This window comes from Marmota monax, unplaced genomic scaffold (assembly GCF_021218885.2).
Source record: "Marmota monax isolate L192 unplaced genomic scaffold, Marmota_monax_Labrador192_F-V1.1 WCK01_AAM20220418_F8-fsc00018, whole genome shotgun sequence".
Lineage (NCBI taxonomy): Eukaryota > Metazoa > Chordata > Mammalia > Rodentia > Sciuridae > Marmota > Marmota monax.
The window spans coordinates 10,286,876-10,358,964 of record NW_026692201.1 but is presented as its reverse complement, the minus strand read 5'-3'; positions in this window follow the sequence as shown (position 1 = coordinate 10,358,964).

Sequence of the window (72,089 nt, the reverse complement as noted above, 5' to 3'; positions counted from 1 at the left end):
GCTTTAGATACTTTCTATATGTTGAGAAATCCAAATTTGTATGTAAGCCATATACCTGCTCTGAAGTAAATTTGTCTGTACAAATGTCTATTAAATATCCATGCCTTATACTTAAAAAATACCTAATACTCAATTCAAATTGAATATGTCCCAATTTAAACTTATTTTTCCTTAAAAACAAGTTCTACCCCAAGTCTTCCCATTTGGTAACTATATATTTCCAGTTGCTCCATTTCAAAAAACCTTGGAGTCGGCCTTTACATTTCTTGTTCTCTAATATTTTTCAACCATCTGCAAATCTTTGTCACTCTACATTAACAATATGTCCAGGAGCCATCTATTTCTGCACCACAATTACTGCTATCTTCCTATTCCAAATTGCCATTATCTCTCATCTGGATTACTCTGATAGCTTACCATGAGTCTCCTTCCTTGATTTCCAACCTCCAGTTAGTTCTGAACACTTTTTTTTTTCAGTTGGAAATATGAATCAGCATCTCTCTGTCCAAGTCAAAACTCCTGAAGTGGTCCCCATTTCACTTAGCAATATGAGACAGAGATCTTACTTACAATGGTTGACAAACCCAACATAAGGTGGCCATCATTTTTTCCTCTTTTCTTTCTGCCACCACTCTAATTTGTTCCCTCTTCTTCTGCCACACAGGTCCCTTTTCTGTGTGCTGACAAATCAAACAAAATTCTACTTTACAGCACTCACATGAGCTGTTTTGTTGGCCTAGAGTGTTCTCCCCCACATATCCACCTGGGCAGCCACCTCACTTTCTTCAAGTGTTTCCTTAAATGCTAGCACCCCTGCCTAAAAAGAGTCCTAAAAACTCTTTGGTGATTTTCCTATCACCTCCTAAATATATTTTTATAATTTAATTTTGGTATATCTATCATTGTCTGCTCTGCTAGAATATAAGGTTCACAAAAGTTGAAATTTCTGTTTTATTCATCAATCTATTTCAAGTTCTTACAACAGTGTTTGACATGTTTCAGGGCTATCTAAATGTTTATTATGTGAATGACACTGTCATTATACACCAGGCAACTGAACAAAATGATATAATCAGGTGACACCTTTTGTTGCTCTGAGCTTCTCATACTACCCTGAAAAATCTCTCTGATGGGCACTCCAGCCACAATTATGGGCCCTGTGCAGTGGGGTACGGTACAAGTGGAGAGAGGCCAGCTGGGAAAATGGCCAGGAAGGCAGGCTCTTGAGAGACCACCCAGCTCTGACACTCCACCTGCACAACCTTGAGCAAGACTAACTGTACTGGGTTATGTTTCCTCACTTTTCCTCATTTGTAAAGCACTAATGATAATAATAGATAACTTACCTCCTCTAGCTTGATGAAGGATATATAATGATATGTCCTGGTGTCTTATAAATGTTTCATTTTTAAAAAATTATAGTTGCAACCTTGAAGATTAAGTATTTCCATTTTGCAAATGAGAAAACAAACAAAACCCCAAACCCCACAGATTGAAAATGATTTGGACAAAGTATTTTCTGCTACAAGCTACTGAACTATAATTTGTCCCCATGTTCATGTTTTCTTTCTCTTTCCACTCTGTGATACTCCTCTGCCATACATTTTTAGCCCACCCCACACCTCAGTTTACTCTTTCTTTGACAATGCTCCTGCACTAAACAATAATGCCAATCTTGCTTATAGAAGCTCATATCTGGGTTGTTTTCCTTCTCCTTCTCTCCCCCCGTAATCTTCTTCCCTTTCCTGTTTTAGGTCATGAAATAGTAGCAAAAAGTTAAATAAACAAGGTGAACTTAAGCTTTAAAGATCCAGAAATTCTGGTGTCTGACTCTCTCAAAGTTAGTAGTCATCAGCTTTGAAAGTTGTAAATCAAGCAGAGAAATCATTGCAGATGAAAATATTTCAAACTGGAAATAGGTATATGGATTAGGCAGAGACTAGTAGATACAGTGTGGGAAATGGTCTTATGTGAAAGAACAGAGATCTCAAGTTGAGTGGGCAAGGAGAATTTCCTTCTATGCAGGATAATCTTCAACTTGCTTGTATCATTTTCTCTCAATGAAGTGAAGTCTTGATTTTTCTCAGGATCAAAACTGAAAGCAGAAAGACCTTGAGTACTTTGTAGACTTCTAACTTCTTCAAAAAGGAAAGAACCAAAGTATTTCACAGTTTTGTTAAGAACATATTCTGTTCCCTTAAAATAGAACAGACCTCTCCTTCTTTTATCAATGTCTGGAGAGGAGCTGCTAATTTTTAAAGAGAAATTCTCCCTCAGCCCAGTTTTGAGACTATCTTTATACTTATCCCTAATTCTCTTCCAAAAAAAAATAAATGAACATTCATAGACTTATCAGCCTAATTCATTAATTCATACAGCTTCTAGTGGGGAGAGAAAGCAGTGTCCTTTCCCTCTACTGTAAAGACAAAGCTACTGGACAATTACTGATTAAGCCATTATGATGAGTAACCCTCCCAAGGTTCTGCTCCACGCTATAGGTTGTACACTCAATCTTTAAACACTTTAAAGCTAAAAAATTTGCAGAATGTAGTTACTAACCAGAGACCAATCACCCTTCTCTAGAAAACAAGTCTGGCTTTCCACTTACAGCATATTCGTCAAATTTGACAAAGCAAATTTAGCCTGTCTCTTCTTGTAAAATGATGTCTGAAAATGATATTTTCCCTTTTTTTTGTAAAATTCACATTTCTATGACATCAACTCTCTGGAATCTTTCTTCATTTTAAACATGAAGGTCTTACCTTCTTCCTGTAAGAAGCATTCTAAATAACAAACATCCCTACCTTGTCCCATTCCAAAAAGGAGAAGAAAATGTTTCTGTACTTGAGTGAAAAGAGAAATATGTAGGTATTCATATGATTCATGGCTTTTTAAACACTGAGAATTTAAAATTGAAAAATGTAACCTAGCATACTATTTCAAAACATCTATGGCTGTTGTATGACATTAATTTTTCTAAATCTACTTCGTAATAAATCTTCATCCTGAACAACAAATTTTCACAGGAAGGAGAAGAAGGAGAAAAGCAGGCAGTAAGAGAAAGCTTTTGGGACCCAAACACGTTTGTTTTCCATCACCTTATATGAGTCAAGAAACAGAATCATCAGTGATTGGGCAATTTATTTTTAATGGCAATGAAAATGATTTATGAGTGTTAAATGTAGCATTCTTTCTCACAAAGCCTTTTTATTTGCCTCTGAGCTCATCTAAGAGAACAGTATTTCAAACTCTACTGCTTATATGATGTACCTAGTTTTGAAAGAAATCAATCTGGCTTGGTCAAATTTCTTGTGGCAATTTGGATTTGGATAGGATGGATTTGCATTTGATACAGAAAGATATCTACTGTTAATAGTAAGAAACAAACCATGTAATAAGTTTAATGAATTCATCCCAATTATCACTTTTGTTGATGAATATTAGCAATCCCTAGAAAAATAATTACTTGGCTGTACTTTGGAATCACCTGAAGAACTTAAAAAAAAAAAAATCCCAATGCATGTTGCCACTGCCAGGGGTTGTGATGTGATTGGGTCCATGGGTTGGTGGCACTCTCTTATGCCACTGGTGTTAAGATCCTCTGCTCCAGAATGTGTGGTACAAACTGCTCATCATGCTGCAGACACCAACAAGGAGTTACAAGGTGCTTCGTTATTTAAGCTGCCCCATATGTCTCAATTAGCATCAGTTGAGAAACGAGACTGACAGCGTTCCCGAGAGCAGCCTAGAAGGTGAACCCTGAACTCTTACAGAATTCATTGAGTAAAGTTTTTGTAACTCTAAATGTTAGTGGGCAGCCTTAATACTCAGTTCATCACCTATCAAACACACACACACACACACACACACACACACACACACACTCAATCCACACACATTTGATGAGAAATTTAAGTGGAAACACACATGCCAGAAAGGAAAAAGGAAGATTAGTTAAGGAACAAATCAGTGGAAAAACTTTAGACAGGACATCTTTCATCATTTCTTTTGACTTGCTCTGAAAGTGAAGGTATTCATGTTTTCCTTTCCCTCCCAAAAGAAAGTGGGGATGGACATTTAAGCAAAAATAAAGTGGGTGCCAAATAGTGCAGGGTGGGAGCATTGGTCACAGTGGCCCTGCCCCTCCCTAAGTAGTAAGATCTTTGTAATGTGCAGGATCATCCCTTCCCACAGCTCTTTTCCTGGCTGGCTTATGTATACGCTGTGGGTGCCACAGAGGGAAAGGTGTCCACTGGGAGGCTTCTTGGTCACTAAGGTTGTCAATGGGGAAAACCCTCTGAGTCACAAAAGACAGAAACCACATCATTTAACTTCAACTCAACTAGAACTTCAAAAAAGTGAAATAATAAGGGGGTAAAAAAAATCAATGTACAGCAGTCAGGATAACTTTTGGTGTTCATATTACAGAAACATGAATATTCTTCCAATGTTCTTCTCTCAAAGCTTTAACAGGCTACATCCCTGTTACACAGATGTGTATAAAACAAACTGACTTTGGAATGTAGATACAGATTATAGCATTCTTTCTACAACTAGTCTTCTAGAAACTGACTCCTATCATGCCAAAGATCTTGTAAAGAAAATTGGCATTCTTTTAACTTCCTAACCAATTTCCTAATTAACCAATATTTTCCAGCATTTCCCAATTGTACCAAAACTTCTGAAACTGGAAGATCTAAGTAATAGTCAAGTTGTAAGGTGAGATACTGTTTTTCAAGACCTGAAGAAAAACCCTGCTCCTTCTTTGCATTAATGAGGACAAAATGAGAGTTAGTATGTTCCTGACAGCAACATACATGTTTCATTTTCTTTGAATATAGTCATGTAATATTAAAAATTATTTTTTAGCATACCCAGTATTAAGTTTTCAGGCTATCATGTTGAGTAAGATTAAAACCTTTTCAGAAACTCACAGGGCAGTGAGAAAAAAAATCATAAACACCACTGGAATAGGGGCTATTCTGAAGGTATGTGTAAATCTTTTAGGGCATGGAGTCAGAAGTAACACAAAAGGTGTGTGTGTGTGTGTGTGTGTGTGTATGGCAGTGTGTGTGCACATGTTAGCATATGTATGCGTGAATGTCCCCAAGTGCTTGATAAATTAGGAAAGAACAATGGGGTCCATTTATTTCTTCCTATGAAATCTTAGTATATCTTACTTTTATACCTTTATTTATTTTTATGTTGTGCTGAGAATCAAACCCAGGGCCTTATACATGCTAGGCAAGTGCTCTGCCACTGAGCCACAACTGCAGCCCAGGTTTTATCTTACTTCTAACACCCATTGTTGCCCTAAAACCTGGAGGTCCAACTAATAACATAATGCCCATTTTCTTAGGCTCTACAGATAGCTGTTAGGATATACTAACAAGCTCCTGTTAACAATATTTATTAGGTTTGATGTCAAAACCATGAAAATATCAATAATCCGACTATTGATAAAATAACAGTTTGTGAAGACTGTAACACACATGTTAAATGATGCACAGCCTCAAGTGCTCTTAAAGCTGTGGTCCACTCTCCTTTTTTATGTGTATCTTAATCACTGGTTCATCTGGGTTTTTCAAATGGCTAAGTACAAAAACTTCAGAATGATGCAATATGCCTGTGGGATAAAGATAAAGTTTCAAAATATTTTGAAGTCAGGAGAAGTCTTATATTCAAACAAAATCTTATGAGGAAATTAACTTATACAAAACAAATTGAAGCAAAACTTTTCTGGTCTAAGGGAAGGTGGGTTACAGCAGCATTTCATAGAGCCCATCCCACTCCCCTGGCTGCTTTTTCACCTCCCTCTTAGGCTCCTTCCTGAGGTCCTGCTGGGGAACCCCAAGCATTTCTCAGGATGCAGCAGAAGCTGCCCAGCTACTGTTCTGTCACAAACCACGCCAAACTGGGCATGTCCCTGAAACCTTCGGAACACTCCCCAGCTCTAACATGGCTGTCCTGTGTGCCTTATGAGTTACTATAAGACTTAAAATTAATTTGCAAATGTAAAGAATACCCTAAGAACTCCTGAAACTTTGTAGCATTTTCTCTTGAGTTAATTGAGGTAGAGTGAAAATAATTTTAGACTCAGAAAGGTATACATTTCAATCTCAGCTCTGCAATTTAGTAAATGTGGGACTTCAATTAAGTCATTTCATTTTCCTGGAGCCTCATTTTCAAAACTGGGGGTAGTAATAGCAAGTAGGCTTGTCATGAAAAGTAACAACAGCAAGAAGCCCCGACCTAGCCCAATGGTTGGAACATTGTAGTCACTAGATAAATGTTCATCAAATCCAAATGACTATTTTTTTTTAAAGAGCTATACAATTTCAATTTAGTATGGATTTTACATCACAGCAATGCATTGTAGCAAACATATTACCAATTGTCTCACCTGAAAAATGGAGCTATATAAATGCAAATTTACTTACTCACTACAATCACACATACTCTTCGGTATCTGCTGCCTCACATCTTTCTTTCTTAAAAGCTATTATATCTACTTTGCTCTGTACAGCAGCTGCCCTTAAAATTTAATGAGTAAAATAATTCATTTCTGAACTTATTTCTTTTTTGATAGAAAAAGCTTATGTGGTCAAAGGTGACTTTATGAAAGTTCACAGAGAAATCAATGTAGAAATTATCAAATTCAGTTCTTTCAAATTAGAAGAAACATTTGCTTTTTAAAAAAATCATTAATTTTTGAAACAAATATATGTTTCCTATTACACATGTGACATTTCTGTATTCTCTATGTTTCATTGACAATAGATTATCATGAAATCTTACAAAAGAGAACATGGAAACCAGAAAAAGACCACCCTGATATCTAGCTCTTTTTTTATTTGTTTAGTGACTGCTTTTGAAATCTTGGAATATGCAAGATACATATTCTGCCAAATCTTTATATGTTTTGTCACTTCCAATAAAATATTAGATTTCACATCTGTTTCTATTTTGAGTATTTTGAGAATACATCACATTTTTTAACAGATATGAGAAAATCATAAAATGGAGGAGTCAGAAATCTGTGCAGAGAATCTGAATCTGTGTGTTATGGATGGGGGTGGGGAGTGGAGTGAATTCACAGTGATTCCTGGACTGGTAGAGCCTTAGCCAATACCGAAACGCCCATCACTGAATGCCCTTTCAAGGCATTTTAGTTACAAGGGCTCTGAGCCTTTCCCATATGAGAAGCTCATTGACACTTCCAAATCTGCTTATTTGATGAGTTGCTGTTATCTCATGCCTCTAAAACAGTGTGGTCTTAATTCTAATTCAATTAAAATCAGTGACCATTTATTGTAGGCTTATTTTATTAGTTCTGCTTGGGAGAAAAGAATTCTTACTCCAACTCACTATATTAGAAAGATTAGAATGATGAGACAAGACATGAATTTAGTGTAACTCATAGTTTCTGAGGAACAACTCCAATAAACCTAATGCTGGGAACCACTCACTTAGTGACACACTAAGCAACAACAAAAGTTGCTGGAGACACTACAGAGATGAAATCAGCTGAGAATGCTAATATCGCACAGGGAAACAAGTGCACTTTCTTGATAGGGACTTTGCTGTATATATATGTCACCGTCTTGGCAAGGAAAGAATGTTCAAAAGGACACAAATGTTTCTTGGCTTCATTCTTTAAGGAGGTAGGGAAGCAGGTAAGGTAGGCATGGGAGTTATCGAGACCCTTAAAAACAAATGTTCCTGAGGGTTACTTCGTTGGCAGGTAAGTGGAAGATGCAGGAGTGAAATTTGCTTTTGGTCAGAACTCCTTCAGTGAGGATGACAAGTCACCTTGGCTCCCTTCCTATCCCCCTCCCTGAGGCTGCTCCACTAAATTTTGCGGAGTGAGTATTTATACTACTGTGTAATTATTATTCTCTTCTGTTCCAGAATATTGTTCTATTTCTAGTGTCTGTCTTTTGGAAAAAAAGCAAAATATGATGATTCATCAAGGTTTGTTTTAAATTGAATTTCTTTTCCAAAGATAAAACGAGACTACTACTATGGGTTGTTTTATGGTGGTCAATTTCTGCCCCACAGCTTCTTAAGTAATAAATCCAGGTTAGAATCACTTTGTCAATTCCAAATGCCCAGAACAGAGACTCTCACACCTGGATTTGGTTGTATGGTCATCTGATCCAACTGTGTAGTTGTGGCTGGTGTTGAGAGAGGTTCACCCTTTTGGGCCTCACCATTCAGAGAAGATGGGATGATTGAGGCCTGGGAAAGCAGCTTAAAATCCCTCTGCCACTTGTGAAACTGCATGCCCAGGCTCTATGAGTGAGATCTATATATTTCTATAGAGAAGCCTTATTATTTATTGATATCCTACTTTCCTCCAAATGAATTAAAAATGTTATGGAAAATGATCACATGACCAGAAAAGAGAACTTAGAATTGGTGCTTTCAAATTAGAGTTTTATAATATAATAATGAAGTGTGCAGAAAAAGGAGATTACTCTTTGAAGCTATTAGGCAGTAAATTTGTTAATCCAATTATGTGCTTAATTTACATCTGAGTCCCTCAGTAACCAAGTAAATAGGGAAACCTGATATAGAGTTCTGTAATCAAAAAAGAAAGAATCAATTAAAAAATAAACAAAAAACAAAAAAACTTTCAGGCCCTGAACTCTAGAAAGAATTCATGATTTGGGTGCTTACTAAAGAAAAACCACATGAATTAATAGAAAATTACCTGTAATTATAGTTTTGTTACAGTTTTGTATATCATTCTTCATGTGGAAATTCCCATTTCATCTTTCTATAAAAACTAAAGGAATAACACCAAACTGTAACTCAGTACATTCACGTGGGTAAAAGATTAATGTTCTGTCTGAGCAATCTGGGAATTCCTGATCTTCAACTTGCTGTTGGGTCTGCAACAGACCTGAGTTGGTCTGGTTGTTTAGGCAGGGAGGTACGGGGTTATGAAGTAATTATCTAAACAAACAGGAGCATAATAGTACATCTTCTGATTATTAATATATAATACTTTATTATAGAACTAATCATTCTATAATAAAAAATTAAAACTTTCCATTGCTTCTCCACAATGATTACCATTACAAATTCTTAGACACATCTTTCCAGATATTTTTGTGTATATGGAGTTTTGTTGTTGTTTTCTTTTTTGTTTTGGCCAACTTGCCATTTTTTTCCAATCAACAATCTACCTGTTTCCAATTCAATAAAATTTCATTTCATCTAATACTGAGATAGCATTTAAATTTCCCCAGTTGCCCCTAAAATACTTTTGTCCAAACCAGAATCTAAATGAGGAAGGTACTGCATTTGATTATTGGGTCCCCTTAGTCTCTTTTCATCAGTCTTTCTCTCTCTCTCTCTCTCTCTCTCTCTCTCTCTCTCTCTCTCTCTCTCTCTCTCTTTTTCTTTCTTTCTGACCTGAACTTGTTGAAAGGACAGAGGCAGCACTCCTGTAGTGTTCAAACTTGCAAAGTTGTTTGGTTATTCAGATAATTTAGTAAGAGTGACCATTAAAAAAATTCAAGGGACCAGATGCCATCTCCTGCAGGTCTTGTTCTAAGCCACAGAGATGGCATTCAGGCATGCATATACTGATCTGGGCAACCTCTGGTAGGTGGAGCTATAGAAGAGTCTAAATTTTAGATAAATTAATCTGAGAACTGGCTGGCAGGAGAGAGTCCCTTCTGTGATTGGAAAATTGCAGCCAGAGGAAAGAGAGTAGGAGCAGGTAGTGGGCCAACATTGAAGGAGGAACTAGTGGAGATCTGTTTATTGGAGCTTGTAAGTCTCTCAGAAAACATGAATCAGTAGCTCTGATGACCAGGGTTTGGCTTACTGCACTACTCTTGAATGGGAGCAATTACCCCATTTGGGAGGCAAATTCACATTACAGCAGTCCTGAGAGATGAAGGAACTCCCTCTCTGCCAGTGCTAATGTTTGTGTTTTAGAGTGGCCTTTTAAGAAGGGCATAATTCACTCAAGGGTGGTAACCGACTCATCTCTGAATCTGCAGTATTTGGCACGGCTCCTGGTACAGTTCAAGACATGACTTTTGGAGGTGTCTGACATCTCTGATGCATGATCATAAGCAGCTATTCAATACCATCTAAACCTAAGCCCTTCCTTTTGGAGTTCTGTGCTGGCCTCCTCCAGTCATGCCCTTCATTGAAGTGAAGTTTTTCTGGGCTAAGGAAGTGTGCCCAACCAGGGCACACCTCTACTTTCTAGATAATATTGTACTTATATGGGCCCTGGAATTTGCTGCTGGCCCTGGAATTCACTGCTCCAATGGGCACAAATACATTTGTAGAACTTGAGTGGATCTCTTGGCATGTATAATTTCCTGAGGGGTTTTCCTGAACCACAGTAACTGCATATCTAGGTCTGAAGGCTGGCCACAGGACAGCTATTTCAAGGATTGTAGGTGGAGCATGGACCAGAGGAGGGGGTATCCACATTTGAATTGAGATTTGGGGTGGAGCTAAGGAGGATGGAAAGAGAAGTCTATAGTTCTGGACCGGCTGCCCCAAGCCTGTCACATTCCAACTGGGAACCAAAGGAATCAAAAGAGTTCAAAATCAAAGCTGGCCTCCTAGCTTATTAGGAAGGTGTGTCTGTCAAGGTAGGAGGCTAGAACATTTTGTTTAGCTGTGTTTCTCTCTCTCTCTCTCTTTCTCTCTCTCTCTCTGTATGTGTGTGTGTGGGGGAGTGGTACCAGGATTAAACTCAGACACTCAACCACTGAGCCACATCCCCATTAGTATGTAGGGTCTGTATTTGTATTTTTACCCCAAGCCCATAATCACTTGGGAAGACTCTGCAGACACTTCAGATTGTTGAGAGAAGCACTTCTTAAAGAAAATGGTTTTGTTTCATCCCCCCTGACTCGTTTTTTTCCCATAAAGTGCTAAGTGCCAACTAATCTACTAGAGCCCAGTCTTCCTGAATGAGCTAAGCATTGGCTTGAGAAGCCAACCAAATTCAGGGGAATCCTTCACAGCTTCCATGTTCCTCTCTGATCCCATCACCACATGGTCACAAGTGAATTCCACTGCAGTCTGAGAAATACTAGAGATCATTCAAGCTCCCACTGTTTCTCCTTCTACTCAGTTTTTGGCCATTTCATTGCTCTTCCCCACCCCTGCCAGTTCAGTAGCAGAAGAAACATAAAGAAAAAAATGGCCATTACTTTCACTGCATTAAAGTTCCTTGTAATGGACAAGTATATTGGTAATGAAAGTATAAAAATATTATATTTTGTTATTATTGACACTATTGTGAAAATATTTCAACATTTTTTGCTTTCCATTAAATGGTATAGCCAAACGATGACTAAGGGCTATTTTTAGGAGATACAACAAATAGCTAATGCAAGCCAAATGAAAATATTAAAAAATCATACACTGGAAGAATGCTTTTGCAAACAAGAAGCAGGAAGGGAACATTTCTAGCTTTTCAGCTATGTTTTATTGAAAAAGAAATGAAATATTTTTACTTTCATAAAGCAGAGTTTTGTTCTAAACCCGAAATTACACATCTCAACTGTATCAGAGACACGTCTTACAATAATTTTGTAAGGAAAAAAAAGATCATGTGCCAGCAAAATTCAATCCTTAATTTGAAATTTATTTATATATTGTATGGGAGTTCAGAAGAAAAGGACTTGGGGAACAGATGGAAAGTTTTCTTTGAAGTGTTCTAAGAATAAGAGAAGCCCAAATGCCCAGATCAAATGCCATATCTCCTTCTCTTCCTCTCTCCTAGGACAAACTATTGCGTGTCCCCAGAATAATATTTCATAGGAAGGCTTGTAAGTGAAAACATCCGAATCCTGGGAACCTGATCCCTGTTACCAATTCTACATTTCCAAAAAGGCATTTAAAGACATCATTGTTTGTTCCCAGTGACTAGTTAATTGCATTTTGATTTGGTAATTGCAAGCAGATTCCAGTGTCTCAACTTTTATACAAGCATAACAATCTTAAATGTGGTGGAACAGGGTTATACTTATAAATTCCCAAAGAGGTTTGTATTAGATTCTCAGGTGTTTTCTGCTGTACTATTGTCAATATTAGATGTAGATTTTTTTTAAACTTACAACTATGATTATTATTGATTAAATGTTGATTTGGTCTAATGGGAGATTGCTCAAAGATGGTAACAGAAAAGACCAAAAAAGTTCCTATTATCTGATTTCACATGATACATTATTTGCATTTTTATGCATTCCAGACCTAGAGAAATAAAGGACCCCCATAAGAAATGGAAAACTTTCTTCCTAGTTTGGAAATATATGGGAATGATAAATTGATATTAAAAACTCTACTTCCTTTAAGAGGACAATTAGTCATAACATTTGCACCAGTTCTAAAGTGCAGACACAGATTACTAGTTGAATTAGTAAGATTCTGAGCAAGATAAAACTAATAATAGAAGTGAAGGGGGGCTCCCTACACAGCAATAAAAACAATGAACTATTGATAATATGCAATAAAATAGATAAATATCACAGACACTTATTGGTAAACAAAGCTAGACATAAAAGTCTACATATTGGGTATGGGGGTGTGTCTCTATAATCTCAGTGACTCAGGAGGCTGAGGCAAGAGCATCACAAGTTCAAGCCCAACCTGGACAACTCAGCAAGATCTTTTTTTTTTTTTTTTAATTGTTTTTATTTTTTAAGTACATGTCAAAAGTGTTCTCTTTAGTTCTTATTTTATTTAGCTTCTCTTTATTTTTTCATCTCTTTTTCTTTCACTGTTTTCTCTTCACATCTCAAATAAAAGGTGATGGGAGGTTGGCCAGAGGGAGAGAACAAACTGCATTCGAGTCTTGATTTCTTTAAGGAAGTAAGTACAAAAAATAATAAAATTAGCTAGTTTATCACTTTAAAGTTTCCAAAGCACTTCCAGATTCATTATTTCATTTGATCATATCAATAACACTATAAAATATGTATTCATGTCATCATTTTATAGATTAAAAAGGAAAAAAAACCCTTTTCTCAGAAAATTAAAATGACTTGACAAAGTCATGCCATAATGAGAGTAAGTTAACACCCTCTTTTTTTTTTAACCCAGATTTATCACTCTTATTTAGGTGATCCAGCAACATTTTGGAAAAATAATGTGTATCTTTATTTTTATAACTTCTAACTAAGCATATCTCTGTATTATAAGTGTGCAGCAAACCTCGGTAGTACTGATGATACCTGTGACTTTGTCACCAATAGAAATAACAACGGACGCATCTTATAGTTGAAAATCAGTCTTGAACTATCATTTATATACAGAACTGCTCTGAAGTCACTACTAGATTGCATGTGATTGAAGCCTTCCTTCACAAAAGCTGTGATGTTCACAAAAGCTGTCTGGGCATTTGGCACATTGTGGGTCCATCACCACATTGGAGATGAGGGTTCTCACTGTGACCCAGACATTTAGGTCACTTTTCAGCACTTCATACCTCTAACTGTTGGTGGTCAATACTTGGAAGGAGGTGAATCCAAGATCAAATCCTACCTAGTGCTAGTGTTTTCTTTCTAGCTTCACACACTGTATCTTTAAAATGCAATATTTAAACCTTAACATTCTTATTTAAAATCATATATTTAAGATGCATTTTACATTGACAGATACATTATTATTTTCATGCCTCTAATATCAAATATTGTTATTAAAAATTAATTAATAAAGAAACATATTACTTTCTGACAATATTTTTAAGTACTCGAACTTCATTTCATTACAAGTAGTTTCCTTTGGAGTAGTATGCATTTTATTTTATACTTTAAAAACACTCTTCTGAGAAGATATTCATAGGTTTCATTAAACTGCCAAAGGGGACCATGGAATAAACAATTAAGAACCTCAGATTAATACCTCTGCTTTTTCCAATATGTGAACATTTCACTATATTTAAGAAAAACAGGAACAAATTTAAGAAAACTGAAAAAGAAGGAAAAACTTCATGATCTGCATCATTCATTTTCTCTAGCCATTGCCTAGAACTCCAATGGAACATTTTAACTTATTGTTTTCTAGATTTAAGGACCAACTCAGGCAAACATATGCCATATTGCAACTTCCCTCCTAACTGTTGCTGTTAGTCCTAACTGCCTACAAATGAAAAGCAGTCACTTATCACTGTCAGACCATCAACAATGAACATAGTTTTGGCATCTGTACTGATGGTTGCACCATCTATAGGTCAATATGCCACCAACATATTGCAACATCAGGTGACCCAATAAGGTTTGGCATCCAGTATCTGTGTTTAAGGATTAATGTAACATATGATGATGATGATGATTTAATTATACTGTATCTTTTTTCAGTTAGGATGAGTTTAATCACAATATTTTGATTGAGTATACTATATCCCCAAATTTCATTTATAATTAAATTGTAGTTGTATTGTTGGTACATACTAATTATACAGAAGAGTGGGGGTTTTGTAGCATATTAACACATTCATATAACATAAATCAGTCTATATCACTCCCAATAACTCCACTTACCCTTCCTTCTTCCCTCCTCCTTGATACCTTTCCTCTACTTAATGGCCTCCCTTCTACTTTCATAAGATTCCCACTTATTTTTTTTTCTATCTCTAGCTTCCATATATGAGAGAAAACATATTACCTTTCTGAGTCTGGCTTATTTTGCTTCACATGATGCTTTCCAGTTCTATACATTTTTCCTACAGTTAATATATAATTTCATTCTTTACGGCTGAATGAAACCCCATTGTATATAAATACTGTATTTTTTATTCATTAATCCATTGATGGACACCTATGCTGGTTCCATAATTTGGATATTGTGGATTGTGCTGCTATTAACATGGTGTACTGGTCTATCTAAAATATATTGTCTTTAATTCTTTTGAGTAAATACCAAAAAGTGGTATAGCTGAATCATTTGGTAGTTCCATTTTTTTAGTAACTCCATACTGATTTCTATAATGCATATACTAATTTACATTCCCACAGTATATAAGTGTTTACCCCTCCCCGCCATATCTTCACCAGCATTTATTGTCATTTGTATTGCCTTTCTGAGTGAGATTAAACCTCAAGTGTAGTTCAAATTTGCATTTCCCTGTTGGTTAAAGATGTTGAATATGTTTTTCTCATAACTGTTGGCCATTTGTACTTCTTTTGAGAAGCGTCTGTTTAGTTCATTTGCCCATTTATTGAATGGGTTATTTGTCTTTTTGGTGTTGAGTTTTTCCAGTTCTTTATATATTCTGGATATTTATCTGTTGGAAGAGTAACTGGCAAAGATTTTTCCCACATTCTATAGGCTCTCTTCACATTGTTGTTTCTTTTCTGTGCAGAAACTTTTTTAATTTGATGTCATCCTATTTATTGATTCTTGGTATTATTTCCTCAGATATTGGCATACAATTCAGGAAGTTGTTGTCTATTCCTATATGTGGGAATGTTTCCCCCTATTTTCTTCTCACAGTCGCAAAATTTCTAGTCTAATTCCTCATAATTTTATTCATTTTGAGTTGACTTTTGGGCAGGGTGAGAGATAAGGATGGAGTTCCCTCCTTCTTCATATGGACATCCATTTCTTCTAGAACCATTTGTGAAAGAGACTGTCTTTTCTTCAACATGTGTTTTTGATCCCTTTGTCAAGTATCAGATGGCTTTATCTGTGTAGGTTTGTCTTTGTGTCTTTTAATGTAAGAAATGCAAAGGACTGTTTCATTTTTTTTAATGGAAGAAGTGGTATTGTTCAAATTATGTATATGGAGGAAATAAAAAACAGATATGGTTAAACTACTCCTATAAAAATGTCTAAAAATGTATTTAATAGAATTGGCAGCAGGTGCCAAAATGCCTAACTCCACATTCCTTTTGTTCACTTTGTTGAATTAAAAACTAATTACAAGTATTGAACACTTGCAAATGATTAAAATATATTTAGACTGCAATACTGCCTTAAAAATAAAAATAAAACCGCAATTGTATTGCCAAGTTCAGCACTTAATTATTCTTTTGTTTTTCATACTAATGAAGCATGGTGGTTAAAAGTGTGGAGTTTAAAGTCTTACTAATTCCTAGCTCAACTACTTCCTGGTTTTGTATTTCGGAATAAGTCTCTTACCCTCTCTGAGGCTCACTTTTCTCCTTGTAAACTGAAGGTAATGTTGGTAACTTCTAGACAGGCACAACAAGCCCTCAGGGATAGCTATTGTAAACCACTCAAACCTTTAGAAAACAGATGCAGGTAAATATTATGGTTTAATTTTGGTCCCACGTATAAGTGATTTGTGGATTTATTTATTTATTTATTTATGGTAATTCACCCTTCTAAATTAAGAACCAGATGGTTAATATTGGTTCTTAACGCATTGGATAAAATATTTAAAATATTTAATTAGTTCAAAGGCAGTCATTTTTATAAAAATCTTTGAAAACTTAATCATCCAAAATGGCATTTCCCAGTGAGAAATATTTGAGTGACAAATAACCAAAACATAAATATTCTACTCTCTGTCTAGCTATAAGAAATCATTTGACCATCATCACCACTACAATTGCCTTACTCACTGAATTGGTTCCTGCAGTCATGAAATGCTCTGTAAAGATCATATTCAAGGGGCTGGGGCTGGGGTTCAGTGGTAGAGCGCTTGCCTAGCACATATGAGGCATTGTGTTTAATCCTCAGCACCACATAAAAATAAATAAGTAAAATTAGGTATTGAAAAAAAGAGATTATATTCAAACCCTCAGTGTCATACAGCAATATGCATGTATTGCTCATGGAATTGAGATCTGAAGCATCTCTGTGATATAGGCAGGGTTCATTCACCCAGCTGAAGATTGATTAGCTAATAATTGATCTAGAATGGCTGTGTTTAGGTTGCCTGAGATGACTTGGCTCTATGCACATGAATCTTCTGACTCAGGTTAGCTTAAACACATTGTCTTCATGATGTAGAAGGCAAAGGCACAAACAGAAGTGTGTATACACTTTACCAAGCTTGGTCATATTATCGAAATCCTACAGGCTAAAGCTAGCCATATCAAACTCAGAATCAAGAGGCAGAAAAACATATTTCACCTCCTGAGAACAAAAGATGGAAAATCATGGACTCAGTTAGGAGTAAAATACCGCCACCACTAATGCTACCAGTCTGCCACACCCATCACCATGTGGATCTTTGCCACATTTAACTGGCTCATATAGTTCACAGCTTGGACCAGTAACTGACATGCATCATGATAATATGTGTTCACTGCCCTTTGAATGCTGCCTTAATTTAATTAATATAATTAATTTTACTAATTTCTCTCACAAGTAGTATCTTACCCTAATTTCTGTCTCATTATCTTTTACTAGAATAAATATACATTTATTGTCAAGAAAATAATACAATACATATACGTTTTCTCTAGTTCTAGTGTGCTTCTATTGACTAAAGCTGAAACATTTATATTTTGCACAAGTCAAATTTAAATGTACCTAAAACCCAAATTTATGGTACTACCTGAAGGGCAAATATATCTTCTGTAGGATTTCACTGTTATGAAAGAGTCATGATTGATGGTTTATAATAGACTTTCTTAGACGAAATTGTCTCTTACATTTATATTCTTCTATAAATACCTCAAATCTACCTACAATCTGGTCCACAGCTGACTTCTGTAACAATACCACGTGTCTGTCATGTGCAATGATGACTGTGCTGGCAACATTTTCACCTGCAAATAATACATCAACAATACATATCCATGTCTTCATGCATATTTCCAGCCAGCAGTTTTAACTGTTTCCTTCTACATGAGTTTTCAAAAGTGAGTCATGACTTTCTTTGCTGAGTCTTAGATTGGGATTCTTCATATTTGGTATTTGTGATATTTCAATAATTTTACAAATGAAGATGCCCACAGTACAGTCCTTAAGGATGTACTTGATAACTTCTTGGAACTTCATTCTGATGTTGAATCAATGATGCAAAGCTTTTGAGATGAGTTTCCCTTATCTCTTCTTGGAATGTTAAAGACCTTTTTAGAAATGTTATCCTCAGTCCTTGGTATAACAATAATCTATTAAATCTTGTAAAACTATGTTCATCTGCCTCTAAGAAACATTACACAGAGGAAGTATGTTAATAGCAAAAGTCAGGTTTTTTTTAAAAAAATAAAATGTATGTGTTCATATTATACAGCTGCAGTTAAAACAAAAAACAAACAAAAACAAAACAACAACAACAAAAATCTCATCCACCTGGTTAGTTGAAAGTGATACAATGACAAGAAATAAAACAGGACATTTTTACAAACTTACTCTTGCTGTTGTCTCCTTCTCTCCTACTTTGCTCTCACTGCTTTCTGTAATGAATCCCTAGCATTTCATATATTAATGCCAAGAGAAGGCACGTCTAAGTTTTGTTCTGGTCTCTTGTTAAGCCTCCCTTGTGGGTGTCAGCCATCCTACCTCTCTACTCTACACTCTTCAATTCTTTGTTTCCTATAGTTCTTGGAAGAGCCTTCTTTGTTTATTCTTTTTACGGGCTGCTATGGAAAGCAGCTGTTTTAGCTTATATATAAATTTAGGTTTCATCTTTTCTGTTTCTGAGCAACTTAATCCTGAGTTTCTTTCTAGATTGGAAAGACAGGAACAACAACAAAACATGGTTTCATGAATGTCTAATTTAAATGGATGGCATTGATTTCATTTCTCTCATACTTAGTTCTGTTGTAAAATGATCTCACTAATGTAAGAAATTTTGCTATAAAATGTGCATTTGGAAGGCATTTTGGAGAGTTACGGATAGTCATCACTGCTTCTTTTGCCTTTATGTGAAAGATTGTCAGAATCCCAAAGCAAAAGGAGGGGGCAACAGTGGGAATAGAGCTGTTGACAAGGGGTGGTACCAGCTTCCTGTACTTTTTGGAATTTGAAGGACAAAATGATTTAGTTCAGAACACTGATTCCCCTAATAAGTAGTAAGGGAACATATAAAATTTGAAGATAAGCTACGACACCAGTGCTACATTGTATGGTGACAGGCACTATCAAAATTGGTATAACAGTATAAATTAATATAAATTTTTCTGATCAAATAGCTAACAATTTCTCTGAAACATAGTATTTGTCCCTGTAGGCTGTTCTAGTGGTTCTAGATTTATCTTCAAACTAATTTTTTTTAAGTAATAAGTAAACTAACACATTCTAAAATAAAGGTATTATATGTTCATTTGATCTCTCTGGAATTTTTAAAATATATTAAGGATAAGATGAAAATGATCACAATCCTAACAATCAGAGATGACCATAATTTGTACTTTGCTTGTTCCTTTTAGTTTCTTGTATATCTCTATGTCATATACAAGTGACCCATAAGCACCTCAAACTCAACATAACCCAAACTGAACTTGCTCTGGGTCAAGTACCTCTTCCATGTCAGGCATTTCATTAAACAAAACTAAGTTTGTGCCTTATTGGCTCTTATAGCATAATGGCAAGGTAGCAAACAAATCAATAAAAAATATATTTGAGGGCTGAGGACGTAGTTCAATGACAGGGCATGTTCTTAGCATGCATGAGTGCTTGGATTGGCTCTCCAGCACAAGAAAGAGAAGAAAAAAAATCTATTCATATGATCTTATTATTTCTCTCCTTTAGATCAAGTTTTTTTGGGGGTCTGTTTAATTAGAAAATACTGCAATGCCAGCAATTCTTAAATATTAGGTCAAAAACATTGTCTCATATTCTTTCTATTGAATAAACAAAGGCTAGGATGTGCATGGGAATTTTGAGCATTTTTTAAATCTTTGGTAGTTTTATCTTTTATGACATTTTTGATCCACAGTATTGTTTTTATGTGTAAGTTATCTGAGAAAAATGTGAAGGCAGAAACAAGATAATAGGAAAAAAGAAGTACACAGTTCAGAATATATAAGAAGGAATGATAACAAGGAAACAAATCAAAAAGCAGGACATAAGATCCAGTATTTAACATAGGTAGGAAAATTGTGCAGTTTAAATTAAGAAATAATCCATGTCACGGAAAAAATGGAGGGGGGGATAACCATAGCGTTTATAAAATGAAGAATTAAAATCATGTATATACCCCTGGGTGGGATATGCTTTTCCTCATCTAAAATCTGTTACTCTTCTTAATATGCAGTTAAGGATATCTATACATCCCACTTAAGTGACAACAAAGCTTTGCCAATTGGAAGGAAAAGGAATAAGGAGCTGGTTTTCCCAAATCAAAGGAAGAGGGCCAAATGGAGTCAGACAAACATAGTCTGTCCTGACTCTACCTTTCACTATCTGTGAGTCTGAGCAAGTTACTCAATCCCTCTGAGCATCAGTGTCTTCATATAGAAAATAGCAGTAACATCTATCTTATAGGGAAGTTCCAAGGTTTGGAAACGCTGCCTGTCATGCGCTTGGCACAACTACTTGGCACTTCTCTGAATAAATGGTATGTATGTATTATTATTAGAGTCATTGAAAACTCTAGAATCAAGGCAAAGCAATCCCATACTCAAACCAAAGCAATCATGTGGTTTGGCCTAAATTATATTATTATGACTAAAGAAACAAATGTAATCATAAAATTCTAGGCAGAAATTACAATGCTTGGAAATCCTTTAAATTAATTTTTAGAGCCCTCACATACTGTATCTTCTTTAGGAGGAAAATGTAATCTTCAGCATTTACCCTGTAAAACGCTGCCACTTCTCTGCTTTTCATTGTTTAAGTAGGTTACCGAGAAAAGCCTGAAGAGAAGCATAGAATATTTATTTCGTGGGAGAATAGTCCAGACCCTGTACTTGAAAGATCTCTGCTAGCGTGTTGAAAGCGGGGGCTCTGGTGATTCATGCTTGGTGTAGTAGCTTAGGTCACTTAGAAGTGTTTTGCAACCTGTGTCTTGGCAGGACTATAATTTCCAACTTCATTCAAAGCCCCAAAGAAAAAATATATCCTAACAACACAACAATAACAAGAAAGAAAGAAAGAAGAAAACAGGAGACAACATCTTTTCCAGTAAACACTGAATGAATGAACAGAGCAGTGCTTGTGAAGAAGCCACTGAGTCATGGCTCATCCAGAAAGTGTGTGTCAGAACACCAGGTATTTGGTTTCAAAAACATGTTGTATTTGGCTTTTCTACCTTCAATAAATATCATGGAGCAGCCAGCCCCAAATCCAAGGGAAAGACAACTTGCATACAACCATCAATTTTGCTTGTAACAGGCTGGAAGAGGAGAAGGTTGACCTAATGGGTTCTTTTAGGCTGTTAACTCCCCAAGTGGCTCTTATCCTTTCCTCTCTTAGGAAGTGAATTCTGCCTAGAAACTAAGGCCAGGAGTGGTTATGGCCAGTGTGCAGCTCTAGACCTGAGGGCCTGTGCCTGGCCAAGACTAACAGTGTTGGTCCATATGCAAGTCTGTTCTAGTTGCTTGAGTGACTGACTTCAGGACTGAAATTTTGGAGCACACTGAAGGAAAAATATAACTTGATACATGAGACCCCATTTTTCTAAATTTTAACTTTTTAAAAAGTCATTGTTAGCATATGAATACCTGATCAGCTGCAAGACTTTATTCCTAAGAAATAGTTTTTGCCTTTTATTTTGATTCTCTCACTAGGTGCATCCATAAATGTTAACCAATAAATATATTGAGATCTTTTGTCAATAATATTTAGAATTTTGTTTCTGGGATTCTGTAAGTGGTTATTATTATTCTCCATGTTCTGTCATCTACCAACTCATCAATAAGATTGCTAATCAGAGTAATATTGATACACATTGCTGCATTTCACAATGAAGAACTGCTCTAACAATAATCTATATTCTTCCACCAGTCCCTTTTCTAGTATGTTTGTTCAGTTATGAAACCACCAAACTCTCCGTGACTTCAAATAATGCTCCTCAATATTGTCCTCTTGACCTATAGGAAATTATGAGAGACTTTGTAATATACTTTAATAAAATCCATATACGATAGGCTTACAATCTTTCTGGTTTTACTAGGTATATCACTCCTTCCATGAACAAAGGTAATTAGTTCAATTTATTTCCCCTTTCTTCCTTCCTCCTTCCTCCTTCCCTTCCTCCCGCCCTCCTTCCCCCCTCTTTTTTCCTTCCTTCCTCCCTTCCCTTCTTTCTTCCTTCCTTTGTACCAGGGATTGAATCCAGCAGTCCTTAACCCTGAGCCATCCCCAGCGATTTTTATGTATGTATTTGTTTTCTTGGAGACAGGGTCTCACTGAGTTGCTAAAGTTGGTCTTAAACTTGTTATCTCCCTGCCTCAGACTCCTGAGCTGCTGAGATCATAGACATGCACCACCATGTCCAGCTCAATTTATTTTCATGAACTCATCTGGCTCCTATGACCCCTGGTCTTTCTTTTAGTGGCTCAAAAACCGTTTGCTTTTTACGTCTTTCCTATAAAATATGTTTATTGATAATAAAAATATATACCATAATGTTCACCTTTTACAGTAAACAATTAAGTGGTGCTTGGTATATTTACAGAGTTATATCTAACTTTACATTTTTGTCATCCCCAAAGATATTTTGTACCCATTAATAGTCCCAGCCCATCATCTTCTACCCACTTGCATTCCCTTCCCAGCCCCCGTTAAACATTGATCTGCTTTCTGTCTGTTCAGATTTGCCAATTCTATGTACTGTCTTTAAGTAACATTATACAAAATGTATTCTTTTCTGACAGGCTTCTCTCATTTAGTAGGTTTTTGAGGTTTATCTATGCTATTCTATGTATCAGAACTTACTTCCTTTTAAAGACTGAATAATACCCTATTATAGGTATAAATGTTTTTATTTATTCATTTATTTGATAATGGACATTTGGGTTGTTTCCACTTTTTAGCTGTTCTGGAACAATGCTGCTATGTACATCTGTATACAAATTTTTATGAGAACATTTTTTCATTTTTCTTGTGTAGATAAAGACTGGAATTACTAGGTCACTCTACATGTAACATTTTGAGACACCACTAAACTATCTTCCAAAATGGCCAACGATTTTATATCCTCACCACTGAAGTGTCAGAATTTCCATTTCTCAGAAAACTTGACAACATTTTCAATTTCTCAGCATTCTTTCCTATTTCCTTTTTATGATAGCCACTCTACTGGGTATGAAGTGCTATTGTGTGGTTTCAATTACATTTTCCTAATGACTAACGATGTTGAAAACTTTTTATGGGATAATTAGCTGTTAATTATCTTCTTCAGAGAAATAACTATTCAAATCCTTTTATATTTAAAAAATTTGGTTGTCTTTTTGTTGCTGACTTTTTTTAATATATATTTTTTAGTTGTAGTTCTTGATGGACTTTTATTTTATTTATTTTTATGTGGTGCTGAGGATCAAACCACATGCTAGACAAGTGTTCCACCATTGAGCTATATCCCCAGCCCTGTTGTTGACTTAAAAAAAATACCTTTATTTTATTTACTTATTTTTATGTGGTGCTGAGTATCAAACCCAGGGCTTCGAATGTTCTAGATGAGCACTCTACCGCTGAGCCACAATCCCAGCCCCTGTTGTTGACTTTTTAAAAAATATATTTTTTAAATATTTGTTTTCTAGTTGTAATTGGACACAATACCTTTATTTTATTTATTTTTATGTGGTGCCAAGGATCGAACCCAGGGCCTCACACATGCTTGGGACGTGCTCTACTGCTGAGCCACAATCCAAGCCCCCTTATTGTTGACTTTTAAGAGTTCCTTTTCTATTTTAACTACAGGTCCCTTAACAGAGTGATTATTACTAAGTATTTTATTGGTTTTCTTTTACTTTCTTGGTGATGTTTTTCCAAGTGCAAGTTTTTAAAATATTGATTTATTAATTATTTTAATTGATTGAATTAAAATTACTTTTAATTTAAAAATATTTAAGTGATAATATATTTGTATATATACATATATACACACTACATATATATATACATATATGTATACATATGTGAACATATATATGTATATATATATATACATATATATATCAAGGTGTGTAATGAGATGCTCTGATACATGTTTAATTTTTTATAATTACCACGGTCAGTAAAATTAATTAACATGTTGATCACCACCCATAGTTTCCATTGTATATATGTGCCTTTGTGTAAATTTGTGTGTGTGTGGGGGGGTGAGAACAATTAAAATTTGCTTTCATCAAATTTTAAGTTCCTAATATAACATTATTAACTATAGTTATCATGCTGTAAACCAGATCCCTTGTATATTGTTCATGAAAACATAAATAGATATAGCCATTATGCAAAATGGTATTATTTCCTCAAAAAAAAAAATTAGAACTACTGCATGACCCCAAAATCCCACCAATGTGTATCCAAAGGAAAGAAAGTCAGTATCCCAAAGAGGTATCTATATCCCCTGGTTCATTGCAGCACGATTCACAATAGCCACGATATGGGAGAAAAACCTAAGCATCCATGGATGGAGAAAGAAAATGTGTTATGTATACCCAATGGAATATTATTCAGCAGTAAAATATGGAAATTCCACCATTTTTTACAGCATGAATAAAACCAGAAAACATTATGGTAGGTGAAATAAACTAGATATAGAAAGATAAATACTGTATGATCTCACATGTGGAATCTAAGAAAGTGAACTCATAGAAACAAAGAGTAGAATTGTGTCAGGTGGTGGTAGGGTAATGGGGAAATATTAGTCAAAGGGGACAAATTTTCAATTATAAGATTGTTTTAGTCAGCTTTTTCATCTCTGTAACCAAAAGATCTGACATGAATAACTTTAGAGGAAAAAGAATTTATTTGGGCTCATATTTTCAAAGGTCTTGGTCCATAAACACTCAACTCCGTTGCTTTAGGCCCAAGCTGAGGCACAACACTCTGGAGAAAGTGTGTAGAGGAAGAAAACATCTCAGGACTTGACAATTAGGAAGCACAGAGACTGCTCCATACACTAGAGACAAAATACCTACCTCAAAGACATGCCTCCAGTGACCCACTTCCTCCAGCACTCCCCACCTGCCTAGAGCTAGCCTCAAGTCAATCCATTCAGTAATGCACTCACTAGCTTAAGGCTCTCATAACCCCATCATTTCACCTCTAAACTTTCTTGCATTGTCTCACACATGAGCTTTCAGGGGACACCTTATGTCTCAACTATATCAAAGACAAATACATCTTGGGACTCTATTGCACAGCATGATGACTATAGTTAATAATATTGTATTGTTTACCAATCTTTTATCTCTTGAGTTCTGGGGACCATATCTAAAAACTTATTAACTAACCCAAGATGAGGAAGATGACTCCTGTGTTTTCTAATACTTTTCTTGTTTTAACTCTTGCATTCATGTTTAAAAATCTACTTTGAGTTAATGATTATGCATGGTATGAAGTAGGTGTCTAAATTAACTCCTTCGTAAGTAGGTACTTTGTACTTACATGAATTTTTGGAAACTGTATTGACCCCTTTGAATGTCTTGCTTGAGCCATTTTTTAAAACCATTTTAATCATAAATGTTAAAAGAATGTTAGAGGGTTTTTTTTTTAATACCATTTCTTACTAATTCTAATGTACTTAATGTATTTTGGGAATTTTTTCTTTTCATTGAAAATATGTACCTTACTATTATTTTCCTCTTTTAAAAAATATCTTCGCTTTCTTTACATTCAGAGCCTAAGGATCCTTTTCAATCATTTTGACTTTGCTGTGATGTGTTTGTCAGCTTTCCATAGCTGTGATATAATACCTGTAATAACTTAAAAGAAGAAATATTTATTTTGGATCATAGTTTGAGAGTCTCAGACCTTGGTTGATTGGCTCATTCCTTTGTGGCCTATGGCAAGGCAGTGCGTTGTGGCTGGAAAGTGTGGTAAAGTTGCTTACCTCTTGGAGGCTGGGAAGCAAAGAGAGAGAAGTCAGGATTCCAGTATCCTCTTAAAGGCACACCACCAGGGCCTTTTCTTCCTCTAGGCCTCACCTTCTAAAGGTTCAACTACTTCCCAATAGTATACAGGCTGGGTACCAAGCCCTAAACACACAAGATCTTTTTTTTATTTTTTTTTTCTTTTCTTTTTGGTAGTACATATTGAACCCAGGGGTGTTTTCCTATTGAGCTACTTCCCCAGAGTCCTTTTTATTTTGAGACAGGGTCTCACTAAGTTGCTTAGGGCCTCACTAAATTGCTTAGGCTGGTGTTGAATTTGCCCTGATCCTCCTGTCTCAGTCTCTGAGTCAGTGGGATTACAGGTTTATGCCACTGTACCTCGTGGTGCAAGCACATGAGCTTTATGGAGACAAACATGTGATGTTTTTTCTTTTCAAAAACCCTCAAGATCATAATCTGTTCTAATCTTTATAATTGCTTTATTTTTTGCAGGGCAGTGGGGACAGTATCTGGGATTGAACTCAGGAGCACTCAACCACTGAGCCACATCCCCAGCCTTATTTTGTATTTTATTTAGAGACAGGGTCAGTTCACTGAGTTGCTTAGTGCCTCACTTTTGCTGAGGCTGGCTTTGAACTTGTGATCCTTCTGCCTCAGTCTCCTGAACCTCTGGTATTGCAGGTGTGCATCACCACACCCAACTATAATTGTTTTTAAATAAAATTTAAAATATATTCAGAAGTTTTTGACAAGTAAAGGGCATCACATGGATATATCACACCAAGTGTGATCATTCCTACCACTCATTATTTCATTCATTTTTAATCCATATTTTTTATGCCAGGAATTTTTATTTTTATGTTATAGTCTTTGGTATATATATATATATATATATATATATATATATATATATATATATATATATATATCTTTGTAGATGGACACAATACCTTTATTTCATTTATTTATTTGTATATAGTGCTGAGAATTGAATACATTGTCTCATATGTGCTAGGCAAGTGCTGTAGTAGCCACAACCCCAGCCTGTGTCTTTGGTTTTTAAGATATTTACATGACAAAAATGGATCTGAATTAGAGACCAAATCCAACCATGTGTAAAATGCAAAAAATCTAATGGAAGAACATTCAATAGCTAAAAATCACTGTAAACAGTAACAATTTGTATCTTGTGGCTGAAGAGTACATTTTGTCTTTGGTTATAAGATACCAAGATGTTAACATTTTCTAAGATGTTAATGTGTTAAAAACAACAACAAAAAATGTGACTTAAATAAAAGTACAATAACCTTTCTTCAAATCTCCAAGTGGTTCATGGCACGTATTTCTCTCCCTTTGCAAAATAACTGAGTTACACACTTGGATCCCTAGTCTTTCAACAGTTCTCTATAGTTTAAGATTCCTGTTGCTCTTCTTGAAAGGTCTTGTACCTTCTGGTTTAACTCATTCTAGCCATTTGGTAGAGTCCTTTAGAGGTGTTAAAAACCATGCCAGATTTATCCTGTATATATTTTCACTTTTCCATATTCATCCTGTTTTCTATCTCTGGATCGGTCTCCTTCTTAATGGAAGAGAAAAGCAAAATAGAATGTGGAGTTTAGGTTTCTGTCTCCTCCCAAACTGCACCATTGTCCTTGATCAGAAGGCCTACTTTTCCTTTGCTGTTATGCTTTAAAAGATGACTTAAAGCAAGTTTTTTTTTTTTTTCTTTTCTCCTTTTCTTTCCGCTATCAACATTCTTACAATAGACTTCCTGACATGAATTTAATAATGCTGTGCTGGCTCCTTGCACTTATCCTCACAAGAGAAATGACATGTAAAATGCTGTCTATGGTGGCCGGCGTATCAGCAGCAATTGCTGTGGTCTTCTTCATATTTGTTGTCACTCATGGTCGCCACAGTTCCTTTAAAATCTGGAATCCTGGTGCCATTGCAAAGCCTTCATTTTTTAAAATACAAACCCCTAATAACTAAGAACCTAATAACCATCATCACTAATGCCTCACTCTAAATTGCTTGTCTGTGTTCCCATAAGAAAAACCGGATTTCTAATAGTCTTTGAAAAAGAAATGCTATATTTTCAGCAAACAGGAGGAACAAATTAAAAATTGGCTCCCATTCCTAAATCTCTAAATGGGTGCACCCTATTGCTTTCAAAAGATTTTATGTAAGATGTTCAGACTGGAAAACTGATCTCACAGGTGTGCACTTTGTGTCTACTTATGCTTTGACAAACAGCGTGGGGGAAAGGGACATTTGGAAAGGGCGGTCCTGAAAGGTTTCAGTGCCTGGTCCGAACTGGAGGGTCACGAGAAACAGACAAAAACTCCAAGGGACAAAGCTCTAACTAAAGGATCTACTCCCCAAATTATTCCCCCCCTTCCCTCCCTCAGATTTCCTTTTTATTCCTTAGCAGTCTTGGGGTTGCTCTACAACTCAAAAATGCTAGTTAATTGGCCACCTTTGCCAGGCTTGTAAATTTCTGAATTTTATAATTAATAATTCTGAAAATATCAATAACAATAGTAATCATCTATATTCAATTTTAGGTGATCTCCCATGAAATCTTTTCTGACTCAGGTAAGCCTAACCATTTTCTCCTTCATGGCCCCCCTCAAACTACTCACTTGACTATCCTGGCTACACAACATTCACCGTGTGTATCTGTGTTGTTTCTACAGCACCCACTTTCTGCTAGTAGGCATTAGCTTCTTGTAATGGCAGTCACACTGCAGGAACGTCATGAATCCCAACAAATAGTTGTTGAATGATTCCAGAACTAAAGAAATTATTTACTTAACAGTTTGGTATATCAGTGTAACACGTAGTCAATACTAATATTTTATATTTAAAAAATGCTTTTCCCTAAAAAGATTAAATATTTGACCACTCAGAATAAAGACACAGTAGCAGATAAAGCCTCTCACCTTTACTTTTTCTTTTCTAGTGGTGGTGAGTACTTTGTGTTTACTGGTCATTTTCCTAGTAGTCACATAACAGGGAAAACAGGTTTTGGAAAGATGTTTAAGGCAGCAAACCTGAATTGAGGACTAAAACTTATTTGGATCCCTGCCCTAACCACCCTGCACAGCATTCATCAGAAAAACTAGCTTTGAGATTGCAACTTAGGTCCAAAGACATGTAAGTCGCCAGAAAAACCTAACATAGCACTCAGACACAGACATTATACACATATAAGCACATACAAACCCCCAAGAGAAAGGAGATGAAAACCTTATACCAGAGTAAACGCACATTGTCTAATCTTTATATTCTCTTGAGAGGTTGAAACATGTGTGGTCCCTGAAAAAAAAGTTAAATGAATTATGCAAGAGATCAAAGAAGAGATAATAAAACACCATGAGAAGATCAACAAATAGTTAAAACTAGCAAAGAAATGGAGGGGAGAAAGAAAATCTTAATAGAGATCAAAGCCACATTAGAAACAATTGTAAGGGAAATCGACCAGAAAAAAACAAAAAACCAAAAATGAATGATCCCAAGGTTTCTAGTTGGTTTGATTTCTTCTTCCAATTTTCAGCTTTCTCATATTTGTATACATACACGTGTGTGTACATAAATATGTATATATAATGTTTTACATATGCATATATAATGCATATAGCTATATACATAATAATAAAACTCTATATACAACTATATATAAAACATATGTTAGTCTTATATATGTGTGCATAATATATATGAATTCTCCAAGATTTTTAGCTCTGCTTTGTAGTAACCATAGGAAGGCATGTGCTTACCATATTACCAGGATCTGAAGCCTGTAGATTGTATCTTGGACAAGATTTTTATGGATTCTCAATACATTTCTCCTCCTAAAGGAACACAGGATGGTTCACTCTGAGTTAGCATCTATTGGCCTCCCTTTCCATGTTTCTACCTAAAGGCAAGCTCATGGAGTGGGGGTACTTTTGCTAGGATACTTTCTTAGGTACATTTGCTCATACTCTCTGGCTTTCAACTGGTTGGGCTAATAGGAATTTTAATGGTAGATGGAAAGAAGGCAAAAAGAAGGATATCAGGAAGGTAGCTTCTTGTTCTCTTCCTTTGGAGTCATGTGAGACCTACTATGTCCTACAGTGAAGATCACATTCCACTTAGAACAGTCTTTTAAAATTTTCTTTTTAATTTGTTCTTTTAGATATACGTGACAGTAGAGTATATTTTGATATATTATACATAAATGGAGTATTAATTATTCTTATTAGGATCCCATTTTTGCAGCTGTACATGATGTGGAGTTTAACTGGTCCTGTATTGATATATGAACACAGTAAAGATATGTCCAATTCATTCTACAGTCTTTCCTATTCTCATCCCCTACCCTTTCCTTCTCTCTACTTTGTCTAATACAACGAACTTCTAGACTTCTCTCCCTCACCTTTATTATATGTTAGTATTCCCATATCAGAGAGACATTCTGCGTTTGTATTTTGGTTTTTGGGAGGCTGGCTTATTTCACTTAGAATGATAGATTCCATTTCCAACCATTTACCAGTAATGCCATAATTTCATTCTTCTTTATGGCTGAATAATATTCCATAATTGTGTGTGTATGTGTGTGTATGTATATATGTGTATGTGTGTATATATACATATATGCATATAAATATATAATACTTTCTTTATCCACCTGCTGAAGGGCACCTAAGTTGGTTTTATAACTTGGCTGTTGTAAATTGAACTACTATAAACACTGATGTGGCTGAGTCACTGTAGTATGCTAATTTTAATTCCTCTGAGTATTTTCCAATGAGTGGAATAACTGGGTCAATGATGGTTCTATTCCAAGCTTTTTAAGGAATTTCCAGACTGCTTCAAAGCCAATTTTCAGTCCTACCAGCAATGTATGAGTGTACCTTTTCCCCCACATCCTTGTCAACATTTATTATTACCTAAATCCTTGATAATTGTCATTCTGACTGGAGTGAGATGGAATCTTAGTGCAGCTTTGATTTGCATTTCTCTAATTGCTATAGATGCTGAGCATTTTTTATATATTTGCTGACCATTCATATTTCTTCTGTGAAGTGCCTGTTCAGCTCCTTTGCCCATTTATTGATTGGGTTATTGGAGTCTTTTGGTATTAAGTGTTTTGAGTTCTTTATATACCCTGGAGATGCAGTTGGCAAAGATTTTCTCCCATTCTCTAGGCTTTTTCTTTGCATTTTTGATTGTTTCCTTTGCTGTGAAGAAGCTTTTTAGTTTGATACCATCCCGTTTATTGATTCTTGATTTTGCTTCTTGCACTTTAGGAGTCTTGTTGAGGAAGTTGGTTCTTAAGCCTTCATGATAGAAAGTTGGGCCTACATTTTCTTCTGGTTGGTGCAGGGTCTCTGCTAATGCTAGATTCACTTTAAGTCGTGTTTTGTGCCGGGTGAGAGATGAGGGTTCAATTTCATTCTGCCATATGGATTTCTAGTTTTCCCAGCATCATTTGTTGAAGAGGCTGTCTTTGCTCCAGTGTATGTTTATGGTGTCTTCATCTAGTATGAGATAACTGTATTTATGTGGGTATGTCTCTATGTCTTCTATTCTCTTCCATTGGTCTTTATGTCTGTTTTTGTTGCAATACCATGCCAGTTTCATTACTACAGCTTTTTATTATAATTTAACATCTGGTATTGTGATGCCCACTGCTTCACTTTTCTCCCTAAAGATTGCTTTAGCTATTTTGGACCTCTTATTTTTCCAAATGAATTTCATGACTGCCTTTTCCTTTTCTATAAAGAATGTCTTTGTAATTTTAATAGGAATTGCATTCAGTGGAGCTTTTGGTAATATGGCCATTTTGAAAAAAATAATTCTGCCTATGTAAGAACATGGGAGATCTTTCTATCTTCTAAGGTATTCTTCAATTACTTTCTTTAGTCTTGTGTAGTTTTCATTTCAGAGGTCTTTCACCTATTTTGTTATGTTGATTCCCAAGTTTTTTTTTTTTTTTTATCTTTTGAGGCTATTGTGAATGGGATAATTTCCCTGATTTCTATTTCTGTTGATTTGTCATTAGAGTATAGAAATGCAATTGATTTATGGACGTTAATTTTATATCCTGCTATTTTGATGAATTTATTTATGAGTTCTAGAAGTTTTCTGGTGAAGTTTTTTTGGATCTTCTAGATATAAAATTATGTCATCCACAAATAGGGGTAGTTTGAGCTCTTCTTTTCCTACTTGTATTCCTTTAATTTATTTCTTTTGTCTAATTGCTCTGGCTAAGGTTTCAAGGACTATGTTGAATAGAAGCAGTGAATGAGGGCATCCTTGTCTTATTCCAGTTTTTAGAGGGAATGCTTTCAATTTTTCTCTATTTACAATGATTTGGGCTTTAGGTTTAGTATATATAGTTTTTATATTTAGCCTTTACAGTATTGAGGCATGTTCCTACTATCCCTAGTTTTTCTAGTATTTTGAACATGAATGGAAGCTGAATTTTGTCAAATGCTTTTTCTTCATCTATTTAGATAATCATGTGATTCTTGTCTTTAATTGTATTGATGTGAGCAGTAGAAAACAGGAAATGATTAAAATCAGAGCCAAAATTAATGAAATTGAAACAGAAAAAAAATCAAAAGATCAATGAAACAGAAAGTCGGTTCTTCAAAAAAAAAAAATAAACAAAATGGATAAAACCTTAATCAAGCTAACAAAGAAAAAAAGAGAAGAAGATCAAATTACTGAAATTTGTGATGAAAAAGGCAAAATCACCTGGTACACAACTGAAATACAGGTGATAATCAGAAACTTCTTGAAAAATCTATACTCCAAAAAAATGAAAAACTATGAAGACACTGACAAATTTCTAGAGACATATGACCTACCCCAATTGAATCAGGAGGACATAGAAAATTTAAACAGATTATTTCTGGCAATGAAATTAAAGATTCCCCCAAAAGCCTACCAACAAAGAAAAGCCCAAGACCAGATGGATTCCCAGTCGAGTTCTACCAAACCTTCAAATAAGAACTTATATCAAAGCTCCTGAACCCTTCCAAACTCATTCTATAGAGCTAGTATCACCCTGATATCAAAACCAGACCTTGACACATCAAAGAAAGAAAACTTCAGACCAATCAATATCTCTGATGGACATAAATGCAAAAATTTTTAATACTGGAAAATTGCATACAAAAATATTGAAAACATAGTGCACCATGATCAAGTAGGGGTCACCCCAGGTATGCAAGGTTTTTTTTCAACATACAGAAATCAATAAAAGTAATTCATAGTACAAACTCTTGACACAACTTTCTCCTGCAAGTTCCTTCCTGACTTCAGAGCTAAGAAGGGTTAGAACTCCACTGTCACTCATCTCAGGCATTGTCCTAGTACTACCAAGAGCACTTTACATAATTTTAACCATTGCCTGACAAAACATATCTCCTTAAAATCATCTTCATTTTATTTATTTATTTATTTTTAAATTTATTTTTCAAAAAATGACAGCAGAATACATTACAATTCTTATTACATGTATATAGCACAATTTTTCATATCTCTGATTGTAAGTCTTATTTTATTTATTTGTTTCGTCACACTCAGTATTTCTAAGTTTAGCTAAAGGGTTTTCAACTTATCTCATTTTTATATTCCTCTTGACTATGCTTCTTAATATGTCTCAGAATTTTGGGGTTTTTTTGCTTTCTCCATTTGCTGCTGTTATGCTATTTCCATTTTTCTTCCTATATTCATTTTTAAGTCCTATGCAATGTTTGATAGTTCCCATAACTATTCCCTGTTCTTTAACTTAGAGTCTGAAGTTAATCATTTTTTGCCTTCCTATCATACAATACAAAGACCTTGGTCTCTTAATTCCTGGAGCTGCTTCTCATTTCACATTTCTTTCTTTATTATTATTTTTAATTATTTTATTTATTTGTTTGTTTGTTTTGGGTACAGGGGATTGAACTCAGGGGCACTTGACCTCTGAGCCACATCCCTAGCCTTGTTTTGTATTTTATTCAGAGACAGGGTCTCACTGAGTTGCTTATCACCTCACCTTTGCTGAGGCTGGTTTTGAACTCACGATCCTCCTGTCTCAGCTGGGATTACAGTTGTGTGCCACTGTGCTCAGCTCACATTTCATTCTTCTTCATATTTCTGTGCTCATTCATAAGCTTGTTTTATAAAACATAGGAAGGGGGAGCATGGGAGGATTAGATGAATTCTAGATAGGGAAGAGGGGTGGGAGGGAAGGGGAGGGTGCAGGGGATTAGCAAGGATGGTGGAATGTGATGGACATCATTAACCAAAATATATGTATGAAGATACGAAATGTGTGTCAACATACTTTATATACAAACAGAGACATGAAAAATTGTGGCATATATGTGTATTAAGAATTATAATGCAAAAAAAAAATACTTGTATAAAGACATGAATTGGCATGAACATACTTTATATACAAAGATATGAAAAATTGTGCTCTATATGTGTAATAAGAATTGTAATGCATTCCACTGTCATGTATTAAAAAAAATAAAATCAATTAAAAATATATATATAAAAAATAATTTTAAAGGATTTATCATCTCATTTAAATTTTTCTTCTCCTATTTTCCTCCTTGAATCTGATTCCTTTCTGGGTTCAAGTTCCTTTTTCTTGGAATACATCATTTTAAAAGGCCTACCAAACATCCTTTAGTAGCCTACTTTCAGTTTTGACTGGTCTGGAAATGTCCTATTCTGTTCTGTAGCCCCGCTCTCCAAAAAAAGAAAAAAAAAAAAAAAAAAACCAACCTCCAAGTTAGAACTAATTTTCTCTCAGCAGTTTGAACATTTTATTTCACTACCTTCTGACTTCGGTCATAGTTGAGAAGTCAATCATCAGTACAGCTATTGTTCCTTTACAGATTGTGTTTTGTCTTTGAACACTCAAATTCTTCATTAGCTTGAATATCCTGCAGTTTAACAGCAATGTATGTAGCAATGTATGTATTTAGTTTACTATTCTTGGCATCCATCAAGAGTCCTAAGTCTTTGGGTTAAGGTTTCTCTTGAGTTCCAAAAATTTTTCACCATTTATTTCTAACATTAGTTCCCATCATATCCTGTCTTTTATTTTTGAAACTCCAATTAGACTTTCTCATTCTGTCCCATTTTTCATGTTTCTTTAACTCACTTTGATATTTTCTCTCACTTTTTTCTCCCTTTGATATACATTCTGTATGATTTTCTCAGAACTACTTTCCATTTTATTAATTCATTTTATTGTATTTAATCTTTATTTTTATTAATTGAATTTTTAAATGTTTACTTTCATTTCTACAAGTTCTTTTTCTGATCTCCCTATTCAATTTTTAAAAGATCTCAGTCTTATCTCTTTACACATTAAAAGGTAATCATTTGGCTGAACATGGTGGTGCATTCCTATAATCCCAGAGACTTGGGAGGCTGAGGCAGGAGGATCACAGGTTTGAAGCCAGCCTCAGTAACTTAGAAAGGCCCTAAGTAACTTAGCAAGATCTTGTCTCAAAATAAAAAGTAAAAAATGACTAGGGATGTAGCTCTGCGGTTAAGTGCCCTGGGTTCAATTCCCAGTATTGCCTATCAAAATTATTTCATGGTTCTTACATGCTATTTCCAAAATTTGAAGTCCTCAGAGGTTTAATTCTGCTGTTTATTGTTTCTACTGACTTGTGGGTTTGTTTTGTTATGTGTCTATACTTGGGGTTGTATGATCCTATTTGGTGACCTAAATCTGTGGAAATTATAGTGGATTATTTGTCCAGAGAAGTTTTGTATTTTTTTCTTGCAGAGATCTTAGAAAATTGTCAATTTAAGACCACACTTCAATTTAATATTCTGTCCTGTGTACCTGGGCTACACATAGAGTACAAATTCAAAACTCTAAATGTATGTGATGACAAGCCTAGATTCACAAAATTCTCAATGGTGAATTTCTTTTTCCATTGAAAATACAAATTAACTTGTTACTGTCTTTCCCAGAAAGGCATGTATTTTCCTTGTCTACCCTACATCATTCTTTAGTTCTAACCCCCACTTTGCACAAACCTCTGGTCTTGTTTCTGTTCTGCATGTGGATGTTGACATTTATGAATGAATATATACTTCTGGTGTTAGCACACACTTTAAGGGCTGCCTTAGCCCTAGGACAGTTTTTTTCCAACTATCAATTTTGGTTCTAAAGAATTCAGACTCTTTTATTTTTATTTTTTTGTTATTGGATATTGAATCCAGGGGTGCTCTACACTCCAGCTATCGCCCAATCCTTTTTTCTTATTTTGAGACAGAGTCTCATTAAGTCGCTGAAACTGGCTTAGAAACTTGAGATCCTCCTGCCTCAGCCTCCCAAGTCTCTGGGATTATAGGCGTACACCACCACACCTGGCAAGAATTCATAGACTTTTATTTTATTGATAAGAAATTAGTTTTTCTATTGCTAGAAATCAAAACTATGTTCTCCATTGGCCAAAGTTCCTTTTCTGCATTATTTTTATTCACCTTTCATGCAGATAGTCCATTTTTCACTTTTACTGGTAATCACTTCTCTGGGAACAGAGCCAGATTTTTGTTGAAGGGGGAGCTTTTGAGATGGAGCATTTGCATTCCCCAGAAAGAAACTCCATGAAGATGGAGATCTTTCTCCTCTTCCTGGCTTTGTCACAAACAGAGAATATTGATTCTGACACCACTTAGGTTTTCAATACAAATTTTTTGAATGAATGGGTGGACGACTCCACAACCCTGGTTTCTTGAACACTTGCCATTGTGTCTGATTTTTCCCTCTTACGTGGATGCATATTTCTCTTCCTTCAAGTTTGTTATTTGAAATTTCAGGCTTCTTACTATGAAGATTTCTCCTGTACCAGACTGTTTTTCTCCTTGTCCTGCCATTCACCTAAGCGAGGAGGCTAGATCAAGAAACTTTACCTCCCTGACCATTCTGAGCTACTTGAACTAGGTGTCCACAAGAGACAGTCTTATTTCTAGGTTTGCCCACAATCTGGAGACACTGTCCTTTTAATTAAAGGATCAATGGATAGACTTTCCAGGACTATAACAGTGACTTTTAAGGAGATTTGTCTACCGATTGATGTCTGAAGAGGCCTGTGTGGGCAGTCCGCTTCCTCCTATTTTCACTGGTACAGAATTCTTAGTATTTGGAAGGTTTGCTCTATAACTTGTGGTTTGAGGTTGTGGCTACTTCCTTCTAATACAGAAAATGGAGATTGATCCCTTCTAATCTTTGCTAATTTGTTATTTTCAGTTTGTGAAGGAGTGTCAGCTGTAACCCATGCTGTCCTTCCTCTTCTGGAGTCAACCTGCCCCAGGGCACCCCCCTCTTTCTCTCATTACTGTGGTCCGTCTTCTCATTCTAGAAAGCACTGCACCTTTCTTTTGAATAATTTTGGCATCAGGCTCAGCCTTTTCCTCCACGACCACTTTTGATCCCACACTCTATGAGGGTTTTTAACTTTAAATTGGGATCAAGAAAAGCGGTTGGTGCTTTTTCCCTGTAATTTGTGTTTCATCACATGATATGTCAGTGCCTGAGCTCGGGGACTGCTTACACAAAAGTGAATCTGTGATTACAGCAATGCCTAGTGGACAGCCAGATTGCCCGGATGTTGAAATTGAATCCCTTTATGCTATTGATCTACAGTCTGTAAGATTTTCAAGTGGTAACAGATTGAAACAATGTATAATTTCATAAATTTCTCAGGTGACCAGTAGCATAGCAAGATGGAATGTCGGAGTAGATAAGCCACCCCTATCAAGAGAAACAAGCACAAACCACCATAGGAATCAAATGACCTTTGTTGTATTATCTCTGCATTTCTACTTTAATCTGCCAATCAACCACAGACTAAATTTACTATTCCCTAAGTAATGTGCTGTAATATTCAATCTATTTGTGTTTCCATCTTCTGCCCATAGGTGTGATATTTTCAATAACAAAAATATGTGTAACATACTTAAGCTCCTTTAAAAGGTAATGGAAATGTGAGTATTGTTTTCCACAATATCTACTTTTCTCTCCCTTCTTTGTTAGCTTAGAATGAGGGTAAACTAACAATTGAATTAGGGGAAAACTAAACATGAATATTTCATCCCCTCTGCCTTTTCTAAAAATGGGACAATTCTGTTTTTTTTTTTAACCTCCCTTTAACCTTTATCTGATACCACTATAATATTGTCTTTAAATCAAAGTCTAGAAGGTTTTAGTTGTTTTTAGATTTTTATCAATTTTTTTCCCCTCTGGGAAAACAAAGGGGAACAAATCTTGCCAAATTTTTAACGTCTTTTCCAGATGTAAATAGTAGCTTGTATAGGATCAGGACAGTTGAAATTCTCTGAAATCTTTGATAACATTACCTATAATTTGAAGTAGAATTTTCTTCCTTTTCCTTCATTATCTGGGCATTATGCCGTTAGTATATACTGAATCTTCGATTAGTTCTGCTTTAATGCTTGTTTTGCAAGATGCAAATTTGTTTCAAAGCCATTAATAGATTAGAAAATAATTTGAGCATAACACTATTTTGTCTTCGTGATTTTGTCTGTAAGAAACAGTAGGTGAACAGAAAATTGCCCCAAAATGAGATACGTAGGAACATACACACACACACACACACACACACACACCAGTTTTCAAATATCTCCCAGCTACCTCTGTTCACTCTTTGTATTAAAATCTTTATCTGGTATTAAAACTTTTTGTTCTATTTCAGACAACCCTGCTTCTACCATTTCAGGGTTACTTGTTAGCTGTCACCCTGGCAATGCTCACTTCCACAAGCAAACTTCAGGCCTTTTCAAGGTACAGTGTGATGGTTACTGAAGTATTCATGTATTTCTCAACTATTTAACATGTGTAAAACTGTACTACTGGTTTTACAAGGTTCTTCTTCTTCTTTTTTCATGCGATTTTTTTAGTATGGTGCTCCTAATTGCACTTTTTCCTAGATTTTTTAATTTGTTCTAATTAGTTATACATGACAGTAAATAAATACATAAATGGAGTATAACTTCTCATTCTTCTGGTTGTACATAATGTAGAGTTACATTGATCCTGTAACCATATACGTACATAGGGTAATAATGTCCGATTCATTCTACTATCCCAGCTACCCCTGTACTCCCTCCCTTCCCTTTACTCCCCTCTAATTCTAAATACCTCTATTTATCCCTAGCACCCGCCCCATTGTGAATTAGCATCTGCATATCAGATAAAACATTCAGTCTTTGGTTTTTTGGGTTTCCTAGAGCTTTTTAAATTATTTATTTATTTATTTATTCTAATTAGGTATATATGACAGCAGAATGCATTTTTATTCATTGTACACAACTGCAAAACAACTTTTCATTTCTCTGTTTGTACATGATGCAGCGTCACACCATATATGCAGTCACACAGGTACCTAAAGTAATGATGTTCATCCCCTTTCATTAAAAGAGAATACAATTATGACATTTTCAGGTAAATGGATGGAGTTGGAGAATATCATGCTAAGCAAAGTAAGCCAATCCCCCAAAATCAAAGGCTGAATGTTCTCTGTGATCCATAATAGGTGGGTGGCATGGGAAAAATGGAGGAACTTAGAATTTTTAAGTTGCACTTTTAGGGCTGGGGATATGGCTCAGTGGTAGAGAGAAACACACACACACACAAAATAATACTTTCATTTTGAGATAATTACAGATTCACATACAGTTGTAAGAAATTACATAGATTCAGTTTGTCCTTTACCCAAATAGTTCCCCTAATGATACTACCTTGCAAAACTATAATCTGATATTACAACCAGGATATGGGTATGGAGATGGTCAAGATGCTGAACAATTAATTCCATTGCCACAGGGATCTCTCCTGTTGTTGTTTTACAACCATGCCCACTTCCCTCTTGGTCCCCTTTCTTGTCTCTAACCCCTGGCAACTTCTAATGCTACATAAATGAAATCTTTAGTATATACTATTTTTTAAGAATGTTACATAAATGAAATCTTTAGTATATACTATTTTGAATTACTTTTGTCACTTAGCAATAATTCCACAGGAATTCATTTGAGTTCTTGCATCTATAAATTTGTTCCCTTTTATTGATGAATAGTATCCATTGTGAGGGTTACTACAGTTTTTCAATCATTCAGGGTTGGAGGATACTTAAATTGTTCCTAATTTTGGACTATTACATATATAGCTACCATAAACATCCATGTATCAGTTTCTGCAGGAATGTAAGTATTAATTTCTCTGGGGTAAATGTCCATGAGTTTAATTGCTGGACCTCATGGAAATTGAGTGCTTAGTTTCTGGAGTTGCTAAACTGTTTTCCAGTGTGCCTATGCCATTTTACATTCCCAATAGCAATGCATGAGTGACCCAGTGTCTCCACAGCCTCATCAGCAACTAGTGCTGTCTTTCTTTCCTATATTAGTAATTCTGATAGGTGTGTGTATCTTATTGCAGTATCATGTGCAATATCTCATTGTGAATCTAATTTGCATTTCTCCTGAGGCTAATGTTGAACATTTTTCATGTGCTCATTTGCCATCTGTATAACCTCTGCTCTAAAATGTCTCTTTGTGTCTCTTGCTCATTTTTTAATTGGATTTGTGTGTTCTGTTTTCAGAGTTCTTTATTATTCTAGATACTATTTCCTCATCAGAAGTGTGGTTTACAAGACTTTTTTCCCAGTCCATCACTGGTCTTTTCATGTTCTTAACAGAGTCTTCATAGATGAAAAGTTTTCCATTTGAGGGAAGTTCAGGTTATCATTTTTTTTTCTTTTGGAGGGAGTTGGCTCATGTGTTGGTACCCACTGCATGATTGTATGTAGCATGGTAGTCTTTAGGCATGCCCATGCCATATCTAATTTAATTAACTGTACTTGAGAGAAATTGAAATAGAAACAATTAGGGCAGCAAACCTAACATCTTCAAATAAGTTATCAAGGACTCCATAAAATTATGAAAACCCTGAGAGCCTGAAAACTGATTTTTTCTGGTTCCTTATTGCACGAAGTTCCTTGGTGGTTGACAATTAGCTGGCTAATTTGACAGTATTGATGAAACTCCAGGGAAAAAGAGCCTTGCAAGCTTAAATGTGAAGATTCATTCAGCTCAGGGCACCACACTCTATTTAGCCACTAGTTCCAAAAAGTAGTGGGAAAATATCTTTCAATGAGTTTAAGTACTCTTGTTAAAAGATCTTTTTATCTTACTACTTTGCAATTCAGCAAGACCCTCATTGCAACAAAAAGCTGAATATTTTCTAGTCAGCCCCTCAGGGAAGATACCATTTTTGGCTCTGAGAACCATTATGAAAATTTGACCTTTTTACCTTTTCCTGATCAGGCCTTTCCCAGATGCAAATTTAATGGTTTAAACATTGAATACTATCAGCCTCATAAAGCATGAAACCTGTCTGGTCAAAGCAGCCACCATAATTCAACTGGGGAGGCTGCCACCGAGCAGTGGGCTCCAGCCGTGTGCCTGCCAGAGAAGCCATCAAATCAGTCCTGCTCTTTCTTCAGCTTTCAGGGGTACTGAGAGTTGACCTCAAGTTATGTCTTCCATGTAGAGGAAAAGGAGGGAGGAAAATAAATTATTACCTAAAACAAAGACTATATTATGTGGTACATATGTTATGGTTTACCCCATTTCATCCTCTGAACAAGAGATTGTCTGCCTTCAACTTTTCCAGGCTTTTAAAATCCCTTTTTATAGTCTGTGCAGTCAACTTAATGAGGACCATTTGAGGAGCATAAGAGAAATGATGTCATTTGGGCTCTCTCCTCCCTCTCCCTCTCTAACTGCAGGATATGATCTACTCTGAATGGGACAAAACTACGCACACAGTCCCAGAACTGTTAAAGTGAAAACTTTGATTTGCTTCAAAACACCGAGTACTTACACATTTTACCAAATAATTCCTGCCCCCTCTACCATCCAAGACTATTCTTTTGCATTTACCCAAAATTTATTGAGCACCGATATGCTAAGCATTGAACTAAGCATTTCTATTTCATATGTCCATTCACAACAACTTGCAATGCTAGCTTACACAGTTCTGGAAAATAAGTATTGGACACAATTCATTGTAATGAATTCAGTGGAGTGCTGGAGCTGGGGTGTGCTGGCTTGTGAAAGCCAATTGTTAAATTTTCAGGAATTTTTTGAGTACTTATTCAACATAGTCATTATTTAAAATTACATTATATAAATTTGCAGTTAAAGAAATTATAAGTAGGGGCTGGGATTGTGGCTCAGCGGTAGAGCACTCGCTTAGCACATAGGTGGGACCTGGGTTCCATCCTCACCACCACATAAAAATAAAGGCATTGTGTTGTGTCCATCTACACCTAAAAAAAAAATATTGTTTTAAAAAAAGAAATTATAAGCAAAGCAAAAGTAACTAATGCTCAAATTTCACAATTCCTGATTATTTTACTACATTTTTCTAGTGTCTTTATTCTTGAGATTATTTACAACCACTTCATTTGTTTGGGGGAATAATTCAAAATTATATTCTACTGATCATCTCTTCCCAATTCCACTTTCACTGATGTTGTGTTGGTGGCTTAAAATTGGCACCAAATGGGAATATTTATAGCATGGAGGTCAATAAATGATATAAATCAGGACTTTTACCCTCCAGTGAGCTAGAGAGCTGGATGCTTATATTTTACCAGCACACAGTGGCTAAACTTTTCCATGTCTTATGCAAATCATATCATTGACTACAAATTTTGTGGATAATTATGTATAAAAAAATCTTCTCTGTGTCTTAACCTCTAGTAGAAATCAAGAACATCTTTAAGTCAAATGCATTCTTTTGTTATTATAACATAGGAAATGCAGTGAACCTTGGTGTCTCAGTAAGGTGTGTATGGAAAGGGGCTCTCAAAAGCAAGGGTTTTGTAAGAAAATAAAGAATCTCATGAGACATGAGTTAGGGTAGAGAATGTTCCTTCAGTTCAGCAGGAGGGTAATCAGGACTTAGGGAACCCAACACAAGATGCAAAGTAAGAGAGGTCACAGCAGCCAGAGTAGTCTAACCAGCTCATAGCTGGAGTTGACTCTACATTCTGGAGGACATACGGCACAATGATGGATAAGGTGAGGTGGTGAGGGTTTAACATCACTGTAACAGACAGGTGGAAGATGACAAGTATTGAGAAAGCAAATAGTACATGATGAACTAGGAAACCAGCATCTCCAAGTAATGCTGGAGAGAATGGAAGGCTTCATCTAATGGCCAGGAGGAACGTTTGCATGTACGAAAACAAGCTGTAGGGATTTCTTGAAATAATTGGCAGAAATTTAAGAGGATTAATCTCCATGATTTTTTAAAATAAGAGCTGAACTCGGAAATATTAGCATGTTGTAGTTCTTCGGAGCTAGTTATTCTCAGTTTGGGTGGGCTGAAAGGGAAGGAGCAATAGCAAGAGAAAATATGAAATTTCACTAAAATTATTAGTGAAAGGACACTGGGGTCAAACTCAGTTTTGTTTCCAAGGTCTTACCTATGTTCTATGGTGGGAAGTCATAAAGCCAGAATTAATATCATGAGCATTAAGTGGCTATTCTGTTTATCTAATAAAAACTGTAGGACAAAAGTAATACCAGTATAGGTCCATACAGTTTTCTAGTCAGAAGAATCTGGTACCCTCACTCTCTATATGTTCACCATAAAATATGTCTCTTCATGAGTGCATAAAACAAACTGCAGTCCCTCTGCTTTTGAAGAACCGTTATGAAGAGTTTGGGTTTTGGTTCCAGCTCTGTCACTCTCTCATAGAGTGGTCCCTTTGAGTCACAAAACGTGTGTCCCTCAGTGTACCATCTACAATGGGGGAGGTCTAACATTCTAGAATTCTAACTGTGCCAATCCAAAGGAAAATCATGCCTATAAAGAAATGTGTTTCCAATTATTCAAGTGGCCAAATAGTCAGTCATCACATAATCTTCTTTGGGAGAAATCTTCATAGCAATCTTTGAGAAACACTTGGCCCAGAGGGCGGTAGTAATGACTCTGATGGTTTAGTGTGCCAGGATTCTTTTCTATTTGCTTCACTGGCACATTGCAGGGAAGAGTACTTCTTCAGAAACCTCCCTAATAAACTCTAAGGTATTTCCACAAAGACATTTTGTGACTTTCAGACTGCACTACTATATTTGAAGTGTGTGTGTGTGCGCGCGCGCAATAGATGGATAGATGATAATTTAGAGAGATAGATCTCAGAGTTTTCACTTCCCACTTCATGATTTATAGTAAGTCAAGCATAGACTTAGCATAATCCATATCTTTTCAAGATGCTGTGTCCACCAAGCCTACTTTAAAATAATTACATAGTCATGCTTAATTACATATTATTTTATTATTTAAGATAAAAGAGAGAACCTAGCATGGAAGTAATTTTCAGATTAGTTACTATGGAACTGCTGAACCAGGATAAAAGATGCTCCAAGGAAGTGATTGATGATAATGAGGGCATTTTTCACACATTCCTAGAAAGTGGAGCAAATGATCTGGGGCTTTTCAAATAGAGAAACTTGAAACAAAAGCAAAAATTAGAGTGTAAATAGCTGGATACTCTCATTCTCTGATGAGGATATTAGGTGTGATTCATGGGTTGAAGGGCAGCTAAATTTAACCAAAAGAAAACCCATTATTTTTATGCCACTCTTTATTGAAAATCGAATAGGAGGAAAATGTTGAAGTGCAGAGAAAAGAGTAACTTTATCTCAAGAAAAACCACAACAGGTAGCCCTTATTTTGATTAAACACTGGCTATATAACTAATTCAGTTACACTGAAAGAAATGTTGCTTTTGATATAGTTCATTTTGCTTAATACTGTGCTACCCACAACCTTTCTCCATAGCCTAAGTTGACATTCACATTTGCCAATGTTATTTGCTGAGAGGAAATCAAACTGTGCGGTGCTTTTAACAGTGTTAAAAGATAGTATTCACTGGGTCTCAGAGTCCTTATGATGGATTTTATTATTCATGTTGAGTAACAGGAAAAATAAACACTGGTTCAGGAGTCCAAAAATCTAAGTTTAGACATGTGTCTGATGCCCATAGGCCATGTCTTCTTCAGCAAGCTACAGAACCACTCAGAGTTGCATTAGATAAAAATCAGGATGTCTTCTAGCTTTACACTTGGATTCTGATAAGGAACCATCAATAATTTATAGGTAAATTGTGTTTAGGATTCTCACTGAATTAATGATAATACTTTAGCCCTTTGGAATGCTGTTGTTCTGAGAGAAACTAAAACTAGAGTGATTGTCCCAAATCCCATATCAGGAGTCTCTGAATTGCTAACATAAATGACAGATAGGCAATGAATCTACAGGTCATTTTGTTTGTGAGAAGAAAGAAATATTGTTCCACAGTCCTCTGGAGACCTTCTTGGTCCCTTAATCCTCTAGGTTAAGTCTTGCTTTGAAAAGATACTAGAATGCATAACACAGAATACCAGTAGATTATACTAAGGGACGAAAAACAGAAGAATGGAAATTTATACTGGGTTAATTTGCAATGAACTACAAATGATTTATGCCTGTACTTTCCATTAAGTTGGGCAGTAGCCACTTGGCTATTGAACTCTTTAAAATGTGGCTAGTGGGATTTGATATGTGCGGACCTTATTCCACAGCTTTTTTAAAAAAAGACTTGGTGTTGAAAAAAAATGTAAAAAAATATCAATTTTTATACTGATTATATGTTGAAGTGATTATGTTTTGAATACAATATGTGTTTCATTACCATTAATTTTACTTGTTTCCTTTTACTTTTTGAAAGGTACCCACCTGAAAATCTAAGATCACATGCATGTCTCAGATTGTGTTTCTAGTGGGCAGTTAATGTTTTAGGCATCTTGCTGGCTTTATATATACCCTGAAAAATTTATGTTACTTATTGCATAACCAAGAAGCAAGACTGAGACTAAAGGATAGGACTGAAAGTAGAAGGGACCAGTGGAATTCTGCATCATGTACAACTACAAGAATGGGATCCTAATTAGAATAAGTTATACTCCATGTATGTATAATATGTCAAAATACACTCTACTGTCATTTACATATAAAGAACACATTTTTTAAAAAGATGCTATTGATGACAAGATATAGCCTAATTTTTAAAAATATTTAATATGAAAAAATATAATGAATTTTAACCATAAAAGAAAGAAAATATAGGGAGATTGGTTGGGAGGAAAAAAAACACACTTTATCATTATGCCTGGAGCTGTATGGGTTCATGTCAAAAGGTGTACTTGCATTCATTTGCATCTGTTTCGTTCTTTGACTGCATTATAAGTCAAGCAATATTGGGTTTGTCTTTTGTTTTGTTTTTAGTATCTAAGCATCTCTCCCTCATTAGGTTTACTTTTTTTAAAACTACAGACACTTTGATTCATAACATCAGTATGAAATATGAACATATCTTTTTCTTTCCTTGTCCATACTTCCTAAGCAGGAATAAAAGCAAAATTTGGAAAATCTACGACCAAGAACAATGTTCACTAACTGACATGCTCTTATGACTACAGCAGACATTGTGGGTTACTGAACAATTTCCAACCCTCCTAACTCTCAATAGTCAATTTTAGTCAGGCATCAAATCTATTAGATTATTTACTTTTTATTTTTGATTGTCTAAATCTATTCACAGAAGACAAAATCCAAATGTCCAATAAATATGGTAAGATATTTAATATCAGAAATAGGTACATTTAAATTAATTAGGATGAATTTTAAATTTATCTCAAATTATTTTAATGTCTGACAGTAGTGTCAGCAAGGACACAGAGTAGTGGATATTTTCATAAGCACTGCTGGTGGAAGAATCCACTGATACAACTCACTAGGAAATGCAGCAGTATCTATTGTACTCGATACAATACTTTCCAAGCTAACACCTTCTCTTCTGAATATTTACCCTACCCACAAAGAGATAAATATTCATAGTCTGGAATAGGCTTGTCCAATAAAAGAATGTGGTATTTTACACAATGAAATCTGATATAGGAATTAAAGTTAATGAAATCGAGTCCTATGGATTGATACTTTTAAATCTTCACAGCATAACACTGATTGAAGAGAACAGTTGAAGCATAATATTTAAGTATGATGTCATTTTTGTAAAGTCTAAAGGCATGCAAAACAACACATTACTTACAGTTAGATCTGATATATATAATAAACCAAATTCAGAAGAACTTTTGGATAGAGAGGAATCAGGGAAGGATGCATGGAATCTTCAACATAAGTTAATGTTTTATCTTTTTTAACAGAAAGAGGGCAAATGTGATAAAAATGGCCTAACTAGAGACAAACTATCTGTAAGAAATTATTTTGCAGAATCACACAGTATCTATTTATTAACCAATTTTTCAATCATCCATTTATTTATCTAATAGCCAACTCATTTTAAACACCTACTCTGTACTCAGTACTAGGGACACAAAGAATAAGATGTTAGTGAGATTCAGAGAGAGCACTCAGGACACAAAACACAAGTATAGCTGACCCTCCATATCTGTGGGTTTTACATCTGGAGATTCAACCAATGTAGATGGAAAATACTAGAAATAATCACATCTATACTGAACATACAAAGAAATATTCTTGTCATTATTCCCTAAATAATATAATATAAAAAGAATTTGTGTAGGTATTATAAATAATCTAGAGATGTTTTAAAGTATTCAGGAGGATACATGTAAGTACTGCTTAGTGTTCAAGCAAATACTGTGCCATTTTTACATAAGGGATTGAGCATCACATATTTTGGTGGGGGTGGGGGATTCTGGAGAGTCCTGACATACAGAGGGGGGACTGTAGCTCATCTGGCCTGGGGCTTGGGGTGGTAAGGATCTCAGGGAAGCCTTCCTAGTGAAGTAGTCCCCTGTGTAGAGTTTCTAGTAATGAGAAAGAGGAAGGCAAAGGAAACAGAAGTGGGCTTAGATACTTAAGGAGAGGGAAACCAGGAGAAACCTCAGCATGAGTAGAGATCCAGGGATGGAAGCAGCATGACTTCTGAGCAGAAACTCTAACCAGTTTGGCTTCTGCCACCGGGATATTTGAATGAAGAGATTGGGCTAGAAGTGGAGGTAAGAGAGAGGCTGGTGAGGGGTGAGGCTTTAGAAAAAGGATTTTTTTTTCTTCCTTCCATAGGTTCTGGGAGGTCAATGACATATTTCATCAGGGACAGTGCATGGTCAGACCTAGATTTCATTATGACAGGATGATAACTGGCTGAAAAGGGGGAGGAACCCAAGGCAGCCACAGGAGCTTAGAGCTAGTACAGTTTGAATGACAACCTGAACTACAGTGGTGGCCATATGGGTGGATCAAAGGGGATGGGCTCAATAAGTACTTTAGAAGATTCAAAAGAATTGACAGATGAATGGATGTTGGTAGGTGATGACAAGGTGGGAGGAGTCAAAGATGACTCCCGAGATTCTCACAATAAGTCCTTCTCTTGGCAGAGATAACTCATCAAGGAAGCCAAACGTAATCCTGTGTTGTACCAAAGTAGCCTCAGGATCAAATCTTATATCGTCTTTACCACAGCCCTTGCCCTTAGACTAACATCCTGCTTTACAAAGGACTGTTAATACCCCTGGAATCTGTTACTTCTACCTCAAACCTTTCAACCATATGAAACTTTATGTTGCTGGATAAGACTTCTTTGCCATGTGTTAGTAAGGGGCTTGTGGAATTCTCCGAACATAACTGAAATGGTGTTAAGGGAATGAAACCCAAGATAAATGGTAAGTGAAGGCCATTAAATATAAAAGTCATAGAAGTTTAGTGGAGAAGTATGTTCAAAATATCCTTTAGCAAATTCTACTTGAAAGCCAATCCTCAAGACCCCCTGGGAGAAATAAGAATGACAAACAATTTTAGAAGAAAAGTAATAAAATCCTAACAGACATCAAGCTATCACATAAATAAATTACATGCATTACCAACATGTATGCATGTATGTTCATTTGATTCCTTTATGAAAAAGAGGGTAGAAATATCAAACTCAAAAAATTTTTAAATGCAATATCCAAATCATATGTCAGCACTTGGCAACTTGCTGTCTTTCAGAGATTTTTAAGTTTATTTATGTTAAGTTTGAATGTAAGGTTTGATCATGCTCTCAGAGTTGTGACTTTTTAAAGGTTTTACCTTTAGAATCTTTGTTCCATAAAACCCTCCAAACCACTTTCTACCAGAGACATAATATTAGACAGAGCAGCCTTGTGTTGATTTTTTCCCAACCATCATATATTTTGGGCCAAGAACCACACACTAGGAAAAGCATAACTCCCCAATGCATCACCAGACTATTATTTTTTAATGTTCTTCATAATATGAAAGAGACAAATGTCTTCATTGTGACCAAATGCATATGTGAGGTGTCTGAATGGACAAACATCAAGTAAATTCTAGCAGGACCAGAGAAATCTAAAAGAAGGTTTTGAGCAAGCCGATCTACCCTAATTTGCCTTTCATTTCCCGTTCCTATTCCCCCACAGTAATAGCAATAACAATTGCCTCTTCTGGCTGGAAACTTGATATTCGACCTGTTTTGTCAGTAATGGAGAGACCTGTGAGAATGGGAAGCCACCTGTTGGAAAGACAGCTCCTCTTAAAATGTATATAAGCTCAAATGAGGAGGGAGACTCTCGTCAAAATCAACTGATGAATCTGCAGGAAGTAAAAGGGCAAAGAAGCGCCTGAGTATTGGGTACTGGGAGTTCTCCCTATGAGCTAGCAGCTTACTCTTCTGGAAAAAAAAAAAACTGGACTGAAATATTCATGGTACTGCTCAGTGTTCAAGCCACTCAAGGCCCTTTTCACCACCTGGTGCCTTTTGCCACCCAATAAAATCACACAGTCTGAAGTTATATATTTGCTTTGCCACCTCTTGGTTTGCCTATGCTTGTTTTGAGATAACTCACTAAAAATAACAAGGAGGATGCTGAAACATTTGGAGAGCAGAAGTTTTCTCTCCTGTCTCTAGATGGACTGTTTTTCATGAGCCCCAGTGTTTCTGGGTATTTGTTTATTTCTTAACAATGGGAGCGGGATCTCACCACAGCACCTGTGCAAACAGTACTGTTTGGTTTGATTCTTCCTAGGAGGTCAGAGGACTAGAGAGGCTTCAACAGAGGAAAGCAGATTGCTCCTCAGAGCCCAGGTGGAGTGCTAGACTGTCACTTGGCCACGGAGGAAGTGTCTGAATGAAGGCCCCTGGACACAGGGTCAGAAATCTCTGAGCACAGATAGCAGTGGATGGAGACCTCAGACTGTCTTAAAATCTCACATCTCTCATGCAGCAAAACACAGAAATGGGGACTCACAAAACACTTCCAACCCCTTCTTACAACTGCTAGCTCATCTATGTAGACAACTCTTTGTTCCTCTTTTTAAAAATTAGGTACCATTATAAGAAATGGCAGAAATGAGAGGAATATTGTATGTATAACAAAACCATATCCCCCCTATGTACTGCCACTCGGAAGCCTCAGCATCCATCACATGGGCTTAGGAAATATTGTGAATGACTGAGGCTCCATTTCTTGTCACCTACTTGTCAAGTGTCCTGACTTTTCCCTGTGTGTCTACACAGCCCCTCAGTATCACAAGGCTCTGTGCCATCTCCATGCCAGCACCCTGCAGGCTCAGATTCATATACAGATTGAAACACAGAGCAGCCAGAGATAGCTGCTCTGCATTGGACTTTTACTTGTGGGTGCCTCTTTGGCCAATCTCATTTGTCATCTGTCTCATTTCTCAGCTCTTTGTTCTTTATTCAAGTTGACAAGCTGATCAGGACCAAGTTTATCACTGACAATAGCTGAAAATGTAGACAGTGGCACAGTAAAACCTGCATTCATTGTGCCCCTGGAAGAAAGTGAGCCCTGGGGGAGGGAACAGAAGGAGGCAGAGCACTTGTGCTCTATCTGTGGAAACCCAATCCTTATGGATGCATTTAGAGTATCCTAAATTGACAGAATCAAGAAGTGTCAACTTTGATTTAAAGTCAGAACTAAAATGGGGAAATATCCAGCTTATAGCTTTTGCTTTGTTCTATTCACCCTTCACCTTCTTGGACCATCTGCTCTTCCTTGAAGTTTGTATTTTACCCAGTGTCACTGACCTTTAAGACACTCCTCCCAAGTCTCATTGCCATTCATGGAGTCCCTTGGTTACAGTTCTCCTCTCTACTCCAAGTCCTGCTATCATCCTGGAAAACTTCCACAATTGTGTGGGTGGCAAAACCATCCACCAACCCGCAGAATTTCTCAACTTCTTCAAAGCAGTGGATGGAGACCTCAGACCTCAACAATTTTCCCTTCTACTCCACCCCAGTCACCACTGTTGAAACATCCCAGGCACCATTATCTCCTAGGGCTGTTCCATCTAGAAATCTCTGAGCCCAGCCTGAGACCCCAGTGACCTTGACTCCTCAGTCCCAGTTTCAAAACCTCTTCTTCTTCCTCATACCCCTTCTCATTTCCCTACTCATAACCTTATTTTCCAAGTCTCCTGGATGTTATCTATACGCCTTCTGTGTTCTTAGTCACATTATTTTCCCCATCTTTTTCCTATAATTTCATTTTTTTTTCTCTCTCAATTTTTTTCTACCACACATCCCATAGTCATATCCTCCACTATCACATATATATATACATATCATGATCAGCATACATATATCATATGTAACTTACACATGTATATTACATGTATTACATCACATAGTCATATGCCCCACTATCATACATATATAGCATACATACATGCACCCTGCAGGCACAGATATACATGTAATATATGTATGATAGTGGGGGATATAACTATATGATGTGTATCTATATGTATATGCTCTCCCTTACTCCATACTTTCTTTTAGTTACATCTGCCATTTTTCTTTACCCTTCATAGCTAAACTCTTCAAAAGAATAATAACCTACCTGGATTGTCCATATAGTGCTGTCACTGAAACAGCTTTGGGAAAAGGTAAATAAAACCTCCAAATAAAGGAATTATATTCATTTCTTACCTTGCAGAATTTGATAATGCCAATTTTCTATTTATTTTTATTTGAATTTGTTATATATGACAGAAGAATACATTACAATTCATATTACACATAGAGAGCACATTTTTTTCCTATCTCTGGTTGTACACAAAGTAAAGTCACGCCATTTGTGTCCAACTTTCTTTTTTTTCCTAAAGGAAGTTTAATAACGTCTTTGACATCCTCCTTCTAGTGTCCTTTACCTACTGTCCTTCTGCTACTCAATTCTTAAATAATAACTTTTCTACAGGAGTAGCAAGAATTCAAGTTCTACCACTTCTTGATTGTCTGAACTGGATAAGTATCTTAAATCACTCTGAGCCTTGGGATTTTATTTTTCATTTTTAAAATGAGAAGAATCATATCTACCTGGAAAGCTTTTGTGATGATTAAGTGAATCAGCATGTGGAATGTACTAAGAATACTCCCTGCCATGTAGTAAGCATGCAGTAAATATTACTTGTTGCTGTTGTCTCCATTATTATGAAATTGGCCCTCTTCCCACCCCAGATTTCATGGAGGGAGGTCTCATTCTTATGACTCCCACAGATATTTCTGTCTGATGACTCCTCTCAAACCCACTATATCAAACACTAACCTTATTTAATTTCCTCCTAAAAAGTTACTCCTCTATTAGCAGGAATCTCATTAGAGACCCTAGTATCATTTATTCATTCTTTCAACAAATATGTATTGTCCAGTTCTTACTAGACAATTTTCATATCGAGAGATACAGAGATGAAGAATTAGGCCGAGTCCTTGCCCTCAAGGGCAATAACCAAGTGAGGACATAGCTGTTCTCTCAGAAAGCAATGAGATCTATGAAGACAGGCAGGAAAATATGGGACAGAGAGTCACCAGGAAGGGTGTAGGGTAGTATTTTTATGGAAAGGGTGGTCAAGGGTGTTCTGGAAGACATGACATTTGAGCAGAGAGACACTCAAGCCAAGCCACAAACAAGTAAAACAAGTAATTAAATTCTCATATTTTTGTCTTACTGATTGTTGTATGCCAGTCCTCTCTTTCTCTCTTACCATTATTTCTGCCATTGTAGTGTCTTATATCTGGTTATTACCAGATTTTTCTAACCAATATCTCTACTTTTAGTCTTGCAGTCTTTGCTCCCCCAACCCCCTCTCTCTCTTTTATGACTGGTCTTTAAAAGTGTACAATTCCAAATGCAGCTGAGAAGTCATCAGGGACTCCTCTCTCTTTACTTGGGGAGGTATGTGAGACCTCTGTGAACTCCGTCTGGTTATTTGTCCAATATCTTCCAATCAGCCCTACTCAGCCAAGCCTTCTCTCCTGTCTTCCCCACCAAATATTCTTCCTTATAGTTAACCTCTTGAACTTTGTCCATGATACTCCTTTTGACTCTGAGATTCTTTCACACAACAATCATTTAAACTACCTACAAGTTTTCTCACCAAAAACAAGTTTTATAAAGTCTGTTCTGCCTTATACATTACTAGCAGAACTGACCTCCCCAAATATGCTTTGTCTGTGAACTTCTTTGCTTATTACTCCTCAGCCCAAAGATCCTTAAGGTCAAGACCTATTGCCACTACAGGACCTTACTGCATAGGTCATATGCAACACAGGAGAAATTTAAACCCAGATCTGAATTAAGAGTCCTCTTTGTTCCCAGAAAACACTGAAATGAAAGTCTAACCCTCAGTAAGAACAAGATTAATGATTGCACAGTCTGTCTTTGCTTCAGGACCCCAGCACTCTTCTACAACTTGGCTCACACTGTTAGCCATGCATAATTGTCATCCTATTCCTGCCACATGGGAATCTATCGTCCACACTTTACTCAATGGCATACCTTTCTCTGGCCTTTTGAAGGCCTAATGCTCTATTGATGCCAGGATTATTTTCTTAGTAGATGTGCTGCCTCACCTAGGGTAAGCAAAATGAAAATCAAATATTAACTTTAGTTTCACATGCACTTGCTTGAGTAGTTGCTGTTTGAAAGGCGCTGTGCTAGGGCATTATGCAAGGAAATTATGCCAGGAGACCAAATGTGGTTACTGCCCTTGAGGCACATAGAGTAGATGGATGGCAGATTCATGTTTGCAAGTGGAATAGAAGGCAGAACATGAACAGAAATTCATCAGGAATTTACAAATTTAGTGAGTTTTTCTTGGGACATCAGGCAGTAACTCTGTGATAATCATTAATTCTATGGTTTCCTCCCACCATCGTGATATATCTTAGCCTATTAAAGATCTGAATAATCCTACTTCAATGGAAATCTATTTGACTTTAACTCAGAATTTCCCATTTATCTAATTACTAATTGCAGGAGAATTTTGTGGTGGGGAAGTCTCAGTTTCAAGTGCGGTCCCTTCTCACACCCCTTGATGCCAAATCACTATCCCCATGGTTCTTAGGACAAGAACGTCCTGGAGAACCCAGACGTAATGCCCTTGTTGCTGTCATAGCTTGTAGCACACATGAGCATCTATGAAATGCTGCTCCTTCACTGTGAATGGCCTGGTGTTTCACTTCTCCCATCTGCTACTCTTACCTTTTAGAAGTAAAGAGCAAGGTCTGTGTCTGTGACCACCAATGATACACACAGTTGTGAATTTACCTGCTGAGCTTGACATAAATTTTTTCAGACATTCTGAGGGGCTCAAAATTTGATTTGATTTTCATTGCTTCTTCATTTCCTAAGTATTCCTGCACTGATTAGAAGAGATTTGAGAAAAAAAATCTGAGCGTCTCTGCCATGTAATAGAAGCAATAGGCCCTAACCTCTGGTCCCCACAATTTTCCACATAGGAATTAGTTCTCTGTACTCTGTTGGTAACTGGAGAGAGACACCTTTCTTCTCAGTAACTACGGGAGCTGGTGTGTGGTCATCCTTACTTTGGTTTTTGGCTCATAGTCCCATTGGATCCCCACCTGCTAGCATTTTGGTTGGTTGGGTTCATAAAAGTCTGAATATGCTCCAATTGCTCCACATTACTTTGAAAGTAAGAAAGGAAGTAGAAAGAATACTCATTGAATTGGATGAATCTAAAAGTGTAGAAGTTCAATTCTTGGGAGATTATCTGCAGAAATTTCAGTTTCTTTGTAATTTCAGATGAGGAAAAAAGACAGCTTAAGGTATGGCTTTTTGGTGAAACAAAAAAACAAAACTCTACCCCAAAACCCCTACAAAATTCAGAATAGTCCAGTGTTCTCCTAGAATGTCTGGATAACACCATCAGTTCCCCCACCTCCTTGTGCAACATATTTTATGTTCCAAAATGTGTTCCATGGAATATTCCCTTGGGATAAGTAATTAGATAACTTTGAGGAATTCTGGATTAAAGTTAAACAGATTCCTGTTGAAGTAGGACTAATCAAAACTTTAATATGCTAAGATACATCATGAATTTCCAAAGTGGCATAATGGAAAGCACCAGTTTCCAGGTATGTTGGAACATAGAATGCTTTCTTCAAAGTACGTCTCATAAGAACAATATTCCTTAGGGAAATTCTCTTCTAACCACATCTCAAATATCTATTTACTCATGTAGCCTTAAACAAAAATCCTTATCTTCCTCCTTTTAAGTTTTTATTAGTTCATCATTATTTTTTCTGACAATGCACAAGCTAGTCAATTTGGTTTCTTCCTGAAGATTGTAAATCCATAACCAGAAAGCTCAGAATAGCAGCATTCCCATATCCATCTCTTATCTAGTGTGGCTTTTAAAAGTGCTAACCATTTTCTAGTCCAGCTGTCTTTGGAAATATCACATCATTAGAGAGTTAATAGTGATGCCTAATTTTAATTGCCTGAGACATTTTTTTTTTTACATTACAATAACATTCCCAGAATTTAAACAGATACTAATAATAGTTAACATGTATTGGGTGCTTGTTTATTCTTCATTAAATGATCATAGAAACACTATGAAATAGGCAGTATTATCATTCCCAATTTGTAAATAAGTAAACTGAGAGAGGTTAAGTAACATGATGAAGGTCACACAAATAGAAAGTGGCTACGCTGTGATTTGAATCTTATTCCAGAATTTACCCTTACTCACTAGATGGTACTGTACTGAGAGTTAATGATGTTTGTAGCAATATATCTAAAAGTATACAGTTGTTGGTACCATCTCAGTTATCTGAATCTCTGTGTATATATATATATATATATATATATATATATATATATATATATATATAAATAGTTTCAAATATCCTAGCACTGGGAATTGTCTCTGTACAAACTTACTTCTTAAAGCTGCCTTAAGAAAGTTAGCAATGATAAGCTGACATGGGTCAATAGTTATACCCTTTGAAAGACATCATAGATGAGTGACTATGTGTTGGGCTTTGAGGACACTCTCTGTCCCTATAAACTCTCCCAAGGAATATTTGAAGTGCTATCATTAGCAATTTCTTCAGCTGGACTAAGATATTGATAGAGCAGAAGGATGGGAGGGGAGGGGAGGAAGCAGGGAGTTAGAAATGATGATGAAATGTGATGGACATCATTATCCAAAGTACATGTATGAAGACACGAATTGGTGTGACTGTACTTTGTATACAACCAGAGATAAGAAAAATTTGTGCTCTATATGTGTAATATGAATTGTAATTCATTATGTTGTCATATATAAATTTAATAAAATTAAATTAAAAAGTAATGAAATTAGTAAAAAACTTTTAAAAAGATATTATATATTGTTAAAATTAAAGATTCTTGGAATATTTAACAAATTTTATCATTATTATTTTTTTTGCTATCACATACTATTCTTTTTCTCTATATAAGAGCAAAAATCTCTGAGTGTCTAGCAGACAGCAGAAATTGTTTAAGAAACTCTAGACACATTATCTCTTTCCTTCTTTCACCAACTCTGTTCAAAAGGTTTTATTACCTCCTATGGAAAAATGAAGAGACTGAGGCTTGAGGGAGATTAACTAAATTGCCCATTATTTTACAATCTGTAAATGGAGAATGATGACTTGAGAAGGAGTTTCCTCAATTTTCCATTCTTGCACATACTTATTAATATTAATATTTCAAAATGGATTAGTTATTCAGGTTCTTTCCAAACCAATCAATTAGCTGAGAGCTTTTCTAAATGATAGGTCTTTTTATAGGCCTATGGTATGGAACGGGGCATGCCTAGCATGCTGATGTTCCATCACAAAGGATATATGAAAGCTAGAAGTTATATAATATGAAACAGTAGGCAGCAGTTAGAAGCTCAGGACTAGTTTGTCACAGAGTAACATGTATGATCTTAAAATATGAAGCTATATAGAAAAAAAGAATGTTGATGAGCACTATAGCTTTTGTATAAAAATTTTAAATCATGGGCACAAAACATGCTGCATGTTTTTATGGATACAGGCAAGTTCAAGTATGTGCATCAATGGTTGACTAGGCAAGAAAAAGAAAGGAGATGGATTAGGAGGCAAAAGGAGAGAGAGAGGAGGAAGATGAAGAGAAAGAGAAAGGAATTTGGGTGTGAGGTACACTTCTGGAATTCTAGATACTCTGGAGGCTGAGGCAGGATGATCACAAGTTGTTGGTGAGCCTGAGAAACTTAAGGAGACATTGTCTCAAAAAATTTAAATGTGGGGGGTGGGGTGGTGGAGATGTAGCTTAATGGTAGAGCATTTGCTAATGTATGAAACCCTGGGTGCAACTGATAATGTACCCTGCCTGTCTACTGCCCTGTATTGGATGGTAGAATTCTTTCAACTTTCTGAGACTGAGATCCCAAAAATTTTAAAGGAAGAAAAAAAGGAGCACCATGGTCCAATCAATGCCTGAGGAACTGAAGACAAGAGTCACCCTCCCATTAATGGTTCCCCAAGAAAAAAAGGTGGAAGAGTTGATCAACAAGCCAGGAAAAACAAAATAAACAAAACGAATGGCAGAATAGGGGAGCACTAATCTAAAGTTCAAGTCTTGCAAGATTCTAGCAAAAAGTTAAGACACTTCAAATTTGGAATTCAGTGCAGCATATGTATGACTCTGACAGACGATGAACACCGTGGAGCTATTTGGAAACAGTGCACCTCCCAAGACAGGCCTGCAGAGTTACAACACGGCATTCTGAAAAGAACCATCTTTCTGGAAATTTTTTGTCAGTTTGTTTTCTGATCATAGAAACCAACAGCCAAGAAACTAAGAACTCAGAAGAGTAAAACAGCTGTACAAGTAGAATAAATATGCTTTATTAGCCCAAAAACTCAAAGAGAAGCCACAGGAAAGGTGAGGGGGTGGTTCCTGCACACCTATGGGGAGCAGCCCAGAGGGTATTCTCAACTCCTCCAGTCACTGTAGGACACAGGCATAATGAGTGGTTTGCCAAATGCAAAGAGTGTGGGGAGACCCCCAGCTTATAGTATCCTCATCCCCAACCCCCAGGATAAGGCTGAGCAAAGCAGGGTGACATGACGCTTATTAAGACAATCCTCTGGGAGAGAGGCCTAGTTTAATCATATGTTCTCATCCAATACCCTGAACTGAGTAGTCCCATGTTTAGCATTTGGCAGGACTCAGAACTCATTGTGCCAAGCTTTCTTCTCTTTAATTGCTAAACCCATGTTTATTTGAAAGCAGAGTTAATCCATGTATTTCTGATTACCCATCAAAACTCATCAAAATGAGGCCTTGAAAGAAGACTGTTTGATGTTCAAAAATTAATCTGAAGCCGTCACTCTTATAACAGGAAGCTGGACTCTGCCAAACTCAAACTGTTCCAAATTTTGAAAGACTTCAGTTTGGTCTGATACTTTATAAGACATTTAAACCTCTTTTCTCTAGACTTGGCCAAAACTCCAACTCTCTTTCTGTATTTTTTTTTAAATCCACACTCCATGTGTTTCGTTATTTTGAGTGCGATGGTGAATTTTGTAATATAGGCTGTGAATACTGCTAAAAATTATACCATGTAAATAGTAGCAATAAAAAAATGTTACTCCTTTCCTATGCCACGCTATGGTTTCTACATTCAAGATAGATAACTTTTCTTTTAGTGGTTTTTTCACTTCTCTTGCTGAATATAATTTTTTTTTCATCATGGTTGCAGCTATCAACTAGGCAATCAACAAGTGTGAATATAACAGCGCTGAACTTGTAGCATATGTTAGAAATTGAAGAAAACCCTATTAACTTCAATATGTCTCTTACTTATATATGCATGCACATTATATATGTGTATTTATTTCTGGACCTTAGCAATGGAGTTTTTTTTAACTATATAATCTCAACCACTGAGACTCAGCACCTAAATTCTGATCAAGTTATTAATTTTGTAAGATATTGCTATAAAGAAGTGAGACACCAGCGACACTTTAAAATTGTCTTTACACATAACATCTCACAAAATTCTATTGAAAATATACAGAACAGATTCAGCACATTTACATGATAGGTTTATAAATATGAAATTTGTGTAAACATCTTGCAAGGTTGATAACATCTATAAGTACAATAATCAATACATTATTGTTCTTTCCTCATTAAAAATTTACATCAAAAGCTCTGAGCACAGGAGTCCATTTGTTTTTGAGTGAGTAAGACCTGTTTCATGGTTTAATTTAATTTAAGGAACATGAGAGTAGACAGAAGATAGCACAGGTGTATTCATTTTCTTTCCTCACAAAATAAATGTTTCTTTTAGCTCAATCGTCTGTTCCATGGCACAGGAATGAACTTCATTCTCTCTCACATCTGGATATTTTGATCCTGAGGAAAACTGCAGTTAACACTGTCACCCAAACTCCCATTTGCATGGGGACCCAGCACTCCTATTAGCCTCCTGGTGTTGCCCATCGCTAGACAGTTCCTGGCAAAGGAAGAGTTATGAGCTCAGAGGGGCATGAAGGCGCCAACTGACTGAGCAGACACCTTCATTCAGTCTCCTTTTAGCATCTGGTGACTTTCAAATCCCTCACAGACACGACGGTGCGGCTCGCTCGGATGCAGAGAGGATAATAAGCTTAAGCAGCACATTTCTGCATCTCTCAACTAGAATACATGGCTCTCAAGTCACATCAGAACACTTACAGGCAGGTAAGGTAAGAATTCCAGGAGGCAAGCAAGACTAGAAAGTGCCCAAGATCTGGTCACCAAAACAAAAGTCCCCCCACCCCCCCAGCCTTGGCCCTTTGTTCACTGTGTCTGCACCCTTCAGTCTTGGTTTTGTTGTTGTTCTCAGACAAATCTGACAAAACCGTTAATTTTCATTTTTTTTAATAACCTCTTTGGTTATCAAAATAACATGTTTCTTACAGAAAACCCTGTGCATACAGAACATGTAAAGAAAATAAAAATAACCCAGAGATAAATGCTGTTAATATTTTAGAGTATTTTCCTCCACCATTTCTTCCCCATGCATTTATTTGACAAAATTGGAATTATGCTCTTTAGAGAGTATGGGTCTCTGCTTTTGCATTTAAACATAATCTGAGCATAACCCACAAACTACTAAATGGTCTTGAAACCATGATTTGGCATTAGGACATAGTCATTTTCTTTAATGGACCAGTATTGAAAGGTTTGGGGCTGGGTAGGATCATAAGCCTTCTCTAATATGTATCAGTAGTTCTTTGCTTTTATTCTTTTTATTCCATTTTCCATTAGGAGTTTTCCTGCAGTGGGGTGAAGGTGGGAGAACTGTGCAGGAGGTTCTTGGAGTAATAAGGGAAGTGGATCTGCAGACTTTGGGGAATCAGTGCTCTGTGAGTCCCACACGTGGGACTCCACACTCCAGCCATTGTCTCCAAAGGTAAGACACTGTAAGTGCCACACCCTGTCTCTTCCCCTTCCCTAGCATGTTTCTGAATTTCTGCTTTCTTATCAGGATGTTAAGGAATGACAGGTCATACTGAAGAAAGGAAGCAAGAATGAATTCACAAGCACACTGCTGTAGTAGAGATAATGACAAGCATTAATTAAACTGGTGATTAAATATGTACCTCAAAAAGATTTCAGAAAGGGTTTCTGACTTTTGAAATTGCACACATAAGATGGCTTCATTGTATTGTATATACATTGTCTCAATAAAGTTAAGAAATAAGAACAGTAAAAAACAAATGTTTCTGTATGCAGAATGTGGTGATAGAGGAAGAACATCAGACATTTATAAGAGACAAAAATAAGAAGACAAATATCATATAGATCAGATTAAACCCAATGTATGTATGCATAACTAGTAAAACTGTATATTTAAAAAAACTCAGAGAAAATTTAATATAACGTTGAGGATAGAGGCTACCTTATGGAAATTTGGAGCTTATAAAAAGGGAGAACTCCACAAATAGTTTTGCATGTTGTAAATTTTTTATTTCTTTATCTAGGCAGCTACATTCTGTGATTAATCTCTGAATATGTTCATGCACTTTCCTGTATGGTACAGTTGTAAGAAAAAAATCCAATCAAAAATTCAATCAAATTGCCAGAGATACTTGCAAGAGTATGGAACTTATGTTTGAACTGAAGGAAAATAATTGTTCAATAGGAAAATATTCAAATGAGAATCAGTCTCCTGTTTAAAGGATAAAAGATGGAAAGAGAACTCAAAGGTGGAAATTGGTGCTGAGAAGGATAAAAAGATGCTCCTAATTTGCAGTACAAAGTTCTTAAGGGTAGATATATTAAACTCCTGGCAAAGGTTTTTAAGAAGCATAAAAGAAAAGAGAAAAAAAAAACCAATGAAGTAAGGATTACTGATTGTGTAGTGTGTGTGTGTGTGTGTGTGTGTGAATATATTAAAACCAGTGGCTATTACCATTTATCAATGCTATTCTTTAATTACCAAGGGCTGGGAAACAAATACACACACACACACAGCACACACATACATACATAACATACATATATATGGGTTGCAATTCTACTAAATTACTTTGTAATATTCTGCAAGTGATTTGATTTTGAAAATAAAACAGTGGTATGGTACAGTAGTTAAGTTTTTGCCTTCATAACCAGACTAATGAGATCACATCTCATTTTATACTTAAGAATTGCTTGACTCTGGGCAAGATTCTTAATCCATGTGCTTCAGTTTTCCCACTCTAAAGTAGGAATCAGAGTCCTTATCTTGCAGAATTGACACAAGGAATAAATGAAATTAGCCACGTTATTCACTTAGGACACTGCTCATAAATATTGGCTTAAGTTATTATTCTTATTACCAGTAATTTTATGAGTCTTAGTTCTAAAATAAGGGCATTTAACTATACACATATTAGAGTCCCTTCCTATTCAAAAATAATGGGATCCCATTCCCATGACTATGACTTTGATGTGTTAGATTTCCTTGGGCTGTCAGATATCCAAGAGTAATCAGCTAAAATTGCATCCAAGTGCAAAGAAATATGAGATGAAAAATCACTTCCATTATTCTGAGTCCATGATGCCATATTCACCAAGAAAGACAGAGGTGGTAAAAGTTGACCTCCTTTCTCTGCTGACATTTCCAGCAAACCAACCAAACTAGTCTTTCAAAATAATCCCTGAAATAATGGAATGCTTGACATTGCCTTCCTCAAGCTGTGTGCCAAATAATTCTTCACAAGCATATTATTCAAGAGAAATATGTATATACATTTTTAATAAGCTTCATTTTAATAAAAAGTGTTGTCTTGAATATTGACTTGCTTATATTTGCTGATGACTGACCTTCACCCTGAGGTCTTGGGACAGTCCCATGTGACTGACTAACATCCTTCAGATGCTGCAATCAGTGCCATGGCACTCTTGGGTGAGTCAAAGATCAAAATGAAAATGTTTTTCTGTTTCTCAGAAATACTACTAATTGTTTTTGTGATAGTTAGGTGTATCTGATATTTTATATTCCAACAGCTTGTTCAAGCAGACTTCCACCCTTCTTTAACAGTAGTATAAGAAAGGGTTTACATATTTACCCTTTGTCACCATGAGGTCACCAACCTGCAGTCCACCCCTCTCCCAACCAGTCACCTTCAGAAAGCCTCCTTTCATCTGCTTACATCCACAACTCATTTATATCTCAAACTGGATCTGTGAAGACCATTAACTGATTTTTAGGTTTGTGCCCACTTGTGATTCAGAATTATTTTTAAGAGATTACCATGCATATCTGAATTACTGAAGGTCAAAAAAAGAGAATGTGTTACATTTTGTGAATACAGTTTATGTTCTTTTTGTCACCCTCATAGTAAATGAGAAAATAATAAAGATATGACATGAAATATAGCTAATAATAATTAAATTATTACATCAAATATAAAACGGTTTCATGGGTATTTATATTTCTTTATATTATTTATTTATTTGTTTTAATTAGGTGTATATGACAGCAAAATGCATTTTGATTTATTGTACACAATTGCAGCACAACTTTTCATTTCTCTGGCTATATACGATGTAGCATCACACCCTATGTGCAGTCTTACGTTGTTTATTTATATTTTTAAGAAAATATTATACATTTTTATTTTTTTAAAACAGAGAGAGAGATATTTTAAATATTTTTTTTTTTTAGTTTTTGGCGGACACAACATCTTTATTTGTATGTGGTGCTGAGGATTGTACCCCAGCCTCACGCATGCCAGGCAAGCGCGCTACCGCTTTCGCCACATCCCCAGCCCATACATTTTTAAATGATACAAACAAAGAGTTGTTTTAAGTGTAAATAATTTTTTTAAATGAAATCATTTCTACTAAGTTACTGTTATTCAGGTAATTTTATGTTACATCTTGACCATTATCCCAAACAAAAATACTGTAATTTCACAAATTGAAAGCCTCATGAAATGTTATATATTTTATGAAAACTATCACTTCAATGAAAGCATTTGCAGAGGGAAATCCAGGGAGGAAGAATTGATACTTTATAAATGTTGGATGAACATCTTGAAGATTATAGGGCAGGTGGTTGGCAATTCTTCATAAAGTTTTTAAAGATTCATTTTATTAAAACCTAACAGGATGGATGAGACACTTCTGACAAAGGATAATGGACAGAGAGGGACAATGAGAGCCCTGAAATTAAATCACCATGAGAGAGAAATAAAAGCTGGCTAGGTACCCAATAAGGGGACACAGAGGACTGAATGTCCCAGATTTATGAAGTCTCAGGCCCTAAAACATACTTCAGTACCCAAGAGGAAGCCAGCTTGTATGTTAAGAATGTTTATGTAATTAAATAAAGACTTACTCCAATGCCCTGGATGGTATCTTGTCTTGAACCTCTGCTGCCAAGAAAGGAGTCAACACCAGTCTCAGTGGCAGCCACTGCAACAAAAATCTCACTCTCAGGGTCAAAACTGGGGCATATAGCAGGAAGCAGTGTCTCTTCTCAGTGTTAAAAAGTGATTCAAACCGGCAGTGGTGTCACAGACCTGTAGTTCCAGCTACTTGGGAGGCTGAGTCAGGAGCAGCATAAGTTCAAGGCCAGCCTGGGCAAATTAGCAAGATTCTGTTTAAAAAAATAAAAAGGGCTGAGGCTGCAGCTCAATGACAGAGCCCTTGCATAGCATTGTGAGGCCCTGGATTTAATCCCAAGGAAAGATAGGAAAGAAAGACAAGAAGGAAAGAAAGACAAGAAAGATAGAAAGACAGACAGAAAGAAAGAGAGAGAGAGAAAGAAAGAAAGAAAGAAAGAAGGAGAGAGAGAGAGAGAGAGAGAGAGAGAGAGAGAAAAGGAGGGGGTATGGTCCTTGCAGGAAAAGAATAACTCTATAACTATCTGGGTTTGACATGAGAACTACTCGAGCAGCAATTCCAAAGCAATTACCTTGAGTGACAATTGTGGAGTATCCCAGCCTCACAGATTTGCTGGCCTAGCTGAGGTTGGATTTAGCACAGAGGCAGACTGACCCTTCAGAAGATGCAAGTTAACGTCCAGAGAGACTGTCTGACAAACCAGGGGCAGGATGTGGGAAACAGACAGAATTCCTAATGAAGGAAAACTTTGCAAAGCCTAGTCACATCCAAATGCAAAAGGGACCATAGCATTATGCAATATTCAAGGAGAATTTAAGTTAAAAAAAACTTATTTGTGAATTTATGATATTTTTGGCAGTCATATTGTGAATTTATAATATTTTGGGAGTCATATTGATTGGGACAGTTTTCCTGAAACCAGGTTTTTTAACTTCCTGCATTTGAGTCAATATAAGTAGTCCACAAATTCTAAGTTCAAAATGTGAATACTTGTTCTCATTCGAAGTGAAAATTTAATCACAAAAATCCTTCAGATTAAAATACAATCAACCCGCAAGATCACATAAATTTTAAGTTTATTTCATACTGTAGAATACACCTTTTCAGTGCAAGAAAATGGACAAAAATTCAGGTCAGTGAATGTGTATCAAATATAATTTTTCCATAGTGCTGCACCATAAAATAATGTGAAAGGGAATTGTAGCTGAATTTTATCAGCCACTGTTATGTTTCATTACTATGAGTTCTAGTACCAGTAAGGTCCCTATAAATCATATCCCATTTTGTATTTGACTTTTTACAAGAATAAATGTAGCTGCATATTAGAATTTCATTTTATTCTAAATTTCACTTGCATCTTTGAGTGGGTTTTCTAATTTCCAAACTCCAAATCTACTTTCTCCAAAATGAAGATTGTCTTCCTCTTTGATTTATGAGTTCATTTCTCCCTGACTTTGTTTTCTGTGATCAAATACCAATACCTTCACATACTTTCAGAAAGCTAGGGACTGTCCGTGTTAAGCACACATACATTTTACACCAAGTCCCAGGTAGTGATGATTGATGGCTTGGTATTGAACATTGTATAGAATGGCAGCTAGCCCACGATGAGTTTGTGTACTGGATTTAAAGATGGAAAGTAAGGAAGAAGGGCTTATTCAGTTCCACTCCATCAAGTTCATAATAAGCAATTAAATATCTGTAATTAAATCTCCATTTACTCAGCAGAACAGAACGGCACGTTCAAATCCAGTCTTAAGGGTAAGTAATAAGCTTTATAAAAACTGCATTCGTTAATTCTGATAATAAAGAATGTAACAAAAACAATAAAAAATAAATGTGTGCTTAAGAGATCTGGTGGCATTTAAGGTCTAGACAGGCTTAACTGTACTCCAAAATTAATACGCACCTGCAGAAATAAAATAAACAATACTAAAAATTAATATGCATTTATTTCAGTACTGGATAAGCATAGCAATTAATGTGGGCAAGAAAGAGGTTTAAGAATGAAACACCTGTGGGTATTAAAAATGGTAATATGCCCCTTTAAAATATTTCTGTTGCTAAGAACAATATTCAAGACATGTGGAAGAGGGAGATTTATAATATCATAAAAGTCTGATTGCTGGACTCTAGTAGCATTCTTGAGTCTCAATAATACCCTTATTCTGTAAAAAACAAAATGGATTATATAGCTTTCCATCAAAAATAATAAACACGAAATAAAAACAGTTTCTAATTTGAGTGAGTGCTGCTGATAAATGATTGTACAAAGTTAACTGGATTAACTTTTATTGGGAGCTTTATGTTTTCAGAAATCTGAATTAAAAACACAGGGTCCAGAAGAAGCAAAAATATGATTCCTGCTTTTCAGAAGCCTGTGCTGTATCTAGAGACTAAAGGCATATAAGAAACCAGTAGGGGACAATTTTGAAGATGTGTGTACACATCCATTCACAAGGGACTTTCCATCATTATTTCACTAGCCCCACAATAATCTTTTGATGTGGGGAGAGAGGACAGCCATTGTTTTTATCTGCTTTTTTTTATGTGACAAAACAGGCAATGTTGGCTTTTAGGTTTGAAAAAACCCAGTTGTGCTATAAAATAATATAATTAAAGAATTAAGTATTTAATAGGGTCAGGCATTAAAATAAGCAATTATATACAATATCTTAGTTATAGTTCACAACAAAGGTGTAATAGAGGTATAATTATATTCTTATTTTTAAAAAGAAGAAAATAAAATTTTTTTCAATAACTTGCCTCAGGACACAGTAAGTAGGTGGATAGAGTTAGGATGGAGGATTTGACACAGTGGGTCTGACACAGAGCCCCTGACCTTAACCATTACAGTAGCTCACCCTCTTCCATTTACCTAATTCTTGGAATTTGGCAAGTTACTGAACCTCCCTGAGCTTCAGTTTCCCCATAGACAACATGCAGACAACATATCTCTGAAAATGTTGTGTGAATTAAATTACCTGGCTTTTGTCAAACTCATGCCCTGGTGAAGAATCCATTACTGGTGGTTTCTTTTTCTCCCTCTTTCTTTTAGGATGAATTACCCAAAGCAAGGCAGCTAGCCCCTGGCAGATCAAGGACAAGACCCTTGCCCTCTGCTTCTATGCTTTTGGGTTGCTCCAGGTCTCCTTTCACAATATGCTGATGCTATGCAGCATGTCAATAAGCATTTTCCTCTCTTCATAAGCATTTATGGCAGTTCAATTACTCATATGTCCAAAGTTCATGCTATAAAATAAATATAAGTAAGTAGCTGGTGTTCCTCAGCACTCCCAAGACCCTCCTTTTAAAAGGCTAGCTTCTCTGTGAGATATGAAACAATGATGGATGATTTCATTTAAAAATAAATAAAATAGGATATCAGTGAGACATACTGACTCAAATAAACCAAGGTAGTCTACAAATAATGGAAGTCCTAAGGATTAGTTATATACTCAGATTTGAAAACCATACTAGAAGTACACCATTAAGCCATAAGGCGACTGGCTGACAGTGCTATTTCTTAAGAAGCAGGAAACTTCAATTGACTCGACTTATTCATTGGAGTCTCTTCTTCCTTGAATATTCCTTACTATGCTTTCACAAGCTTTTTGCATTTATATGATCTGAACCAAACTGTTTAATAAAGTATAATTTATATGCTAAGGTTGTACAAGAGCACAAAGATAGTTAAGTTATCCATCATGTATTAACTTCCTAGCTAGGGCCAGTGGCTTACAGACATTAAGAGGCAATGAGTTATGTTTTGAAATCCATGAGTTGAATCTTGATGTTTGAAAAATAGATAATGCAGGACCTTAATAATTACTGGTAAGAATAATCACTTGTAATCACAATAATCACTTGCAAATAATGTTAATAACAATAATATTGCATGCTGACAATTCTTCCAGCTCCAGCAGAACTACAAACCATCCTCCTTGGCTGAGGAACAATAGAATCCAAGAGGTAAGAACTCACAGTGGATCTATGAATTATTCATAAGATCATACATGTCATTCGCATCTGTACGTTAAAAAAAAAACTCACTAGAGTGTAACAGCACATTAGTAATGCAAATTACAGAAGTGCAGACTTTATTCTGGCTTAGTGATGATATTCATAATTCAGTCCAAAAAGCATCCTTACTAGCAATGAAGTGCCTGTTTTTTATTCTTTAAAGTTACTAAGATTGGTTTTACTTGGCCAGGTCAATAATCAGGGCATCTTTATTTTGCTTAGTGTTTATTTACCCATTTTTATCAACTTCTAATGCATTTTAGCAACATTGATTAAATCACTCCCATAATTTCTCTGAGGTGTGGAATGTGCATTTATTATTAAATTCACATATTTTAAATGCACAAATTAATGCCTTAACAGTTTGTTTTTCACTTTTTCCCTTTCTCTGCTCTTTGCCTCCTATTTAGTACCTTTGCCATCCTTAAAAGGTTCTACCCTTTAAGGGTCCTTTATGTCCCTGGTCACCAAACGAAAGCATCAGATAAACATAATGTGTGCTGTATATTCCCAGAATATTTTCATCTGGGGAAAGGCAATGTCTGGGGAAGTAACAAACTAGGAAATCTCTGAGCAGAAGATGTTCCTGTAGCTCTTTGATTATTAATGACATAGAGACATTTATTCCATTTGCTTTTTTCTTGCTCATTTCAACTTCTGGCATTACTACTTTATCCTGATATGTCAAATACTAGAGGTACACTATGCACATTATGCATAGAACAGATTTGGCCAAGAAGACTTTTACATTATATATCAGAGTGTACATCTTTGGGGGCTTTAGTTGTTGTAACTATTATTGTTTAGACCTGGAAATAAATGTAAAATGTAGTCAAAAGAGCCTAGGATTAAGAGTTGGAAAAACTAATAAAAGTTCCACATTACTCAAGTTACAAAATCTCTCCACACTTCATTTGCAAAAAAAGCATGAAGCTCACCCCATGTCTTAATAATTATTCTTTGTGATAATATTAATAACAACATACCCTTCCCAGGTCACAGGTTTGCAGTTGAAGACCAAAAAAAGATAATGTTTATGAAAGTGCTTTATCATCTCTAACATGTGAAGTAAATATGAAGCAAGAGACTAGCTGTGATTGTTGATTTTGTGTCAACTTGACCTGGCCATGAAACATTAAACATTATTCTGGTTGTGTCTATGAGCGTGTTTCTGGATGAAATTAAAATTCGGATCTGTAGCCCAAGTAAAGCGGATTGCCCTCAATGACATGCATCAATTTCATTCAGTCTGTTGAAGGACTGAACAGAACCAAAGACTGAATAAGGAAATATTTTGAGCATGTCCACACCCCACAGACCCACACCCCTGCACTGCCCCTGTCCAGCTTCAGACTCTGACTCAGTCAGGAACTTATCCCATCAGCTCTCCTGGTTCTCAGGTCTTCAAACTCAGACTTGGAATTATACCACTGTGGATTACAGATGTCAGGATTCCTCAGCTTCCATAAACACATATGCCAATTTTCTATAATAAATTTCTTTATGCATATACTATTGATTCTGTTTCTCCAGAGAATCTTGACTAATATACTAGCTATGAAAAAAAAATGTGGATTCTTTATATCTGTTAGTTGGGTAATTTATAATAATGACTAGTGGGCAGTTATGGCAGTCAACCAATTTCATGGCAATATCTATGCCCAATGATCTGTCTGAAAAGTTTATACCACTTATCACATTCTAAAACTATGAAAAGGGCTGAGGATTCTGAAGTAGGATAGAACTTCCCTGTCGAAACAATGCTGAGTAGGTTTCTGGGACAGACCACTTTTACTCAGCTTGTCTTCTTGATCCCTAGGCTATTGCACAGTCACACAAAAGGGAAGGAAATGATATTTCATAATTTAAAACATGAGAAATTACCCGACACTGAATTAGATATAAGTTGGAATTATGAATTCAGTTTACTTCACTTTGACAATGTCTCATGAATTTTCTGTTTCTTTTTAAAAGGTTTCTGCATGTTCCTCATCATTACCATGTTCTTATAGTAATACTTGTTTTTCAATAACATATCTATAATCACCATATGACATTCATTATTTTCACAGGTTCTTTTTGTTCTGTTCACCTTAAATCTCAACTAAATTAAGTATTTAAGACACTATATGCCTGGAGGACAAATAAGGACATGCCACCTGGGGCCCAGTCCCCATCAGTGATAATGAAACGATGTCACAATTTTATTCACTTGTAGGATTCTACTTCGATGATGCTTCATGTCAAGTACAATGCATTAGATTCTCATTTGAGGGGGAAAAAAGGTCTAGGTTAGTCTGCCCTCTAGCGTAGCTTACTTGTTCCTTAAGTCTAGAGAAAAACGCGTCCAAGAAGCTGATTGTGTGATTCTGTCAGGATGGCAAGCTGCCATCTTTGCCAGCACCACATTTCCCAGCTCCCTCCTCCTTGGGAGAGACAGGCTTTTCTAGCATTAGGTCATATTTCTAATCCAGTTTGAAGAAAAAATACATAGGAGCCACACCCTCCTGAAAATATAACTGCATGAAGATGATGCTATATGTATATCCTTGACATTGTTTTGCCATTTGCTCCCCTTTGAGAAGAATAGGGATGAAAATAAATAAAAGAACAGATTTCTGAGATCAAAAATGAGGGCTTTACAAAGGATTTCTGAAATGGAGTCTGGGAACTGTTATTCATGTGGGCTGATCTCAGGAACAGCCGGGCCTGTCCACATAACAAGGCCCCCTCCTCCTCCTGAAAGTGAGCTTACTGTAGCATAGAGCTTTTGCCAGAATCCAGGGGCTATGTGAGCAGGGAAGAAGCATCTTTAAGGTCCTGTTTATATCTTCACTCAAATTCTGCTTTAGAGTGAGAAACTAAAGTGCCTTGGGGGATAGTTTCTTGAAAAATCTGTAGTTTATACTCAACTACATAAATAGTCCCTTGTTTTCTTACAAGAAAGTCTACTTCTTACAAGTGGTGTGCTCAAGTAGGCCTGAAAGTGCTCTGGTTACGGATCCATTACAAATTTATTTCAAACAAATAAATACAATGTTAAATTACCTTCTAGATTTTCTTCAGGACCCGATATATATGCTTACCTGGAAAATTCAACTTTCTTGGTTGATCATAATCTGTCCTGTATTTCCCTATTCTTTCCACCCCCTTCATCCAGATTACAAAGCACTTTGGCAAAGAAGTGATAGCCCTTTGTTTCTTGGCACCCTCAACCATGGCTAATTTTAGTAAATATCAGGTACTGACCTTCAAAATAAAAAGAAATAAAGGAAATACCTTTTTTGTATCAACATAGATTATATGTAGATTACATGCATCTCTCTCTCTTTGTCTGTATATGTGTGTGTGTGTGTGTACACATTGTAAGTCTGTAAAACATAAGAATATCCTCCTAATTCTGTCATCAAAGCCAACAGTCCACTATTGGCTAGGCAGAATATCCAAGAGCACAATAGTCCTGAGAGAACACTGTCATAGGTTACCTGACTGATGGTTGGCACAGTGACATCCTTAAACTACCCAGCTGGGTTCCTTCACAATGGAAGTGTAAATACAACTTTGACCTGTTTCTTAATTGCTCTTCCATGGACAGTAATATGCCTGAAGTAGGACAGAAGAGGCTGGACACCTGAGGAATTTTCAGGAAGCAGGTTTATTGATGACAGGGTCCAGAGATGGCTCTCGCCTAAGAATTCTTCCTCTGAACAAAGATCTTGGAAATTTTTTGAACTTTATACCCAGTGGGGGTGGGGGGGAATTGGAGGTTCACATGACAAGTGCTCTCTGTTCCATCCCCTAGACCAGAAATGGGTTTGTAAGTTTTAACTACGAAAATAGAGGTAATATCTTTGTGCACAACAAGCTTGTAGACTA